This window comes from Gordionus sp. m RMFG-2023, chromosome 1 (assembly GCF_954871325.1).
Source record: "Gordionus sp. m RMFG-2023 chromosome 1, tfGorSpeb1-WG-v2, whole genome shotgun sequence".
Taxonomy (NCBI): domain Eukaryota; kingdom Metazoa; phylum Nematomorpha; class Gordioida; order Chordodea; family Parachordodidae; genus Gordionus; species Gordionus sp. m RMFG-2023.
In genome coordinates, this window is record NC_088775.1 from 72498592 (window position 1) to 72570680 (window position 72089).

At 26.3% G+C, this 72089-nt stretch overlaps 1 protein-coding gene across 1 annotated transcript; it reads left to right on the forward strand.

Moving 5' to 3' along the window:
* The first annotated feature begins 18757 nt into the window (after positions 1–18757).
* LOC135929540 (uncharacterized) lies at positions 18758–45644 on the forward strand. The gene is made up of 15 exons (XM_065466170.1): positions 18758–18767; positions 33345–33632; positions 33765–34272; positions 35983–36208; positions 36251–37299; positions 37353–38419; positions 39895–40026; positions 40070–40359; positions 40418–40543; positions 40763–40947; positions 41221–41311; positions 43936–44074; positions 44813–44880; positions 44945–44999; positions 45325–45644. Exons 2-15 carry the CDS (start codon positions 33353–33355, stop codon positions 45507–45509), a joined length of 4401 nt encoding a protein of 1466 aa, XP_065322242.1. The 5' UTR covers positions 18758–18767; positions 33345–33352; the 3' UTR covers positions 45510–45644.
* The last annotated feature ends 26445 nt before the right edge of the window (positions 45645–72089 follow it).

A 72089-nucleotide genomic window follows, 5' to 3' on the forward strand; every position in this document is an offset into this window, starting at 1 on the left:
TAAATGTAACAATTTAATCATAAAATTTAAATATATTATTATTCTAAATATAGTAATGAAATAATTATTTAATAGAATCACCAGTGTCTACATGGCCTAGTGAATAATTGATACGATTGATCTGTCTATTAACAAATAATAAAAATAAATTTTTTCTATTTAAATTTCAAGCCTTCTTAATAATTTTTTTTACATTAATATTGTTCAATTTCCCATGTAAAATATTAATATTATACTTATTTATTAATTTTCTGAAAGTATAGAAGTTAATGATTAATTTTAATAATAAATTTCAGTAAAAATATAATAAATCATTTAATTTTAGCAAAATACTTTAAATATTATTATTAAAAATAAGATTTTCGATAGATAAACAAATTTTAACTATATTCTTCTTTATTTAATAATTAGCAAACATCCAAAGTTAATGAAGATTCCCAGATTATATTTTCTTCTCATTCAATGATCAATCCCAATGGAGTGGCCTAAACAGCTTTTCAATTGCCGATTGATTATTAGCAAGAATTAAAGATTTAATTGTTTTTTCTAGCCTAAATTAGGCCTGAAAGGATGTAAATAAAATTTTGTTGTGAGATTATAAATGGTAGCTTATTATAAGATTTTTTTATTAATATTCTTATAGCATCTCGTGGTTTGGCGAATATCGTGGCAAGGATACGGGATTTTTTATGGGGGTAGGGGGTAGATTTTGTGGGGGGGGGGGGTTTCCGTCCATCAAATTTTCTGCCATGTAGACGCTGAGAATCACTAAAATAAATTAATAAGGAATTTAATAACGTAGACTAATTTATTATTAATAGGATTTTAATTTAAAATATCATTCATTCGAATTATATAAACAATTTCTTTTATAACCTTCTGGTCTCCATTTAATTTATTCCGCCATAACTTTAATAAAATTATAAGGAATTAAAAAAATATTATATTTAAAAGTGAATCACATGACTAATTTTAATTTCTTATTGGTTTAAAGTAGTGTTGTTAAACGGTCCAATTTGGGTCGTAAGAATTTAGCCATAATTTTAAATCCAAATTTTTCTGCCATCTATGGGCAAAATCTTCAGCGTTCAATCGACAAAAATTGGGCTGTTTAGCAACACTCGTTTTAAGGATATGAAACACCATAATACTAAATTTTTGTACAAATTACGACGTGGAACAATATAATATTATGAATAGAATAAAATCCAAATGATTTTTTCACATTTTTTTTGTATAAGATTCTTATATCAACAAAATTTATCAGAAAAATTATTTTGTTAAAAGTGGATATAGACTACCATAATACTCATAGATATATTAACTTGCCCTGATCATCGAATATAGATAGTAACTAGTGTTGCTAAATAGCTCAATTTTTATAAAGGCTAATCTAATATTTGTGCCAAAGAAATTCGCCTACTTAGAGATTTTGTTAATTGATCTGACATTCAACTATCTATGAGCAAAATCTTCAGACCTGTGTAATATTTTTGCCTAAAATATTGGGTTAGCCGTTCAGTATTGTTAAAGTAGCGCTTCCCTCTTGCTCGCTATTTTTTCAGTAGCGGTAGATTTGGTGTGCTATATTTAAAAAAAATAGAGATAGCGGTAGCTCGCGACTATAGAAAGTAGGGAAGTTAACGTTACATCGATTTTCTATAATAAATACACATAAAAGTTGCAAAAATATATTTATTATTTTATAAGTAATTCTAAAATTATAATCTTTTTATTTAATCTTGAAATCGAAATTTATATTTAAAAATATATATTATAAATCTAGTTTTCAAAAAATTAAAAATTTTAAATGGATATTGATATTGAAGATAATTTTGGTACAGATCATCGACAAACTAATTTCCCTGAAATGATAATATGAAATTACTTTTTCCATAACTCAAAATATTTTAATCTAGATAAATAAATTAACACAGGATATAAATTTCGCTATAGCCATAAGGTTTTATCATCAAACAAGACTTGTAGCTTCAACTTCAGAAAAAATTTAAAAGTATTTAATATCAATATGTAGCAATTCCTTAATCTTTAAAATAACATTTAAATCGCTGTATCTATAAAAGTTTTTGAGCTAGATGAGTTTATGTAAAAGTTGATTTTCGACCAAACATGGTATGTTTCAACCATAATATATTATTTAAGATCGTATTATAAATTAAAAATTGCAATAAATAATTAATATTAACATCTCATTTTATCATCAGACTCATCTATTTAATGATAATATTTTATAAATTATTATCTTTATTATCTGGATGTTAAACATTGCTGCTTTGTTCACCCTAGTTTTAAGTTGAATAGGCCATATATCATTTAACTGAATCAAAAGGGCAACTTGATAGACTAAGGGTAACGTTAAATAATACTATACCAAACTAGGATACTCTAGCCAGATGAAAACCATCATCTATTATAGATGATTTTTTTGAAATAAACAAAAATACTACTGAAAACTAGACGCATTTTTTATATCTAAAAATACTCAAATGAATATTTTTGATGATTTTTCTAATTTATTAAATTTACTGCAAAGCTCTCGAGTGCTAATTTTTGAACACTTATTTAGCACGGCAAAGCTTTTACTTTCTGATCTCACTCTAGATTTGGAGATGACAGTATAGAAATATTATTATTATTGAAATGCAATAAAAAATAATTAAACCATATATTTGAAATTATAGTCTTATTTTTATTTTATTTATTATTTCTGGAAATAGAGATACGTAATATTTCAAAAAAAATTCTAAAGTAGCCGCTACTTTTTTGAAAAAATTGCAGAAGCGATAGCGTGATACTTTTTCGCAGCGGTAGCGATAGCGAGCTTCTTTATTTTTCAAAATATCGAGAGCGATATTGTGCTACATTTTTGTAAAGCTTTTAACAACACTGTAATTTACACATATATAATGTATTTAATAACATTTTTACAGAGTATATTAAAAAAAATTAAATATGTCATTAAATTCTTAATATGAAATATAAATAGGGGAGACCAGGGTTATATTATTCATAAGAAATTGAAGTGCTATAAAAATAAATAATTATAATTTTTCAATATATTTAAATGTAGTTTTATTCTTTGCACATATACTAACAGTAGAAATTAATATTTAGGGAAAAAAAACCTATTAGTTTTTCTTTAATATATTAAAAAATTAAAACTTAAGAAAAATGGAAAACACCCAAATGTTGATTCTAAGTAAATAAATGAAAATACATTGCTAAATATGTTAAATGTACCAGGTTGATCATATTATATACAACACCCAAAAGAACTTTTTGTCACTTATAGTCATATAATTTACAAAAAATAAGCCAACCATTTTCATATTGTCATTTGTGGTCCTAGACAAAATAATGGTTTACATAATTTTTTATTAAAAATAAATTCCTGCTTAAAAAGACTAATACGCATCCCACCAAAACCTGTCCCAGGGGTCTTCACATTTAATTTTAAGATATTAAATTATAATTATTGTCAATGTTTTTATACATGATAAAATTGAGATTACTTTATCATTTAGAAATGTCATTGTTGTGGTAATCGTGTATATTTTTTTTATATAGAGTTTTATTATATAGGTTATATTATAAGTTATATAAGTAATTATGGAAGTATTCTTATTTACAGAAGATCAGTTTTTATATATTTTCTTATGCAAATAATATGTTAGGATATTATATAGATACGCGTAGTGTTTGCATTGGTCCGGTCCCGTCCGGTTCGGTTTTTTCTAAAAAGATATAAAAATTAATCGATGAATGCGATATTATAAAGTAGGGATGTACCGATATTTTTTATCGGATCGGGCCGATATTTCACCCATTTTAAAATATCGGTTATCGGCCAATATTATAAAATTTTCCGATCTCATCCGATATAAAATGGCGTCTTTAACAAAAATAAAATGTTATAAAATTTTTAAAAAAGTTATATCTAAATCATTTATTTTAATAAATAAATCGAAATCCATTTTTATGTATATTTTTTTAATAATAATAATTAATTAATAAACATTCTGCCATATTGTTATTTTTTGCGCATTCAGTTTATAAAAGTGTGCGATAATCTCTTCAGAATCTATTTTTAGTGAAGCTGGTGATATTGACAGTTACCATCGCCTCAGGCTGACCTCTGATAAATTGGAAATTCTGATATATCTAAATATAAATCTTCGATATATTAATGTTAAATATTATTTTAAATATTTATTTCAAATTTCATAATATATTTGATTATTACTTATTATGTATATAGATTAATGTTATTACTTATTATATAAAAGTGATATAACATTAAAAATATTTTATTTACTTTTAGAATTGCAATTGAATTTAAACTATAACTGATCATTATAATATATTTAAATAACATAAGTTATGGTATAGTTAAATTATAGATGTTATACTAATAAAAAGTATATTAAAAATTAAAACCATTGGTATCTTTACAGAATAAAAAATTAGATATGATATCGGATCGGTAATCTGCCGATATCAATTTAATATCAGGAATATCGGATCGGCCTCCAAAAAGTGGTATCGGTACACCCCTATTATAAAGTGTTAAGCATTAAATAATCATGTTTTATGTGTTCATGTACATGTACAATAACTAAAAAGCAATTCATAGTAAACTTTTATCTTCTTTATTCGAACTTCGGTGGACCGAACCATGTTGTCGGACCGGACCGTGCCGTCAGACCCAAGAGTCAACTGAGATCGAAATGGGCCAGACCAGACCGTCAGTCCGACCGGACCACTGCAAAAACTAGATATGCGAAAATTTTCGAGATTTTTTTTACTTTCACTTTTTACATTTTTTAGTTGTTTCATTTTTTTTACTTTTTAATTCTAAAATTTTTATTTTATAATATTTATTGCTTTAATTTTATGATTTTACTTTGTATTTAATTTTGTTACTTGATGGAATAAATAAAGGGATGATTTATAATAATTATTAATATTTTAGGTTATTAATTTATTCATTGCCAACATCTTCCCCGAAGTTTCACTAAATCTTACAGTTATTTAGTTTGAGTAAATTTTATAAAAAAATTTAATTTAAAATGTAAAAAAATTAAAAGTTATTTTGACTGAAATTTAAATTTGCATTTAAAATTTTTTTGAGCATATTATTTTCTGAGAAATATTTGTTGAACCATAGAAACATCTTACTAAAATACATTTATGGTTTAAATTTCTTTAAAATTATTTGAAAAAAATTTACCTACTCCTGGATAACACTATCCCCGATCTCCACTACGTTTATAATAGTGATTAATGATCAGCATCGGGTCTAATTTTTTAAGCCCGGCCTGACCCGAAATTTTTTTAAAACGTTTTGCCTGCCTGGCCCGAACCCGAATTTTTTAAAAAAAATTAGCGGCCGACCCGGCCGAATTTATTTAAATATAGAAAATTAATTTTTATATTTACTCAAAATAAAGGATATATGTTATATATCGTCTAGTTTCTATAAATAAAATCACATATTTTTATTTTACATAAAAAATTCAACATAAAATTGATAAATTTAGATATATTTTAAAAAAAAATTCCAAGGCCCGACCCGGCCCGGTCTGAATTTTTTAAAAATATATTAGGCCAGACCCAGCCTGAACACAATTTTTTTTAAAAAAATTGGGCGGCCAAGATCGGGCTAGACCTACTTTTGTAGATCACAAATAGGGATTATCATTTTTTAGTTTATTCAATTTAAAAAATAATTGTTGATCTCTTAAAAAAATTAAAAACTATAATATAAATAAGGACGGTTCAATGTCAAATGGACAGACGATTCCTGGCCACCCCTTGGATTAAATCTCGATATAAGCAGTATACCCAGGGTTGGGCAATAACGCGAATACTTGTATTTAAGATACTAAATGAAATACTTTTTTATATTACTTTTAGTATTTATTTTAAAAAATATTTACTATTTTTTATTAAATATTAAATTTGTAACTCGATTTAACGATATTTAATTCTAAGTTATTTTAAAAATGAGCACTTACGAAAGTTAAACGGGGAAATAAATTATTTTGAAGAAGTTGAAGCTATAAAATTAAAAGGAAGAAAATATAGATTCTGGTTCCGCTGGGTTTTTTATTTAGCTATCATGTTTATAAAATATTTTTAACAGAGAATCTGTAAAAATAGCTTTGCTTTAAAATATTGTTAATTTTGTTTGTAATTTTTTTTTAAAGATTCATTTAAAAATTTATTGAGGAGTTACGAATTAGATTTTTAGATGGACAAAATATATTGCAATAAAAATTTATTGAATACTTTTATCATAGACTATTGCTAAACATCGACCGAATCTATTTATTACATACAATACAATCATAGTCATTGATTTTACAAAAATTATGCCAGACAAAATTCCCATCGTAAATGAAAATATTTATTTGAATTTGACCATATTTGACCGGATTAATACACAACTCTGTATAGAAGGTTTTTCAATTAATTAATGTTCTAAAAAATAATTCCTCACAGTTATAATATTTGATAGTTTGTGGTAGAGCACTGATTCCATATAAAAACAAAACTTCACTTTTATTTACACCCTTCTAGTAGAGATTACGATCCACTTGGCTGAGAGAAAGAAATGCCTTAAGTATTTCCACATATCAATTTATAACATATTTATCCAATTATTCGTGCGCTCGAGGATTTCTTCATTTATTTTAAATTTACATTTATTTTTTAAAATGCTCTTATAAGCTAATTTTATTTTTAGTCTTTTTTAATATTAATTATATTTTAGCATTTTAACGTTATAATTTTCTTACATAAATTTTGAACTTAATATTCATAATGCATAGCGTTGGACATTATTGAAGTTTTTATGTGTTTTTCAATTCATAAAAAATGATCATTTTTATGAATATATTTAAAAATCATTGTTTTGGAGCAGCGGGTATGGGAGGTAAAAGACCTTGACCGAAGTGCATTACGGCACTAGTTAAATCCCATTTTAGGAAATTTTTTTTTTATCGGAAGCCAGCTTCTTTTAGCAAGGTGGTAGGATTAAAGGCGAGGATAATAGAGTAAACAATAATATTTTTGCTCATTTTATAAAATAAAAATTTGGGCTTTTTAATACCACCATTCATTCATATTTTGTCATATATGAAGTATAATGCTGCATAGCTAGGCTCATATAATAATTTACTAAACAATACCCAAATTGTATTGAAATGCAATAATATATTTTTTAAAAACTCCATATATTTTTTAAAACGCAAAATTTAAAAAATAAATGCAAGATTTTGTAAAAAAGCACAAGATTATTTTAAAAAAATAATAAATAAGGAAGTACTAGAATTTTTTAGAAGGGCACTCTGTTGTACCCCTTCTCCGCCGGCGCCCATCATAGAGCGATAACATTCTATTCTTAAAATGTAATATTCTTTTGTTGCCCATTAATAATTTATAAAGCTAAAAGCTAGAACAATTGCTGGGGTCAATTTGAAATTTAGAGTTTGACTTTTACAATTAAATAGAATACTTTAAAGCCATATCTTTTTCCCCTTTTTTAGCTTTTACCTTTTCGGGTGGTAAGGCAATACCTTTTTCCATTTTATATTACTTATACATTCCATTTCAATTTATATTTAGGATGTTGGCTTTTATCGTAGGTCTATTGGAGTTTTAGTCTTCCTCTCTTTCGTTTACCCATTACTTCTAAACTCTTAACTTTGTTTTTAGGCCTTCTTATCATATGTCAATACCACCTTACTTATAACTTCCCAGTATATTTGTAATTTTATCTAATCTTTTTTTGATACCCCTGCTATCATTTCATCATTCTTATCTCCATTGTCTGTAAACTTCTTTTGTCTGATTCTTTGCTTGGCCATCTTTCCGAACTATATAGGTTAGTTGGTTATTTTACGCAGCTTTAGGGGAGACCGGGTTATATTGAGTACAAGAGAACGTTAGGTCACTCCAATTATAGTTTGAGCTATTATTTTATAAGACTGGAAATGTTGACATAACATAGATAATTACGTTATACATAATTGGCTAAAAAAGTATTTGAAAAATATTTAGTATTTTAATTTTAGAGAAACTGTGTTTTACCCTACCAAAAGTAATAAAAAATAATTGTAAACGTTATCGTTTATATTTATAAATAAAATTTTTTTAATTTTAATAAATAAATTTTAGGAAGGTTAAAACCCTATTTTGTAATCTGGCAACTTTTCAGAATCAATAAACAGGAATTAATATGATTCTGAGTGCTATTTATAAAGTTAGTGGGCTCGGTCATGGTTGGTTAAAGTATGGTTGGGACACGCTAATTTAACTCATTTTACCATTTACTCGTTATGCGAAATTACAATAAAAAGGATAGGAACATCTTTTGCACAAAATGATATTGAAAAGTTAAATTTATATCCGAAAACCTCAGTCATAAATTTATCAATACTTACAGGTATGATTATTTATATAATTATATATATTTTCTTAAGCACTCCAAAATCAATACTTATTTATTATGTATTACAATATAAAATCAAAATAGTCTCTAGTCTTACAGAATTTATTTATTTAGACCTTTATTTAATGAGTGGACCAACTATCACATATGTGCAATCCAACGTCCCCAGAGTATGTCATAGTTGGAACAAAAAAATAATTTTTCAAATTCAATTTTCTAGAAATATGTAGTTCTTATAAAATATATATTCAAATAACCTATATTTTTAGGATACAGAAGATGCTTTACTTATTCAGATTAATTAAATAATTAAATTTATTTAGGTTTGAACGAAAAATGTCCCAACTATTCGCGGTCTCCTCTATATTCTACAATTAATTTGTGAGGAATTCTTTTGTCAAAGATCACTACTGATATATTTCTCCATTTTAGCCATCCTTGGTTCTTTTTATTTTTTATTTCTCTTTCGATTGTGTTATTACTTTGTAAAGTGGAGTCCAAATACTTACAGCTTTCAATTGCCGATAACTGCCATTTATTTATGTTGATGTTGCCTGTTTCATCTTCACTTATTACCATTTACTCTGTTTTTTTCTTTCTTAACTTTCAATCCATTCTTTTCTAATATATCAACCCTACTCATAAATCTTTCCTTCATTTCATTCTTGGTTTCAGATAGTATTGCAATATCATCTGCAAATATCATATTACATAGGGTTGTTTCCGAGATAGTCTGACCTATCATTATTATGAACAGTAGTGGAGCCGACACTTGTTAAACTCCCTCAGCTAACTGAAAGCCGACTTATGTGCCCTTTGTATTTTGGATCATTGTCGTGTGGTTCATGCATATATCTTGAATTATTTTTATATATTTTTCCGCTACCTATTTGTGGCGTGGCGACCGCCAGATAAAAGTTTCTTGGGGTCTATCGAAAGTTTTATCTAGATCAAGAAAGACCATCTGGACTTTGTTTCTTTTCTTGTATTTTTAATCTATTTGTCTAATGTAAATTGTCAATAGTTGATCTTCCACTCATAAATCCAAACAGTCTCCCCTATTTCAATTATACCTCTTATTATTTTGTTCTAATTTTTTTGTAGAATTCTAGACAGCGTCATTGTTTTATGCCCTGTAATTTTGACAATTATGGGTGTTCCCTTTATTTTGAAGATAGGTAGCTTTACCTCCATTTTTGAGAAATATCTTCAATTCTTAGTATTCATATCTTTAATAACTTTAATTAGCGCTTTTACTTTCAGGTACTCTTTTTAAACCCTAAATTCAATAGTGAAGTTTAAAGGTGAAAATAAATAGTTTTTATGGTTATGAAATTGAAAACTTTTATTTACTATGTTCTATTATGACATTGAAATTAGGTTGATAATTTATATTAAAAAAAATACATATCTAAAAATTATATACTATATATATAGGGGAGACCGAGGTAAAACGATAGGCATTTTGCATATTTACCATAAAAATTTTAAACAAGAGTCAAACACAACAAATTATAGATCAATGTGTAGCCCCATCTCTCTTCTACAAGATAAAAAAAAGTGTAGCCCTCTACCTATAATATTTTAGGAGCTATGATTAGTTATGTAAAACTACTCATTTTCGCCATTTTACCCTGGGTACAGGGTAAAATGGATAAGCACTAGGGTAAAGTGGTTAAAATAATATTTGACACATATTTATTGTTTTATTTAACAAATATTACAAATTTAAGATTTATTTATGATTTTTATTTAAAAACTAATCGATACAATAAGGACATGTAAAATAATTATCATAATTAGCACATTTAGAATGTGCCCATTCAAGGCACATTGTACATTTTAGCCATTCATCGCCCTCGCGACTATTTTTATAGTTTTTATTACAAATAACACATACACAATTATTTTTTGATATCTTTTTTTTTCTCTGAATTAATAATTTTTTTTTATAAGGTGTAGATGTTAATATTTCTGAATTCTTTTTTTTAGATATTTTATCCGATGAAATATGGAATAGGTATTATAGATGAAGGATTGAATACTTTATTATAATTTTTTGAGCATGATGGTAACATATCATGATAAGGTTCATCAATATCATCTGGAACATTTTCGTTCAATAATATTGATAAATCACTATCATTATTTTGAGTCACTGTAATATTTTCATCATTATTTTCAAATTCAATATTTGAGTTAGCATTTGAATTATTACAGCAGATATAATCTTGTTCTGTAAATATATTTGGGTTTAAAGGAAATATGCCACTTGCTAAGAATCCATTTAATATATTATTTGATGTCACTGCCCTTGGTATTTCATTTTTTAACACTCCTGGAATATCATAAATCTGAAATTGTTGCCCCACATGATTTTTAGATTAAGCATTATTAAAATTATGAAATACAATATAATTTCAATTGAGCATTTTTATTTTACCAAATTAATAATATTTAGATTGAGCATTATTAAAATTATGAAATACAATATAATTTCAATTGAGCATTTTTATTAAAGTTACCAAATTAATAATATTTAGATTGAGCATTATTAAAATTATGAAATACAATATAATTTCAATTGAGCATTTTTATTAAAGTTACCAAATTAATATTGATATTTAGATTGAGCATTATTAAAATTATGAAATACAATATAATTTCAATTGAGCATTTTTATTAAAGTTACCAAATTAATATTGATATTTAAATTGAGTTATTAAAATTATGAAATACAATATAATACAAACAATATAATTTAATTACTTGTTTAGGCGTTAATCCCATAAATGACCTATTTGCTTCTAATATGTAGTCACACAATCTAGATTCTTCTTCATTTGTAAATATTTGTTTATGATGATCTGAACTTTTAATACCAATTTTACATCTCCTTCTCAACGTTGTATAAGGTATGTTAAATTTTTTAGCAGACAAATTTAATGAAGTATTATTTGTTATTTTATATTTTATGGCTTCATTTATTATATTTACATCTCTGTATATGGTTTTTCTTTTATAATTTCTCATTATTTGGTTGATACAATAAAAATTATAATAAATAAATTAATGAAAAATTAATGTGAATAATTTTATATTTTAACCGTTTTACCCATAACAGCTTTACCCCTAGGTGACATATATTATAAACATCGTTATTGCGTGACTTCTAATATAGCTAAAGATGTCAGATAAATTTTATTTTATAGCTAATACATTAAGGAACATGTGTGCCAAATTTTGAATCCTGAGGATATGTAAATTTTACTAAAAGCAAAATATACTAGAGAATGATTTTTATATTTTTTGGGTAAAAAACAGTTTTTTGACAAAATATATAAAACCAGGTAAGTTTTTTAAAAGATGAACATAGGTAAGAAATTAGATATAAAAATACATCTTCACACCAAATTTAAGGTCTTTATACTCAATGGTTAAAAAGTTATTCGCGTTAACATTGTTACCCCGTCAATCGCTTTACCCCGGTCTCCCCTAGTGAGATTTGTTATTGATCAAGTCTCTCGTTCCACTATAATTTTATTGGTCTCTAATAATAAAATAAATATATAAATATTATAATATAATTTGATTTAATAAAACATTAAATTTTTAAAATTTGATTAGTGGATATCTGGCAATTGTCAAGAAATATGACATAGTAAATTGCAATTTTATGATTTGATGATATTGAAACATGAAAAAATTTTAAGGTTATATAGTTAATGCCATGTAAATATTTAAGATTTAATTGATGAAAATGCGTAGCTAAGAAATAAGACTAAATGAATTAAGATTATCAGAATAAAAATTATTATATATCTAAATTTTAAAATATATAAAATTTCCAGACAATATTTTAGATCGGTAGCATTAAGAAATAATTCTGTATTTCCATGGAGGAATTTTTAAAATATATAACATTTATATGGCGAGTTTTTTTAAATTTGAAAAACCTAATTTTGCCTGAATTAATATATCTGTTATAATATATACTCCATGAATTTTACATAATTCTACTGTGAAATTTTGGGTTGACTTTAATCATGAAAAATATATGAAATTGAGTTAAATTGTTTAAGGGCAAAATTATCTGTTCATAGGGTAGTACTAAATACATGATGGAATAAAATTCCTGCAAAAAGTTTTAAAAATTAAAAATAAAGCGCCTGAATTTAATTTTAAATACGCTTACATCGCCTAGGGTATTAATGGATTTCCCCATATATTATATATTTTTCAAGGGTTAATATGTTTTTTGAATATAAAAAAAACTACCCAGAATTTTTAGGAAAAGAATTATCATTAAAATTAGAAATGAAGAAACCAAAATAATTAAATCTAAATTTTTAATATTAATAGTGATAGTGATAGTTACATTTCCCTGTTAACAACTTATTAATTCACTATCATATATAATATACATAAAAAGCAAATTAAAAGTATTAGGTTACGAGATACGACTATAATATATTATTGTATTGTATTTACTGGGAATATGTCATATATTTTTATATATGATTATAGACAAGAAAAAAGCTCATAATTAAATCACGGAATTTCTCTATTGTTGCTTATCTTATTTATTGATTAAATTGAACAACCAAGAACAACTTTATTAAGAAATCAGGTTTATGAAAAATACAAATTATAAAAAAATTACATATTATCAAATTACCCATTTTGCATAAATTTCATTATTTCCCATTTTTTTAAGTTAAATGACCCTTCTTATGTATTGAAGTATCTTTAAAAAAATATAAAATATTATATCAGTTTTATTCCATGGTTTTTTTTGGAAGAAAAAAAATGAAATAAATAAGCAACAAATTAAATTTAATTTAGCTTTCCACTTTTAGAATATTCATTAAGTTACAGAATTCTCACTAATTTACATGCTTTATTTTTTTTAGTATTCCGATCCCTCATTTCTACCAATTACACACTTCTATGGTTACTAGGCGTATTGAGATAATTTACGATTTTATTATTCCCCTTCAGATGATAATAGGTGGAATAAAAACATAAGAGCATAAATAGGACTAATTGTACCTCAATTTTTTTTTCATAATATTTTTGTATTGATATTTAGAAGAAAATTTACTATTATTTTTTTTAAATTAAAAAAAAAACCTCTCTTTAATTTTCCATTTCTAAAAAATAATCTCAAAGACTATTTATTTATATACAAAAAGTGTGAAAAATCCTATAATCAGGGATGTGAACCCGGACCCGGACCCTGAACCCTCCTGGACCCTCGTATTTTGGCTGAATCCGGACCCGGACCCCTTTAAAAAGTGGTGGTCCAAGGGTTCAGGGTGTTAAAAAATTTTAACTTAAAATTTTTTTTTTTTAAATTAATGTAAAAATATAATTTTTAAAAAATAATATAAAATTTTTATAATTTTATTAATTTTTAAAAAATAATATAAAATTTTTATAATTTTATTAATTTTTTTCGTGGAATCTCCCTAAAAAATAGTCACTTTAAAACTATAATTGATAAAGCAAGGGATGTTGTAAAATATTTAAGAACTCCCACAATTGTTAGAATATTAAAATCCATAAAAAGGTAAATGGCAATTTTAGATTGCACAACACGTTGGTCCTCTATGTGTATGATGCTAGAGCGATTATTAAGTTTGAAAGATTTCTGTAATGATTTTATCATAGGAGCATGTGAAATCATTTTGTCAGAAGATGATTGGAATCAAGTAAAAGAGCTTACTAGTGTGCTGTGTGCTGGTTCCTTTAAAAATAACAACATTAAGAGTGCAAGCTGAACAATTATGTTTATCGGATTTTTATGGCATATGGTTAAGATGTCGATTAGAGTTAGGGAGATTAACAAGTTCTTTTTCAAATGAAGTATTAGAAAATACGAAAATAAGAGAGCAACAATATTTACAAAATAGTGTTGTATATGCTTCGATATATTTAGACCCGCAATATCAGGTTTTATTAAGTAGTGAGCAAAAACAAACGGCTATAGACCATCTTGAAGATTTATGTCAGACCCAAAACTCTATTATTTACAATACATTGGTCAATAATTACTGGTTGTAGCGATAACAATGATAATGATAACGATATTGATGATCTGGAAATTTTACTATTAGATAGAGAAAAAAAAATTAAATTATCATCTGATAGAAAGGAGCAAAAAATATCTATTGTATCTTTAATAGAAAAGTTCTCGGAAGTTATGAGAATAAATAGAGATGCAAACATTTTAAAATTCTGGGAGGAAAATTCTTCAATATATCCAGAATTATATACCTTTTCTAGAATCGTCATGGCTGTACTGGCGACACAAGTACAACAATTTATGTATTATGTAAATGACTATCTATTTTAGGTAAGCGTAGAACGTGGATTTTCATCGTTGACTAATTTACGTGGAAATCTGAAGAATGATATTTTAGAAGGTATCATGATTTTGAGATTGAATAAAATATTTAAAATATAAATTATCTCATTTCGAATTATAAATGTGTATATATTGAAGTATAATAAAAAATGAATGAAAAAAAGTCTTATTTTGAGTCATTATTTTTATGTTTCCTCTGAACCCGGACCCGAACCCTGGACCCGGGTCCTTTTTAAATTTATTACCGGACCCGGACCCTTTTTTTTTGTCGAAGGGTTCACATCCCTGCTTAAAACTACAAATAAACAATACCATAGTCACATTTTATTTTTTTTAAATAAAATTTCCCCATTTAAAACAATTTTGTTATAAATTGTATGAAATAAATTGAAAACAGAATGCTTCCCAAAGACACTATAATTCGTATGGAATGGATGTTGGTTTTTTCTATTTCTATAGTATTATAATTATTTTACTAAACAATCCCTCAACCTTAGCGCTTGAATTATATGCAATCATTTTCTATTTCACTGTAACCATATCTTATTTTGGTCAAATTTTTTAAAGATGTCACAAGTCTATTTGAACTACTTTTATATATCTCTATTTAATTATAAAAGTATCATAGTCCTAGACATCGAGTTTTATATTTTAAATAACAACAAAAAAATTGATTTTTTATAGTGATATTCTTCATTCTATCTAGAATTTGACACCAAGAACTTTAAAACATATTAAGGCATTAAACTAAAATGCAAAATAGTTAGGCATTACATATTGCTCTAGATTAGTGTTTTCAAAAGTGTCAACTTCTTTCTTAGGGCTTCGTCTTAATATTAGATCCAGATCCTTATCAAAATTTTGAAAATATTACTTGAATTCAAAATATAATGATTTAACTAAAAGAACAAACAATATAAAGATCGTAAAATCATAAGATTCAATAATATTTTGGAACGGGGAAAAGAAACCGTAATGTATTTTTTTAGACCTAATCTTAGCAAAATAAATCCATATTTAGGACTCACTTATAACTGATAGAGTATTAAATACTTTTACAATTTTTCATTCTAGAATCTTGGCCATTTTTTATTTTTTTTAACAAGCTGGTTGAAGTACTAAAATATACTAAATACGCATTAATTATTGATATTTCCTGATTTAATGTTTCTATAGTTTTTATTTGGTTCTTAATTCGATTATTTCTTTGTGGTTGACAAAATGGATTAAAGAATTAAAAGTAAGGCACGAAGGCAACCAGATTTAAATTTTTTAAAAGATTATATTATTTTTACAACTTTAATAGGACGAAAGATTTTAACCATTTTTTTCCAGCTTCCACAAGATAATATTTATCATATAAATCGTTATTGCTTAACTTCTATTTAATTTATAAACTTCCAATAACTTTTATTTCATAGCAAAGACTTTAAGAAACATGTACAAAAAGTTCTAAATCATTAAGTTAAATCGATTTTGCTAAAAGGGAAAAAAGGCTAGAAGGTAATTTTTATAATTCATGGGCTAAAAATAATTTTTATAGTTTATGGGTTAAAAAGGATTTTTCGATAAAAATACATCAAACTAGGAATATTTACCAAAATTTGAACAGAGATAAGGTATTATATCTGAAAATCTTCACGGTGTTTATGCTCGAAGGCTAAAATGTTATTTACTTTAATCCGTTTGTCTTTTACTCCAATCTCCTCTAATGGAAGGACACATTACGATTTATTACTTTATTTATTTTTTAATTTTTGGAAATCTCCTATTTTCTCCTATAAATCAAACTTTAAAAAGTTAATATATAAACTTCAATGATTTCAAACAATCAAAAAATACCTGTTATTAAAAGTGATAATTCAAATTACATTTCAACTGTTAATTATTCATTTTTTCAATAGTAAATTCAAATACATTGCTATTATAAAATAGCAAAATAAAATTTTAAAATCTTATACTATATTGCACCACTACTTTTAAGAAAAAATTAAACAAGTATTATGATATTTCTATAAAAAGGATCATGATTACATTACTAAATCAAATCCAGAAATAAATTTAAGGTTAAGTGCATGACATGAAGATATGCCATTATAAAGAATTAAATACGACAATATTGATTTAATAAATTTGAATATGTATCCTTTATTACGATAAACAATTATAGGTCGTTATTTGTAACTAATTGGTGGTAGCTTGTTATACTTCTGAAAGAAAATAACTATAACTAGTTATTTTTGGAATGTAACGACAAAAATAATTACTTTTTAAAATTACGTTAAATATTTATATGTCTTATTTATTATTTTATAATTATGATTTTCCAGATAAAATTACTTTATTAAATATAATGTGATTTATTTTAATTTAGATATTTCTTTTTTTAAATTTTTTAATTGATTTGCAAAGTTTTTGTTAAAGATTGATGCATAACCTTCATCATTCAAGTTAATAGAAATTGTTTTTTATTTGCCAAATTGGAAAATTTTGGAAGAATAAATGATAGTACTGTATTGTATGAGATAAATCATTAATAAAAAATAATACTATATCATACTGATCAGGCGAATTTTTTATTTAAACATTATTAATTTTACAGATTCTATGAACATTAAATCTCAATATTGTTAGTAATCATTAAAACTTACAAATTTAAACTTAAAATCAGCCACCACCCACCCTTAAAGTAATTAAATTATACTGTAGTTCTCGAGTATAGGCTCTTTTTTTGCCCCCTACGCCTATCTCTTCATTAGTTCACTCCTTTTTAATAAGCCTATAGAGGTTTAACATCATTTTTCAGACTGTTGCGCCTACAAGTAAGTGCGGCATGCCCACAAACGTGTGGAGGGCTCCTCATATTTTTACTTTTACACCCAAATTAAATTAGTTCCAATTAGATGGAAATGAGGAAAACCTAACGCAGCTCTGTTGAAGCTTCAACGCTAGAGGGCAAAGCGCTATATATCACATATCACGTAAATAGTATATCTTACATCTAACTATCCTGTAGAACGTTCGAGCAAGTTACATACCAATTTTGGAAATAGTTTATTACTAACAAATAAAAATTTATTAAGCCCAATATTTTTGATAAATAAATATTATATTAGGTAATTTTTATATTTTTCGGTGCAATGCAAATTTATATTAAATTGTGATATTTTCTTTTCAATGCATATAAATATTACATTTTATAATATTTTTTTCAATACAAGTATTTCTTTATTTAATTAATATTTTTATATAAATTCCGTTGATTAAAATTTGTAAATCGCATAATTATTTTATACAATAAAATATTATATATGATTAGCTATATAAAATAATTTCGTAACTTACAATATAACTAGTTACTTTTAAAAATACCTGTTATTAGTTAATTTGGAAAATGTAACAAGTTATTTTTAATGTAATTATAGCGAAGTTAATTAAAGAATTAACTTTTAAACATTAATACCTTAGAAACATAATCTTTATAAAGTTAGAATTTAATAACCAATTAAGAAAAACAAAATTTAGTCAATTCTATCCATCAATATCTGAAAAAATAGTTTTAATTTAAATATTGTGATCGTGGTGAAAATATTTAGTATAATATCATTCAAAAAAATAATCAATAAAATAAATAAGAAGTATATTATCAATAAAATAAAAAAAATTATAGATAATATCATATCATATATATAATTTTTGGTTTAAATTTATTCATGAATATAAAAGAAAGAAACCTCAATTATACCAAAATATCTAAAAAAAATAACCTTAATAATGCCACATAAATGATTTTTATTTAAGTTAAAGTTATAGATAGTAAAATATAAAGGACAACATATTATTTTCAAAGTAATCGGGTTAAAAGGGAGATTTCTGTGCTTATAAAAGTTATTTTCAACCATCTACTTCTTCTATTAATAGGTATGTATATTATTGTTATATATAGAACATTTTTGATTTATTATCAATATTTTAATTTTATAAATCATTGATAGTATTATTATACTATAAATATAATTCATATCTATAAGTTTTTATAATTTATTGAAATAAAATGCCCCCCCCCCTCCCCCCTTTATTTAAAATAATGAAATTAATTCAGCCAATAAAACTAACAATATTCGAAGTTGTATATATCTGACACAATGTCTAAGAATTTGTTATAAACCGTCATTTTTTTTCTTGTTAATTTAATAAAAACTAAACTTTAAATCTTTTGTTTTTGGATATCAATTTTATTTATATGAACCATATAAAAAAAGAGATGACCAGTTAATAATTAAATTCATATTAAAAAAAATTATGTTGCTTATCTTTAAGGCGTGCGTTCCAAAATTAAAAAAAAAATATTTAAAAAAGGTTTTAGCTCAAATAATATTTTATCTGTGCTCGGTCGAATTACTTGGAAGTTCTGAGCACTTTTGTCCCTCCTTTAAGGCAGTGACGATATTGGTGAATTAATTTATTTAAAAAATTTGAAAAATAATAAAAAGGTCTCCTGGTTCGACTAATTACTAAACAGTTGCCTATTTATCAGGCTATATAGCTTTGACTAAACAGCCTAAAAGGTAGAAAAGGGAAAAAATATGAAAAATAACATTGCCACCAAACAAAAGGGTGTCCTAATTCAGAATCTGTTTAGCCTAGGCTAAACAAAAATAAGTATATCAAAATAAGTCAGACCAGGCGCACCCTAAAGGAAATAGAGTCTACAAATCCACTTATATAACGTCCCCGTTTATAAAGTTTTCCCGCATTTAGTCAATAATTTAGTGTTCCAGAAATCTTAATTATACAATGTTTTCCGCTTTTTTAACGCTTTAAAATTGTTAGTCCCTTGTAAAATGTTATGAGAGGATTGTTTAGACTCAAATAAATCTTAAATAAATGCATGTAAATGTATATTTTATTTAAATTATCTATTTAAAATATTTTGTGCTGAAACTATTTTAAAGAAAAATTTGAAAAAAATACTTTCAAGTTAATTATATAAAAAAAAAATAAACTCCTTAAATTAATTCTTTGCTTTAAAGTTCTTATAATTAGCCTAACATTTTGATTCGCATTTCTATTTTATATTTAACATTTTGAAAATTTAATAGTGAACTTTTGATTTCGGGGTTTAAAACTTATACATTAAAATATAAAGTTGTGTAATCTCCCTTTTTAGTCTTTCCGGCTGAAATAAACCATAACTATCATATTCGTATCGGTGTTTTATTAAAATGTCATAACAAAGCAAAGTAAATTAACTCGCTACTCCACGCTTGGTAAATTTGTTTCGGCATGTGCCTGTAGATTTAGTAAAATTAAGCAATATTTTAGCCATTATCGTGTTTAGTTTTAATGAATATAAAGTAAAAATTTTTATTTGATTATTCAAAAAAAATTATGAATATATTTAAGTATACACTATAATTTTCTTTTTTAATTGAACAAATATCTCCATGTATTTAAGAGAATCTCTCTAGCAAACTATAATAAATCTTTCCTTACACTATAATCTTAAATCTTTCAATAGTGGGGGAGACCGGGATAAAGCGATTAAAGGAACAAGAGCTAGCAATATTAGCGCGAATAACATTTTACCCATTGAGCATAAAAATTTTAAATTTGGTGTGAAGATAAATTTTTATATATATAACTTTTTACTTATGTATATCTTTTGGGAAATCTTTCTGGTTTACCCTATTTGGCTAAAAACCTGTTTTTTACGCAAAAATTACAAAAATTGTCCTCTACTTGTTTTTATCAAATATATTTATCGTTTATCCTCGTGATAAAACTGATATACATGTTCCTTAAAGTCATAATGATAGGATAAAATTTAACTAAAATTTATAACCTAACTAGAAGTAACGATATATATATATAATATTATAACCTTGGGGCAAAGCTATTGAACGGTTAAAATGTTTCTTCTGGTTAGAACCGTAAAAAAAATTTGAAAAATTAACGTTTAATACCATATAAAAAAAATATCTTTAAGCAAAAAAGAATGTTAGTAAATAGTTCGTGTGAAATTTGGAATAAAAATATGTAAATAATCGCAAAGGTAAAGAATAATTGAAATTACAATGTGGTCAAAATGGGCATATAAAAATGTTTTATTTGATCGTTTCCTTACATTCTCTTATTGGAATTGCTAATAATTTTTGCACTAAAAAATAAAGTTTATATAATTAGTCATAGCTTATAAAGTATTATAGGTAGTTTGTTTTATGGATTGGGAATTGGGTTATATATAAATATATAATTTATTCTGTTTTGCTTTTGTTTTAAACCTTTATGATAAAAAAAGGTAAAATACCAATTACCCCGGTCTTCCTTATTAAAGAATATTATACCACCAAAATCAGATTTATGTATATAGGTTTCTCAAGATTCTACACTAGGAAGAGAGGTTTGTAAGCTAGATATATTTCTATTAACGTTGGACACTTTACTATAACTTGATTTTCGTATTTATTGATACCTATATAATATGAAAGTGATATCTTTGATTACGCTAAAAATATTTAGACATTTACCGATGAAGCATAAAATCCTTCATAAAATCCTAAAATATTTTATTCATATTGAAATCCTCCACCGATAATATATTACAAGCTGCTGTACAAATATATCCATCATTTTATCTGCGATTATTGTTAAGTAGAATCTAGAATGCAACCAATTTTACAGGTTTGGCATCTTTGTAATTCACTGGATTATGGTGAGATTTATTAATTATATCATGATATATATATATACCTGTACCTATTAATAATTAAATAAATTTTTGATCTGAAATATCCTTTAAATTTCAATAATTGCCCTAAATGTGAATTTTCTTTTCGTTCAACCTTAACGCCAAAACTTGAATTGCAAAATAATAAATATATAATATGATTTTAATTAATGTGATGTTTGACTTTCTCCTAAATTGCAATTTGGCTTCCGAAATCATCAAATGAACATTAGTCCTTTTCCATTATTTTCCATGCCTAAAAGAACTTTCAACCCTTCAAATGCCTTTTTTCATTCCAAAATCATTGTGAACGAAGGCATTTAGTGCTTTCCATCACCATTTGTTAAGGGCAAAGAGGCCTTTAGACCATTACACCATTTTAAGAGAAAAAATGAAATAATAAATAATCTCTTCACACATTTATTTTTCTGTATATGTTTTATACAAAAGGGTCAGGAAAAATTTTTTATATTCAATTTGGAAGTAGCAGAGAAAAGAGGATGGCAATGTTAGAATCCTGGACAGAAATGTCCTAGGCAGAAATTTGCTAGGCAAAAATACCTAAAAAACATTGGACAAAAAAACATATGATAAAAATACCCCAATTTTCAAAAAATTTTTTAACGTGGGCAATTAAAATTTCCCATTTTTAAACATTTAAACAAATTTAATGGAATATTTTTGCTCGGTATTTTGTTAAGTATATTTGTCCAGTGTCTTTTTGTCCAGGTTGAGGATCAACTCATCCATGACATTTCTGTCTGTGATTTATTGAAATGAAACATAATAAATGAATAAAATATATTGTACTAACATTTTTTATTTGTAATTTGAAAGATAGGCATCTTCTTTGTTTGCAGATATGAGATTGAAGATTTAATTTTTAATTTTTAATTATTCATTTTTTATTTTTAATCTATTTTTTTTATGGAGGAATCAGATTGAAGAGACCCCGTTACAAAGCAATTAACAATAATATCTTACATCTTTTGAATTAGTAGGTTCTTTACAATGTTAATTTAAAAAGACCAGATGCATTAACCTAACATCCTGGTATAACAAACTTTGGGACTGCTTCAGCATTGGTTATATAGCTAAATCCAATACATAGTCGTCGTTTATAATATAACACAATGTTATATTCTTTTAATGCTTGTAATTAACGATTCTTTAAAAATTCCAGCATAATTGCCTTGAATGAGTATAATCAAGATATTTTGACAAAACTTCAGTAAGTAATTATAGAAAGGAAAGCGGTGTATCTAAGGCATAACTAGCCGAAGTCCTGGTAAAAGAGAGCTAAAAGCCTGCCCAGAATAAATGGGGGCGAGCGTCCCAAAAATCTTTTAAACAAAAAAGATTCAGCAACCATGGGTTGAAGGTATAGTAAATAACTATTTATATCTATATAAAATTAAACATTTGGATAACCAGATAAATTAAAGGGTAGGCAGTGAGGTAAAATATAGAATATAATCCAATTATATTTTTATTTGCAGGATAATAATCTAAACTAAAAAAATAAGGGGGGGGGGGGTCACCCTCTAATTGTGACACAATTTTGTAAAGCAATTGAAAGCCCTACCATCTTGCTTTCTGCAAAGGGAGTTAATTCTGAAGAAAATTTATAGCTGGGTAATTCATTTTCTGTGTCTCTTATTGATAATGTGCTAAACGGCCTATATTGATTTGTTCTAACCCGTCACAACTCACAAGGCATTTCCCAGTTTAAAAGTAGCCTTGCCATGCATATTTTGGCTTTTCCTAGAAACGCCAATTGTAGGTCTAATTATTATATGTATCAATAATTTTTTTGAAACTTTTAAGCTTGTAGAACGCATTTATAGGAAATATTTTAAAGTTTAAATTGAAAAAGCCGGAAATAAAAATATATTATAATAGTTCTAGCGTCTATTTAAAAATTACATTTTTAGAAAATTTGATCATAGTAAAAATATCGATTATTGGTTCAAAAAGATTATTATAATATTAAAATTTCCGTAACTGAATTTTAAAAAAATAATATATATTTCAAAATAAAATATCAGTATATAATAAACAATTAAGTATAATTAAAAAATTTACTTTATATACAATCATTTTTTTAAAAAAAGAGAGAGATTACTCAGTAGTTATCAAATTATTTTGAAGGATTAATCACTCAATTTTTCAAGCCATTTATCATAATAATGGAATTTAGATATTATATAAACATAATAACAAGAGTAATAATTCATAGAAGTGGTTTGATTTATTTAGTTTCCTAAATGTTTCCTTTCCTTCGAGTATCATATATTTGTGACTAGGTATTGAATTATAGCTTCTTGAGCCTGAAATTTTATAAATTCATTTTGACATTAGTGTATAGTATAAGTATACATTTTATAATTGAATTCATTTATATTGGGGGGGGGGGTTAGAGGACTTGGCAGAACCATTTATGGTTTTTAAATATTAATAGATAACTTTATATTTGTCTTAGTCTTGTTAGTTTAAGATCAAGACGACTAATTTGACTAATTTTGGCACAAGTTATCTTTTCATTAAAATATTTTTACACAGAAGGCTTTTTTAGGATAGAAATTTATCTTGTATGCCGGGTTGGGTGAATTTATTAAAATAATGATTGAGCCGCCAGACTGATGACTGTAAATTTTAAAAATGGTCAAAAGGATCCGAGTAACCGATAAAATGCAATTTTCAAGGATTTTAAAACGACTTTGCTTTCTTTTTTAATCTCTTCTAAAATATATTGAAATATTTTGAAGTATTATACGTATAATATAATCATATAATTAGTTATGAAAATCTGACAAATCCAACCTTATTTTTGACTATATATTCTATTGATATTTACCTATAATAAAAACATTAAAGAGGCATTGTTAAATATATATTTTAGCCCAGAATTAGGAAAGTTTAAAATGATTTTCAATTCTTCTAATGCCACGAATAACTGGAGACTATTTGACTACAGATTCTATTGATAAAATGAGCCTTTTAACTATTTAGTTAATACATTATTTTATATTAATTTTTTCGTATAAATAATATAAATGCAATGTTATACAATGACGATATATTCAAAAAAAAAATAAAATTCTCTATCGATTTTTTCTATTATGCAATAAATTAAAATGGGAAAAGGAAAGGGGAGAAAAAAAGGATATAATTTTATATTATAAATATTTAATCGTTGCATTTGGATAATGACAAAAAAAATATCAAACAAAAAATTTATTAAAATTCGAAACATTAAAATTAAATAATATCTATAAAGTCATTTACATTACTATAAATAAGAGTGATATGGTATTATAATTTTATAGAGTAAATTAAATTTAAATAATATAAATCATCTAAGGTAAAGGAGAGATCAATTTTTATCAATATAATTTTGTATATATTATGTAGTGTAATTAAACAGCTCGATTTTACCCGATTTTAAAAACGTCTAACTCAATACCCAGAAAAATAATACGCAAGCCATCACTTCTATTATGTTTTGATATAAAAAAGGTATTATGAATGATGAATATTACTCGAGCTATGAAGTGGGTAGGAAAGAGACTGTCTCCGGGGAATATGTTCGGAGTCTCCGAGGCTAGGGAATTTTATTTTGAACATGATAATGGACTCCTTTTCATTATACTATTAATAATCTAGTATTTTATCCAAATTATATCTTATAATTCCAAAACTTTTAATTTAAATAATTACCAATAAATTAAATATAGTATATATATGTTGCAATGAATTCGCACAAACATTACTAATTAAAATTCTAGTCAATTCACATATTGCAATTTGTCAGTATATAAATCAGAGACCGGCAGAGATACCATTTTCACGGCTCTGCCCGGCCTGGATTTTAAAAAAAAAATATTTTCAGGATCGGCCCGGTTTTTTTAAAATATATTTTATTTATTCTTGATTTTTATAGCTAATAATGGCGATTTCAAATATTTGGTTTTAAAATATACGGCCAGGCCCGGCTCGGGTATTTTTTTTAAAAAAATTTCAGGCCCGGCCCAAAAAATCAAAATGCCTGGTGCCTGCAGGTCTCTGTTATAAATAACAAATAACTCAAAAGTTCATAATAAATTATTTGAATTTTATAGGATAGGTATATTTTAGACATACCTGGAATGTATTTGGTCAAAAAAATTTAAAAACTGTTCTCCAAAAATGATTGTGCTACTTAAATTTAAATCATTTGTTTGCGCATATTAAATTTTAATAATATAATTTGTTGGAAATGTATTCCAGCACGTGTAATCTACCCTGTAGATTTCAAATATCTATATGAACGATACTACGCTGACTAATGTAATATGTGCATTGGTTGATAAATATGAGTCAATCGTATATTGTATACAAATTTACCCAAAATTTTATGATACATTTTCGACAATATCAGATTTTTCACATTTTTTTTGTAAGATATTGCACATATTGACTCTGGCAATAACCTCATAGACATAAATGTTAAGAAGGAGGGGGGGGGGAATTTGCTTGTTTTTGTAAATATCATTTAGAGCTATTAAAAATTTCCCCCATACACTCCCTCTGTCCCCCATCTCACCGAAAAATTTCTTCTAAACTTGTACAAAAAATTTAAGCGGGTAGGACAATTTAACGGATCGGGCAAAAAATTTAACGAGCCTGACTTTATGGATCTTTATAATCTTTTAATTAAAATCAATTCCCTGTTTTAAGATAAAAAAAAATAATCGCATATATTTATGCTTCATATATCTAAATATCAATTATAGATAAAATGGTTAGCACCTTAATTTGCAAACTAAAATAATAAGGTAGATTTTAATATTAAATTGATATAAAATGAAAATAAAACATATTCTAATTTGTTGAACAAATTAGAATATATAATTAAACGTAAATATCCATAATAAATAATTGATTTTAGAAATGATTACCGTTTATATAGTATTATTAAAACCAAAAGTAGGGTTAATAAGAATATGATTGCATGATCGATTTCTTTATAATTGGCATTAATATAAATGTGAAAATCTAAGACTAAAATAGGGGAGACTGGAGATAAATACTCAGAGGATTGTTAAGCTACACTCCCTTAACTTAATCTTTCTTCAATCAAAATATTTTATCGCAAAATTACTCAAAGCATATATATTTATATGTTGATTTATTCGGTTGATTTTTCTAAAAATAGTTTAAAAAAGTTAATAGTGTACCCTGTTGAGCAAAAATCTTGTTTTAATTTGTGTTAACTGAAGAATATGCGCATTAATTAATAATATTTTATTATATATAATTCTCTTAAACTTTAATTTATATTCACAAATAAATTAGAACTTATTTGCAATCTATATACACACCATGATTAATTAACCCAATAAAATTAATCTTATTAAAACATGCAATCTTAAACCTTTTTATTCGCCACGCCAAAATCATCGTATATCCCAGCTTCGCCCAATAAAATTTAATTTCAGTATAGTTGATTTTTGAAAATTTTCCTTTTATTGTAAAATTTAATTGAAAACAAATTATAATTGTAATTTAATTTGTTTTTGCAAAATTGTCAGTTAATTTTTGTAGGTTCTCAAAAAATTTATTTAATAATTGTTGCTGTCATCATTTTGTCGCAGGGGTATATAATAAGACAATTAAATATCATAATCAGTTGGAATATTTTTGCTAGAACTGCAAGAGGCATTTATCTTCTGCCTTTGTTAGTACAGTTGTTTCCTAATTTACGTTTCCGGGAGATATTGTATAATGGAATATACTTTAATTTCGAAACTTCAACCAAATATATACCAAACTATTATAAATATATGGGTGAATTCCATGACAAATCAAGAAAAAAACACGATTTTCAACTAACCCCCTCAGATTTTTTTAAAATTTTTACGATAATTTATTTATGTTATAAGAAAAAAGAATATATTAGCTCCCAACTCCAAACAACGCCTGATATATGAAAAAAATGGACCATGTTTGGCAAAATACACTCCCTTCAATTTTAAACATCTTTGGATAAAACTGAGCTAAAAGTGTCATTTAAATTTCTTTATACAACTTATGGTAGGGGTGGGGGTGCATTGGTTAATTTACTTGATGATCCTCATAAAATACAAATAAAATTTTTATTATAACTACATTGAAGACAAAATTAATTTTTTTAATTTTCACAATATTAAAATGATTTAATTTTAATTTAATAATATAATATAATATAATTTTTAAAAATGAAAAAATGTATTTATATAAAACTTTTACAAAATCCTTTATATATGTACTCTATTACAATAAAGTGTAGCCTTAAATCTTAATAACAAAATACAATTTGTTTAATTTTAATACATTGCATTTTCCTTAATAACCTTTGTATTCCGAGAATGGGTTTGTCCTTTTGAAATTTTTTTTTTTCATATTCATTATATTTTACACATGCTTAACTAATTCCAGTGATATTTGCTTTAAAAAAAAATTAATGAATCTAAAATGTTTAATATTTGATTCTCATATGGGTGCTGAAGGTAGCTGTCTCTGATAGCCTTTTGGCAATTTCCCATGAGTTGTTACGAAAAAATCTCATTATCTTTGATTCCTAAATCAAGTTCATGATGATTTAGATCATGAATTTTATTCTTATATAGAGCTACTACACAATCAGAAAAACATTTTTGATAAATTTTGATTTAAGAAAACCCATTTTATTCTAAAAAATTTGTCTTAGATATGCAATTTACTAATGCTCACTTTCATATCCATCAGTTTCTTTAAAATTAGAGTAATTTCATAAAATGTGTATTTTCTTTAATTGCTTCTCTCTCTTTTAACCTTTATTGATATAGAATGGTTTTAGGCATTATACGATTCTTTTAACTGGAATTATGAAATTTTTTAATAATATCTATAATATGGTCTTGAAAAGCACGACTATTCTTTATAATATTGGGAATGGATAAAACACCCTTTACCTTGACATTGTTATCCTTGCCATGGATTCAGTGTAGAAAATTTCCTTATTTTTAAGATCCAAGAATTTGGCATACTATCTTAATTTTTCATTTCGAGAATGTTAAATTTATTCTTCAATTGCTTAATGATTTCTCATTCATCGTTGATAATAAAATTATCTTCTGGAGAAATTTTCATAACATCTTTCTTAATTTTTAACGTCAGATAAAGTAAATTTTATAATTATTTACTCTAGTTAATCATATTAATCATATAAGTAAGTACATTTCTTGGATCTTCACAACGTACATGTTTATCCAAATTGTGCAAATTTTAGGAACGAAGTAAATATATTACATAAATTAACAATATCCACCCCCCCCCCCACCACCTCTATTTATTTAATCTATTATTTATATCATAAAAAAATAATTAAAAAATTTTTAGCTTAAAATTATTACAATTAATGATTTATTACGAATTTTTATAATTGACTAATAATTAAAATGCCATATCTCCTCCTAAACCTGATCTCGGCCCAACTTGAAATTTTGCACATTTGTTAATTAATCCGGTCTAGAATATTTAAATTTTTATACAATATTTAACAAACTTTAAAGGCCTACCATTAGGCTATATATAATTTAAATGACTAGCTCAATTATATATAAAAGGCATTTTGTCTAAAAACCCTTTTTTCAACTTTTAAAGGCCCATATCTCTAATGGATTCTAATTGCAGAACAAATTTTCAATCAAAATCAATCTAATTCAACTTGGGACTTCCCATTTATAGACATTTTCGCCTCATCTAATAATAATTACGATCGTAGGTTTAGCGGAAAAAGGAAATTCCGAAAATATAAACATAACATCTAGTCGATAACAATATTTTATACCCATAGTGATAACAAACTGCTTTGGGAAAGAGGCTAAATTGCTAATCAAACTAATTACCCATAAGAGTCAAAAAACAACAATCTCAAGGGCCTTTCTAATTAAACAAAAAATCAGCTTCGAAATATTGCGTTATAATTTTAAATTATTTAAAGATTCATGGCCGACACCAGAGGAGGATAACTATTTTTAATCAAATTGTACTATTTATTTATTTTATTTTTTTCCAAATATGTTCATATATGCAGTTTACATGTTATTCTAATTACTTTAAATAATTTCGATTATTAAATTAACAAAAAGGAATAAACTAAAAAAAGCTCTTAAATTAGAGAGTCTGAACTGGCAAATAAATATATAAAAATGTGATAAAAAAAAGCTTGAACGGCCAATCATAGTAGTTACTTGGTTGATCTGGGGCAATAAATAAACTTTTCATATTCTCAGATATTTAAAGATATCAAAGGCAGGTCATATACATATAACTACTACTATTAAAATTAGATTAAAACATTAACATAATTGTTTGATTCAAGGCAAATGAATTTAGGATTATTTTAATAAAGGATGAGTTTTAATTCTTAATTATTCATGCCACTTTACTTGTAAAAACTAATAATTTTTAAAAAAACATGGCATTCATGTGTAATTTACTATTATTAAATTACTGTTATTAACCTACCGTGGGACGGCACAATTATGAGAAAATAAGAGTAGAGGTTTTAGAACTATATGAAAACTTAGGATCAGCTATATATAATATAAGAAAATTTTTAAAATCAATTTGCCAATTATTGAATGATTTAATTCTTACTAACCTGTTGGAATTGAATTAATTCCACGTTTTATTATAGTTAGATAATTATAATACATTTTATTTTTAATCATAATTTAAATTTTATTATATGATAAATTACATTTTTATTTTTCATGATCCATTACATTTTTTTTTATCTCTTTATATATCCTTTTTTTTAAACAATAATAAAAAAAATAACTAATACAAATTGATGTATAAAAAAAATGTTAATATAAAATTTTCACCGATTAAATTTAAATACAAATTGATATATAAAAAAATAAATCAATTGCCAAAATAAATAATAAAATAACATCGATTAACATATTCAACATTCCACCCTTCAAAGAAATTCGGCTTATGATTTCCTTGGATAAGTTGAGTGGTAACGTCATTAACATTCATGATCACCACGCAATACGCCACCCATGTTCATGGTGCAGTCTTCTTTTCAAACCGAACGATGTCTTGGTAAAGTAAAGACAACTAGCTAATATCCAAACCGGATCGCTTGTGCATGGCATCGGACATCTAGATTCCTTTCGAGCAAGGTTTATTTTGTCGTACTTCAGCCAGCAATCCAATTTCTGAGTCGTTGCATCGATCTTGGCGCACGGAATGTTCCTTGAAGGTATGATCTTAGGCACAGCATCGGGTTTCAGGTGAGCTTTCTCTTGTCTGACCATTTTGTGTTTGTAGGAGTAAGTTGATTCGAGGTCTTTTTTGTTGTCGAGATTATTATCTCGAGATCTTTCTCTACATTACCCACTAAGAACGTTTTTAAAATGTTGTTGAAGGTGTGGAGGCACATACGCCCTAGCAGGGGGATCTTATCACAAGCCACTACAATGGCCTCCAGTGTATGTGAGTTTCCTTCATACTTAACGTTCACATTGGCAAGACCTAATATCTTGATAGCGCTGCCGTCATAACCAGTGAGTCTCATGTCCGTCTTACGTATCGCGGTTATGCCTACAGTCTTAGCTGTATACTGTACCTGGTAGTGGGTATGTTGTTGAAGCTCACTGTCACGTTGTACGCGTCATATGTGGTATCCTTGACCCCCATATTGTACACTTCTAAATTCTGCAGATTATATTCTTTAAGGTCTGTGTTTGAGTCGTCGTCATCATCGATTACTTCGTTGTTCATAGCATGGTTCGTATTCAATTGGCAATCACGATCTTTGTAATCAGAAGATCTATTGTAAGTGTTATTGTCATTTTTGTACTGGTTGGGCCTCGACGAATATTTCGGAAAACCATTAATATTTTGAGGGTTGTGTCTGTGCTGACCACGGCGGGGATAGTTGGTTCGGTTATCACCTCTATAGCAGTCATCCCGTCGATCAGGGCTTTGATGATGGTCACAATGATAGTCGTGGCGATTGCCATGGACGTTGTACCCGTTATTGTTGTATCGATCGTCCTGGTAGTTATCGTTGCGATTATCGAAACGGTTGCGGTTATAGTGACAATTTTCGTAACTTTGATCAAAACGATTGTCGTGGAAGTTGCTGTGCTGTCCGTTGAATCGTTTGTCGCGGTCGTTGTCGTAGGGTATATCGTAACGTTCTTCGAAATGCTGTCGGGGGCGATTGTCATTGATGAACTGGGGTTGCTTGATGAGAGATTTACCATGTGCGTGAGAGTCCTGAGTGGGTTTTGTTGTTACGTATTTATTTTTGACTCTGCCCATGTGATTAACCTCTTGTACACCAGGTGATTCATTCAAATGTAACAATTTCATCTCGCCCTTGATGCCACTTGGGTGCGCGATGTCTTCCTCTAGACCTAGATTGTAAATGTATTCTATGGTCATAGAGCTCTTGACCGCTTTCCTGACATCTTTGGAATATGAAAGATACTCTCACTTTCTCAATAATTCTCTGAATGATATTAAATTTACATTCTTTATTGAGTCGTGCTACGCGCGTGACCCAAGCCGAAAATGTCTCATCCTTGCCTTGAATTGCAGCATAAAATAATGATAGTTTAGTGTTCTCGGTCTTCGATGGATGTTGTAACTTGAATTTGCCAAGCAGGGCGATTGGGTCCTGGAAGTCTTCCTCAGTGCAAATTGCTCCAATATTATTGAATTCGTCATCAAGAAGACTTCGGAGAAATAAAGCGGCCTTTTCTCCGTTGGAGATCTTGCTGGTGTTGAAGAAATTCTGCAATTTCCCTATGTAGGCGCTGTCATCGCTACTAAATTTGGGGAAATCCAGCTTGACAAATTCAGTCATATATGTAGAATTGTTCAAAGCATCCATCGTAAGAGAATTATAATCGATAAAGGCGTGAAATAGAATAAATGTACATTGCAAAATCAAGATCAAATTCTGAAATACTTACGCAAAGTTCAGACGTAGATTGGCCTCCATGTTAGAATTGAATTAAAATCCACATTTATTATTTGATAGATAATGACATCACATTTTATTTTTAATCATAATTTAAATTTTATTATATGAAAAATTACATTTTTATTTTTCAAGATCCATTACATTTTTTTTTATCTCTTTATATATCCTTTTTTTTAAACAATAATAAAAAAAATAACTAATACAAATTGATATATAAAAAAAATGTTAATATAAAATTCACCGATTAAATTTAAATACAAATTGAATTGCCAAAATAAATAATAAAATAACATCGATCAACATATTCAACATTATCTTTATTAATAATTTATGATAATGTATTATGACATAGGTAAGTATATCCAGAATTTTTGTAATGGGAAGGGGGGGGGGGTATATTGGGTAGCATATTTACCACAAAATGTATAGGAGAAATTTTAGCCAGCTCTATGTAGATTTTTGGCCGGATTACATTTTAAAAAATAATTTTGGTTTTATACATCCTTTTTTAAAAAAAGTCTTTTCTTTTATTGTAAATAAAGTCATTATATTAAAATTTTTAATTTATACTAATGAAATATTGTAGCTCATTTTATAGAAGGGGGGGGGGTATAGGGATAATCTCGATTAGCATAAAATTAAAATGATATTTAAAAATCGAGCAAATTGGCTAAGGAGGAAGAACCCCCCCCCCCCCCTCCCCCCATTTTTATTTAAATAATATGTATTTTAATATTCTAAATTTATAATATAGCTATTTGCATGATTGAAATTGGTGGCAAATCAAATGATTTAGCTAAATTAATTTGGGCCGCTTCTGTCCTTAAAGCTACACTGCTCAAAGAATATCCAAAATACGAAAATGATTATTTTTCTAGGATCATTACTGGTGGTCGTCCTAAGATTGAGAATAACAAAAAAAATCAATTCCTTTCCATTGTCATGGTAGATTGGTTACTCCTAAAAAAAAGTATCATTAATTCAAGACTTCACTCAGAGGGGGTATTCCAATTATTATTAGAAAAAGAATTTATTCAAGAAGGTATGTGAATTATACTTTTAATGTTTATAATAAGATTTTATTTAAGAAAATATACATAAAATAAATCAAATTGTATAATTAAAAATAAAATATTGTATTATTGATATAAACAAAAATAATTAAAAATAAAAGTGATGTTAGATAAAGATTTCATAAGATCAAATGTTTTTAAAGAGGGTAAGAGCATCTATTACGAGTTCACAGATCAATATCTAACCACAATAGAAAAGGGTACCAACAGAAGAAATAGCAATAAGAATGACACCAAAAATTATCAAAATTTTGATCACGATGATAATCCCTTACCGACAAATAATTCTTCACTTCGAGAAATCTATTCCTCCACTTTCGTAACAAAGCCTTCTTATTGGAGTAATCTGAGGGAGAAGCGTAAAAGTTTTCAACGAAGTAAAAAAATGAAACAACAACCCAGTTGGATTGGTTTAGCAGATATTCCCAGTACCGAAAATGAATTAGAAATTAAAGATGATATCACAACAACTGAAAGATATTCTAAGACTAAAAAATATTCATTAATAAACGAAAATATGGAAATAGATGTTGCCGATTTGGAAAATGCTATCAATTATTTAGCCCAAAGAGGGTTGGATGCTTTAATAAAAATTATCCTTAAAAAAAGGTATGAAATATATTATATTATATAAGTAATATGCAGGGATGATTCGAAACGTAACGAATATCGAGTAGGTTAAGGTTTAGATAAGAATAACGGTTAAAAAGTAATAATATCATTACAGTTTGAACCTTAAAATCGGGTTGAACATATTCACATTCACCCTAATTATAATTATGAAAGAGCATATTTTTAAAATCTCAACATCAACACTATTCTCTAAAAAATATATTAAGACGTAGTTATTAAAATATTTCCAATATTCTCTTCTGTCAAATTATATCTATAATGAGAAAGAATAAATTCATGGTTAAGAAAATCTCCATATGCCAACTTGGATGGCTGCCACTGTCAAATAGCATTATGCAAAATTATCTAAAAATTGTTATTGAGACTTATCAATTAAAATTAATTATATTAATCTAAAAAAATGAATATCAAAAGGTTCAAACTAGTGTTGTTAAATGGCTCAATTTGAGTCGATTTTTAAAAAACGGCTAACTCCATATTTTAGTTAGAAAAATATTGTCTAAGCCTCGAGATTTCGTTAAAAGTTGTTCAAACCTGTGCCACCTATGAGCAAATTTACTAATATAATATTGAGTTAGCCGTTTAACAAGTTTAACCCGGTTTACATGCCTTTTTAGAGGTACGGTTGGAATGTTCGAATTAGGGTAACAAAACTTTTAACGGTTGTTCAAGGTCGATTTAGGTTCTGCAAATAGTAACTGATTAAAGGTTCAGGTTGGATTGCTGGTAGAAATATATAGTGAACTATTTTAGACGGACAATGGCATGAATAATAAATATTAATCCTAAAATACTTAGCATTCATAAAAATGATGATAGAATTTTTTAGAAAATTAATTTTAAAAGGAAAAAATGCTAAGAGACAAGGGAGGAGATGCCAGAAAAATAATTTAATGTCCACCTTTTAACTAAACTATTGTATTTTCCTCTAGATAAGTAAAAATAACAATAAAATAAACATTCAATTCAAGTCATAAAAACACTTTTAAAATTTATAATTTCTATATAATTTAAGTTTGCCATTCAGTTTTGTTTGTGGTGAAAGTTTTTTTTTGTATCAAGTATAATGGTACCTATATATTATTTTTTTTGGAATAGTAAATATTGCTCATTAACTAATGGGTAATCAACGTAATTCCCACCCAAATAATATTTATCAAAAATTTTGCCATGAAAATTTATAAAGATTTAGTTTTACCATGGTTGGAAATTATTAAAAATATTGCAAATTTAAGAGGTCCGCTTCGAAAAATTCATAAATAATGTTCTTGTTGTTAATAGACAGGATGAAAGAGGAAGACTTAATAGGATTATTTTCAAACTTTGTTCTTCGCAGAGAAGACTTATAATAACAAATGTATGTGGACAACACTGCAAAAAGGAAGCGTGCACATAACAATGAGCAAATTTCTGCATGAAATGAGCAAAAATAAATATTTTAAAAATTTTACATGATTATAATATATGATATAATATAACTTAATATTTTAATGAATATTTTGAAATAAAAATCTTTAAAAATAGTGGTCTTATTTTTAGGAATTATTGATATTTAGGTTGTAAGTCTTCATTTTTACGATAGTTCAGTATTAATATAAAAAAAATTGAAGTTAAGTTTTTTAGGGTTAAAATAATACAATATTTTACAATTAGTATTATAAGATTTTCCAATATTTCATATCAAAGTAGGGAAAATCGGAGTTTACAAGAATTGGAATTAATTTATCAGGAAATATCAGAACTAAAGGCTCTATCCGGATTATCTTTAATGGTTAAACGTCAGTTAGCCTCGGTTGTAATGCTGGAAGCATATAATCATGCCAAAGATAGAATCATATTTCGTCAAGGAGATGAGGGAACATCATGGTATGTCATCATGAAGGGAAATGTGGATGTAGTCATTGATGGAAAAGTAAAATAATTAATTAAAATTTTAATTCTAACATTTATAAAGGGATCCGTTTGCACTTTAAATGAAGGGGAAGATTTTGGAAAGTTAGCCTTGATAAATGATTCCCCTAGAACAGCTTCCATAATTATCTCAAATAATAATGAATGTCTTTTGTTGAGGGTTGATAAAAATGATTTTAATGTTATTCTTAAGGATGTAGAAGCAAATACAGTGCGTTTAAATGAACATGGTCAGGATGTTTTAATATTAGAAAAATCTAGAATATTAGAAAGTGTCGATAAATATGTGGAAACTTCAAATTTTGTAATACCTACCATAGAACCAACCCCCCAAGATTTAAATAAAAATTTTGCCTTTTGGTTTATTGATGATTTTAAAAATCTCTTCTATGCTCCCGGCAATTCAATCAAAGATAAAATGTTAGATTTCGAATGTGACGAGGGTTCGAAATTTAAATCCGTTTTAATCAAAATAACACCCCATTTTTTGAATAAATGTAAACTAGGTAATAATAAATTAGGTGATCAAAGTTGTAACTATAATTCAAATTTTATGAACAGTGATGAAAGAAGAGTCAATGATCTCAAACTATCCACCAATAGCAGTCAAATACCTATAAATACATTTAAAAAGTTTAATCCTCATAAAAATTATATACAAGATTCAAATAATGATGCTAAAACTCTTAAGAGACCCAGTAGCATATCAGGAATATTATTTGATAATCATGATCTTCATTTGCATAAAAACACTTCTCACGCAAGTATGCCTAATAAATATCAGACTGATGGCACAATGATTGAACAGTCAAATAACATTTATTTAAAGGAACAAAATGCTCAACTCAATTATAACGTTAAAAAAGGTTTAAATAGTAGTTTTTTGTCTTTCTTTTTAGTTCCTGATACTGCACTTAATAGTAGAAATTTGGAAAAATGGAAAAGTATTGATAACCCAACTCCAACATTCGATCCCTCTTTCCAATCAGCAGACCAAAACTTACAAAAAGCGCATTTAATTCATAAGCCCCATTCATTTGACTTTGATCTTCAAGGAAAATCTATCAATAAACAAGATAGTCGATCTTATAGGTAAATCGATGTATACCTTTTTTTTATATATTTTTTTATCGCTTAAAAAATAGGTATTTTGTTATAGCTGGAACACCAAATAAAATGCTGGAATATCTTTTGGAGACTAAAATCATAATGTTTGAAAGAGCGTTTAATTTTAAAGGACTCGAACAAGAACATGTGATTTTAGATGGATATGGTCAAAACAAAACTTTAAATATAAACTATACGAAAAACCCGCTCAAAACTATAGATACCTTAAGCAGATCATTAGGTGAAAAATTGTTCGACTCTTTTAAAATTTTCAAACATATCTCAAACGAAGACAAAATTATTCCAAAACCTTTGTTAATACCTTTAAATGTTTCAGTAAAACATCTGTTGACAAGAAGTTTATCCACGCAATCTCAAATAAAAAATAAAAGACATTATTTTTCTCTCAGCCCCTATAAGAAGGAACTTAAGGTTCCATTAAAAAAATATGGCAACGCAGAGAAGAAATCATTGTCCAGAAAAATTTCATTGATATCATCGAGACGTGATACATTTGTCGAGGACTTTATGCTGATTTATATCATTTTTATATCCTGCAAGAAATTGTGCGAAATACTATGGCGGTATTATTCGAGGAATGGATCCAAAGTTAGACTTTTAAATTGTTCAACGGAAGTAAACGTATATGACAAGAATACTGAAAGATATTTACCAATTAACCATGATGATTTGACATTTTGCACCAATCAATATCAAGTTCTCTTATTCATAAGAAGATGGTACTATATCTCGGGTACCCTGCCTTTCATTATAATCAACGATGAACTCCAACAAGAATATAATGACTATGAATATTGCCATTTTCTAAGATTTTTTGAGATGTTACTCGAAAGTTTGATGTCATCATTCAAAGATAGCAAATCAGTTAATGGAAATAGCGTTGAAGGCAATAGTGTCTCATTTGCTAAACAGTTGAGTTTCGATGACAGACATCAAGTTGAATTTCATATATCATATTATTCGGACCTAATTAAATCTCATATTCTAAAAGATCTCCATATTTATTCTTCAATTTTCTCCATATATTTTAGGGAGCAGCCTATTCATAAATTCTCCTCTTTTAAAAACTGCCCAGTTCATTCAAGTATTTAATTATAATATTATTATATTTCCTTTTAAAATTACAAGTATAACTTTTAAATGTATGTAAAGAGTATAAAATGCAAAAAACTATTTTGTATTCTTGAGGGGAGAAACTTATATAGAAGGCCCCTTGCCTCAAAATGTCTTCATAATTAAGGTCTATAACTTTAAAGGAAGCAAATTGGGAGCTCAGTCCCTATAAATAAAAAGAATTTTAGCCCTCCCTTCAAATGAATTTGTGAAAAAATTTCCAATGTTTTAATTTATACTTAAAAGCTCATTGTAATTTTTAAAATAAAAAAATATTACATATTTAGCCATTTACATTTATTTTAGCTTTTACTATTCTATCATGATATAATTATTCAAGACTATTAGGTTAAACTAGTCAATTTTTCGAGTTTGTATACAATTCAAAATAGACAATAATTTATTTAAATATTCTTACAGATCGGGAGGCTCTCATTAAAAAATATCTGGTCAATAAGTCTAAAAATTTAGGAACTTAACACTAATTAAATAATTTTTAAGGGGCCCGACCTCAAATTTTTTTTTAAGTTTTGCAAGACTACTAGAAATATAGAAACAAAAATTAAACCGAACCCTCTTTCCGGTGATCTCCTAAGTAAAAAAAAATAGAGTTGTATAGTTGCTCTTTATTTATTTATAACATTCTATAATTATTTTTTTTAAATTCTAGTATAAAAAATTTTTAATAAAATAACTATCTATGGAATTTTCATCAATTTTTTATAAATGATATTTCACCCGTCAACTTTCAATTAATTTAATGAAAAATGATAACTACGATTTTTAAGAAGTTACCGATTATATAAATACATAAGGAAAAATTGAATAAAATCCTATAGTATAATAATTATTTTTTATGGTTATGGTTGTGGAAGTGGTACTAAAATTCGTCTGTTCTTCTTTCATTCAAAATTGGATTTGTGTGAAAATTATTGATTTGACATTCCTATTATTGTATATGTATATAAAATATAATAAATAATTCCGGATATACTAAGGACTTGGGTGTTCTAAATTTTTCATGATCTTTATCCTCAACAAAAGAATTTAATACTAATAAATTACTATCTGTCCACTTGAAAATTCTCTTATCAAACAATTTATTTATTTATGAAAAACAATATAAATTAGGTAATTGATGATGTGATTTAAATAGCTTATTTTTTTTTAGCAAATATCATATTCTGTATAAATTTAGACATTTAATTATATATATTAACATTCTATCATATTACAACTCTCATCAATGACCCTCTATAAAATTTAATTAATGGTTTAGACCTATAGACATAAAATATCAAAGACTAATTATACCAGCCAGACCTAATTTACTTAATCTATAACTCGTAAACCTTGTCCTTTATACATTAAAAACTCATTATAGCAATTCTTATAATTGTAATTCAAATATATAAACTTTTTATATTTTGTGTTATTAAAATCAAGATTCTAATCACATATCCTTGAAGACTTGCGAAGTTATTTCGGATGAAGAGTCCTTAAAAAACTATCAAAATTTGGTTCATGAAAAAGATATTTGTAATTCCATTGACGCACCATTCAAAATAGGAGATCAATGTTTACTATCTATTTGTTAACATTTTTTATTCTAAAATTTTAGGTATATTTAGAATTTATATGGAAAATCTTAGCCACTTAACACTGAGAGCTCCTCTACAAATATCGACAAAATTAATTCTGTCCAGTTTAGATAATAACTATAAATTGAATAATATAAATAATCGTGATGATTACGATTCCCAGAAGGATGATAAATTTAAGAGCGTATTGATTGAACTACATAGTGATGGAAAAAGAAAGATATTAGATGAAGATGATATAAATTTTATTTCCAAGCTTCCATACAATAGCCGAATTTTCTTCACGAATATGTCTAAAATCCAAGATATAGTACATTCAATAAAATAATCTAATTTGTCTCTAATATAATACTATTTATAATATTAAGAAAGTCTTAGAAGAACAGCACGGACCTGACGTTGGAACATTCGAAATACTCGATTTAATGAATTCAAGGGCATTTGCCTATTATCTGACTCAATATGATTGGTGTCTTTTTAAGCATATTATTCCGGTACTAATTGGTGAAATATATTAGCTACAATTAAATAATATACTGATTTCGTTATTTAACTTTAGAAGAAGAATTAAGCTAATACTTATTTATAGAAAAAATTTACTCTTATTTAGTATCGATTTTATATTTAAGGCAAATAATTAATTATCACTTATTTTATTTTATTAATATCCGCTTCTACCTCTTTTTTTTACCTTTAATTTTTAAACCACGAAGGCTGAATTGTACGGTGACATCTTACCAAATTTAAAGAATCGTCTACTGACCGCTAATTTAAATTTATTCCTTAGACGATTTAACATCATACAAAATTGGGTATGCACGGAGTTATGTTTGATACCACCTTTGCTTTTAAATAAACGTGTTCAGCTACTTAGAAAATTTATCAAAATTGCTCACCAGTAATTAAAAAAACTAATAATTTATTAAATTATGCCAAAAAAATTCCATTTCCTGCTTAGGAGAGAAAATGCTAAATATATCTTAGCTTTATTCTCTTTTATATTATGACATATTGAGACTTTCAGGGTCAGATTAAATAAATAAAATATATTTATCCATTCTATATGATTATGAATGACAACTGGTTAGATGGATTATAGTTTTATATTAAATTTAAATGACTTTTAATTTTTGCTAATAGTCTCACATATATATATATTTAAATTATTCAGTTGCAAGGATTTCCGAAATTTTAATGCCTTTTTTGCCATACTAATGGGGTTAAATGATGTGTGCATTAGCCGCCTCGCTCAAACTTGGGAAGTAATTCAATTCATAACACATATTTTTGTGTATGTATAATAATGTTCATTATATATTATATAAAGAAAGATATTTGAAAGCCTTAGAACGTTTATAATAATTTATACCTTCCACCTATGGATATCTTAAAAAATTAATTGATTAATTTATTAAAATTTAGGCTGAGTTCTTGCTTATTTAATTTAAATAGCTGTTTGAATAGAATGTGATTTTAAAATCTGAGTAATTGATAATATCATCACTTGTCTCTAAATCTATAACATTAAGGTTTTAAACACAATACTAAAACAAAAATTAAAACTGGCTAGAATACAGATTTGAACTATTTTGAGTTTTTTCATATATTTAATAATCCTTAATATATTTTTTATTTAATTATAATAATTAAATTTTATGAATATAATATGGGCTTTAATTACAATATATATGTAATATATAAATAAATAATGATCAATACCGATTCAGACTCACATTATATGCCTACAACATTGATTGAACAAGGCAATCGGTATCATTAGGGTTATAACACATTAGGTTTAAGATAAATTTGTTTGAGTTAGTTCTGCCATCTAGATAGCGCTCAGAATAATTTTATCTTGTTTCGCAGTAAGAATAATCAAATGTATTTGGTCACTTTTAGGTAACAAAGATTTCCTTTTTAAATTGTTGGCAGGACAGCATGCACATATACAGTATTCTGTCACACCTGCTAGATCAGACATTTTTCCTTTTAAAAAATTATCTCATCATTCTAAAAAATTTTGCAACTTTATATTCTTGGTATTATTGCCTCTAAACACGTTGCTCACTAAAATTCAGACTCTAACTGTTAAAATAAATATAAATTACTATGATGACACTTTCTACCAAAAATGAATTGACCACAGCTTATCATGCATTCTATTCATCGTGGCATTTCTTTCCGCATTCTTCTATCATCCCTTCCCGAGCGAGGTAATCGATCAGTAAAAACCCTTGGCCTGAATTATCCATTGGTGTACAACTTCAAAGCCAATAAAAACCTTTTAACTATTTCAACTTTTTTGTGACACTCAATTAAAAGTTTAAAATTTTATTTAATAAAGTAAAAATAATTTTTTTAAATTAAGATAATCGATTTTTTTTAAATAAAAATTTATTTTTCTTGATACGAACTCAAATGATATATCGCTATGGCCTGATACAATAAGCATTTCAGTTTTAATTCTTTGAAACAATTATTAAAATAGATCAATATTTCAATAGATCATACTTTTGAAAATCTAAATGCTCTCATGAATATGATTTTAAGCAAATAAAACTTTAACTCCTACATATCCCCCATTCTTCTCTTTACAAAAAAGTGTATACAATAAATATATCACGATAAGCAATAATTTGAAAGAAAACTAAGTGAACGTTAATCATTTTTTTATATAATGACTATGATTCAAAATTGTCATAAAAACATTTTTATAAAATAAAGTGAAAACCCAAGATCATTTTTTAGAACATTTAAATGGCCAAAGGCTTCTAATAAGTGGATCTACAGATTTCAGATAAAATTGAGAAAAGACCTATTAGTGCCACCCCCCCCCCCTTAAAAATCGTAAACAATTGTCACCTTATTTTTAATTTGAAAAGGGAAGATAACGTGCAATTGGACTATTTGATACATAAAATAACAATAATAGTCTCAAACATTTCATATTTAACTTATTGTTAACCAGTAGTGGATGGGTAATATATAGGATTGATAAAAACTAAATTATCATTATCAAAAATATAATATTTATATAGATTATTAATTTTAAGAGACAATATATCCGGCTTTCCAACTCGAATGGCTTTAGATAAGGCTTTACAGAATAAAATAATCAAAAATAAATTCATTTCATATTTAAAGAAACTCATAGAAAGCCAAGAAATGTTGAAGAATGATACTCTATTTTGAAATCTTTTTTTTGACAAAGAATTAATGAAAAATTTGGAAGATGATTGTCTATCAAAATTCTTTCATGTAAAAGATAAATATTTTCATTAAATTTTCAGAAATAAAACATATGTTCATCAAAATAACACTGTTATACCATCCTCAGCTATGATATGCTTTTTAGCATAGCATTTAGTTTAACTATAAATCGTTCCAGATGAAAATTTTGATAAACAATTCTTATAATATATACTGAATTCTATTTAAATATATATTAAATCGAACAGCTAACTTGATTTTATTATATTATGCATAATTTTAAATGTAATTTTAAAAAAGTATTTTTAGATATGAATGAACGCGAACGCATTTGCCTATTTGAACGTGTTTCTTTTTTTACAAATTAATTTTAAACACGTACATATTAGATTATTTGCCAATGAATGAAGTGCGCGAACGAATTTTTATTTTTTAAAATTTATTTAGCACTAATTTTATCTTTTAGTATATATTAATTTTTTATCACTTAATGAATAAATTTAAATTTATTATAATTATTTTATACAGTTTTATGTATAATATCTTCTACAGTCTAGTTATTAGATACATTTAGAAATTAATTCTATTCTAAAAATATGTGCATTTGGAATTAAAGGATTTTATAAATTTACAAAGTCTAAATAAAATATATGAATTTTTATATTCCTATCAGAAACTTCCAATGAAATTCAAAAAGTCATTTGACGATCATTTATTATTAATCGATCCTTCTCGTAATCACAGAGCATACAGACTTCAAATCGCTAAAATGGAGCCCCCAATTATACCATTCATGCCATTAATTCTAAAAGGTTATCTAATCGGAATAATTTAAACAAGAATATAAATAGGTTATATAAAAATTAAGGATCTACGGAGGTCAAGTCAAATTTTTTGTTCCACACCCGGATGGCTTGTTTAATTCCTGGCTTGGATTGCAGACCTCTGATAAAAATAAACTAGATTACGGCCATCTGTAATTCACTTTCTCGAGTTTCTAATAGTTTAAACTTATCGTCCAACTCACCTCCCGTTTAGATTTAATATTTTCCAGTTATCTTTATTTTACTACATTTCCTTTGTAGATAAATATAATTCTCTTAAAATATAATTTTTTTTAAAGAGTGTAATAAAAGTTCTTAAAGGTTTATAGAATTATATTAAAAATTATTACAAAAGTGCATAAGTAATATGATTTTAAAAAAACATTTACATATATTTGTGAAAACTTTCTTATAAAATTATTCAAGCTGTATTTTTTGTAAATTTAGCATTTTGATAAAATATAAATTATAGCAAACAATTTTTAAGAAAGTTGTTACAAATATATGGAAATGTTTCACAACAATTTCTTATTTGAATCATCTCTTAAATATACTAATTTTATTGATAATTGAAAAAGTGGATTCATATTTATACACGATATGTCAAAGCAATACCTTAGGTGTAGTAAGAAATATATAAGCTATGTTAGTATAGAGGTTTCGATATTTAGGAAAAATAATTGATTTAACAACCCAACTTCACCAATAATAATTTTATAAATTTAGATTTAACATTTGTTCACGAGGGAAACAAAACATACGTTGAAAACAAAATGGTAAATTTTGAAAAAATGGTAAAAATTTATTTATTTTGACAAAGTGATAATTTTTTTTACTTAAAAAAAAATTAAACATTAGCATTTAATTGCCGAAATATTGCGCAACGTTAACAATTATAGGTCAAGACATTTTGGTAATTTTAATATAAATTTCATAGCTTTTATATAAGTTATCATAAGTATTCGTGCAGTTAGCTTAAAATATATCCTTTCAAACCTGTTAAATATTATTAAAACTTATTTTACATATTTAAAATTATAGTCGACCCATTTTAAGTGGTACTTTCTGTGATTTTGCAAACTGTCCCTCTTTTTTTTGCGTCATTTTGCGTTTAATGCCACTTTACAGGTTTAAAATGATAGCCTTTAGACTCGAAATGATAATTTGCAAGGCAAAATACTATATACATAAATTTATAATTTATAGTCCCCATATTTAAATTATATTATTATGTTAAGATGAAGTACAGAATAACGATTTTCATATAACAACCGAATCGACAGCTAATATTATATTGGCTAAAATAAAAAACACGAATTTATCCAAAGAAGATTACGAAAAATATGTAAGAAATATAAAGGTCATCGATAATCATGAACGATTGGTGGAACTTTCGTATAAAATTGAAAGCAAAAAAAGATAATATATTGTTCTTTGTGTATCCATACTTTAAGAGGAAATTGTATTTCAGAAATATTTAAACGAATGATTTACAATTATATTATAAATATAGCAGTATAAAATATAATTATACTCATCTTAAACATTGGGCCCATCCTTTTGCCATCTAAATCATTCCACGTTTACACTTTCTCTTTTACATAAAAAATAAACCCGGTACAACCCAAGAGTTAGATGCACTTTTTTAAATAAAGGTAAAATTTTGTGCATATTTAATCGATAATGACACAAATTATAGTTCATTAATTTTATATAATATCAATAAAATATATATTTTTTTAATCGATTGATAAATTAAACATGTTATTAAGCTGGAACAAAGCATATCAAACTTATCAAATATTATATATTTTTCATGATTCATAGGTTTTCATTTGCTAAACACGAAGGTTTCCATCACCGGATTCCAAAACTTGAAATAAAAATTATATAAACATTATAAAATATTATTTGCATTAGCTACTATGACCCTAACCCTACTACATTCTAAATATTATTAAAAAGTTGATTACATTTAGTAATTACATTTTAAAATCTTCCTATTTCTAGCTTAATTCTGAAGTGGTGAGTTTTAGAAATTTTAGATCAAAATAATATACAATTCATAGCCTAACTCTAGTTAAAAAAATATATATTATAATAAACATAAACTCGTTTGTCATCTGCAAAGAGTTAGTTTAAACATATGTAACATATTTCATTTATTTAATGCACACACTTTCTATTTTTCTAGTATATAAGAAATAAGATAAATTTGAGTATATCTAGCCCGAAACACTCGGTATTTTATATTTTTCGAGAGGAGCTTAGCCCCATATTGAGTTTTCTAAATGGCAAGCCTTAAAAGCTTGAATTCCATTAAAAAATGAAAAAGAAATATGAAAAATATTAGCATATTGCTGACCCAATCCAAATTTTTTTGTAAATCTCTAAAGTATCATTATCTAAATAGATAGTTGAATTAAATCTACAGGTCAATATATTATATTATCATGTAAAGATTGCATAATATTCAAAAAGCCACTTATTTATCACTAGTCATTTTAATTTAAGGAATAAAAAATAATAGTTACTAATTCTCATATTAGGACGATAAATAAAATATACAGGGATTCTCTCTTAGATTTAATTTAACAGTTTCATTTAATCTCATATTTCTTATCGGTTATACTTTTTAATATTTCGTCAAACAAATTATGTCAATTATCATACCTTACACTCTAAATTTCTTTTAGTAAAAGTTCTAGCACAATGCTGTTCCATATATAGTATAGTTTTGTATTCCTTTACCTCGTTAAGCGGGTATATATGCTTTGTTTATAAATAGTATTTTAATTTAATTAGATCTAGATATTTTATACTTTTGTTCTACTGTCTGAATTTTTCTCATGCCATGATGAGTTGGAAGAACATTGTTTGTAATATATTTTAAAAGTGTACTTTCTTTGTCCCCTTAAACCATGAGTGCATATATCTAAAAATTTAAGACTTTTCGATATTGTACGGACATCACCAATATAAGGAACCAAAAATTGTAGTGAAACATTAAAGTGGTCTGACTCGCAGTTAAATTCTACTAAATCTTAATTTTAAAAGCAAGCTTAATAAAATATTAAACAGTTAAAGTTTGGTTCCCCCAATTCCAACATACAATCCTATCATTATAAAAATAAGATTCTCTTTTTAATAACAATTATTACTTTCGGAAGTATTCTTTTGTTCGGCACTGATAAAAGTGAGGTATTAAGAGGCATAAACATCAAACCAACTGTATCAACTTCAGAAATATTAATCTTTATGGGAAAATTTTGTTTGAGTTTATAGCAAAATAAAGTAAAAGTTCCCAGACTTCTTACTGGCGGATTGATAATAAAACTATTTCTCCAACCATTTCTATTAATTTCTGTTCTTTTTTGAAAAACTTATTTATACATGTAGAAAATATGGTTTATTCATATATCAGTTACCTATATCGGTATTATTTTTGATCAATACTATATTTATACTAGCAGTTATGTTGTTAAACCATCTATTGTGCTAAATTAAACAATAAAAATCTCGATAATAAATTATAAAATAATATACTTTATGCGAAGTTATAGTAGATCCACAACCATAATATGGTATATAAAAGGATATGGATTTTTTACTAATATGAGTGTACGTAAAATTTAATCTACAATTATTTTTGGTTGTGTGAAATAAATCATCAACTTTTCTTTTTAATCTAAAATTTTTTTTAAATGCTTCTTTAGTAATGCCTTTCCTCACTAGATCAATATATGGCGGATCAATGAAGGAAGAAGCTGGAACATACATTGTCAAATGCTTAATATTGTTCGTCATAGGGTTATTAGTTGAAACATTTTCAGATAAATCAAAATCCATCGTGACTAAAAATCTATCATCTAAGCAGTCGTGATAAGCTAATAATTATAACATAAAATACTTTTTGTACTCTACATGCAAATAACAATATTTAAATACTTTGTATATCGGATAAAACATTTTGCCTTAAAGAACTTGGTATCGTTAAAGTTGAGGTTTGAGGTGTTGATGGTACTATAAATGATTTATATAATAGAATTTTTTAAAACAATAAAGTATTTCGAAATAATAAGCTGTGTTTTTAAGTGAAGTATTATTACTTTATCATACTTTTAAAAAACGCTAAATTGTTAGAGTATAACGTCATATTACATTGTAAATAAATAAAATCAAAACTATAAAATATTTTTGTATAAAATAAATTTTGATTGTTTTATAAAGTAATTAAATACCGCATTAAAAATAAATAAAATACCACCTATTTGAACTATGTTTAAAGTTGACGCTAAAGATTTAATAATACCATTGTTTACAATACACATCCATCTTCCGCTATCTTTTTTCATTTGTGCATTATTGATTATTAAATCATAAATACCCTTATTAACATCTCCAGGCATTATATACCTAATGATTTATATTTTTTATAGAAGTTTTAACTAAAATTATACGTTTTTAATAATTAAATTGTTTTACCTAGTTTTATAAGAATTTTAAGTTATTAATTTCTTATTATATTTGTTATGATGAGAATAATTTTATGCAAAATAATATTCTTAAAGCATATAATTCGTAAGGATATAATTTTAATATAAGCATTATGATCATATAACCGTGGATTATGAATTCTTCTAATATCGGAGTCATAAACTATTTTTTCTCCATTTTTATACCATTGAACTTCAATTTTATTAGTATCGATAGGAAATCCAGTTAATTTCTGTAAAGCCGATTGATTTAAAGCACATTCCAACAAAATTGAAGATCCCTCATTTGTGATAATATCTTTGGGCTCTCTTACAAAAAATTTTCGGTCGTGTCTAAGTAATTCTCTTTGTTTTCTTAAATCAGAATTAACCTTCAATTTCTGGTTATTTATCTCTTCGCGAGTTAGATTTAACTCGCCAAGAAAGGCTTGATTTAATATTTTAAATTATACATTTAAAAAAAATATATTGTTATTGAAAATGTCAAACTACCAAATTTTGATTTCATATAATATAACATCGTTCTCTCTATTAATATTAAATATCTTATAATTTAGATTTCAGCACACTTTTTTTTTCTCTAAATATAATATTTTGAATTTCATGTCATTACAATATTTATATCTTAAACCTAAAATGTTTTCAAAATAATTAAATCGAATTTGCAGCCATTCCGTTAAAATTTTACAATTAAAATGCAATAATATTACAATTGATATCCAAGTTTTAAATAATTACATTTAACCAAGTACGTTAAAAAATTACAATTAGAATCAGTGTCCTGGTTGGGTTCACAAGTTCTGATAAAAATAAAAAGTGATCTATTTCGGTATTGTACCCCTTACGTCATTTTAAGTGAAAGTTTTATCGAAATATTCCATTCCGTGTCCCTTTTTAGAATTTGTGTTTTAATTATCAAGATATAAATTTCATACTTATACCGATTTTTTATACAACTTATATATATATATCTAAATATAATAATTAATATAATACAACTCACTATTAGGAATTAGGTACGCAATGTATATGGAAAAAAATGTATAGTGACTATTTCCTAGCTTCATAATAATAATTTTATAAAAACATATTATGAAATTTTTTATTGCAGAATAAATAGTCGCAAACATAAAAAAAATATTATTTATGTTTTCGGGCAAATTCTTGAAATTGGGAAGTATACGAACTTTAACTTTTACATATCATTATAATAACTTAAAATATATATACATATCCTTTGTTAATGAGTATTAGGATATGGTTATTAAGATATTTTATTAAATTATATGAAACTTTACTTTTATATCTCATCAAGTTACCTTAAAATAATATCGCCAGTCTTCCCTTTGTCAATATTTTAATTCGTTTATTTTTATTTCTTAATTGGTCAGTGTTCAGTAAAATATTTGAATCATAAAAAAAATAGCAGATCTTAAAGGGCTTGGATCATATATTGAGAAGTTATACTAATGTAAAAAATGATCAAATATTTTCACATAAAGTATATAAATTTTGATTTTACATAAACATAATAATGTGTTGAGTTTGGCTAATATCATAATTGTCTGAATGCATACTTATGTATTTAAAAAGAATACTCTGCATTGACAAAAAATGTCAACACATAATTTTTGAAATGCCTGACATAATTTTTTTTTGAATGAACCTTTTAAAATAATAGTACAATACTATTCATTCAAAAAAATTTAAAATTTTTATTTTCTCTAGCGATATCAGAATTTTCATAAAATTAAAAAGTGGGGCGCGAGTGATAAAAACGACCGCCACATAAATTTATAAATTTAAAAACTTTTATAAGTTTTAAAATTTAGTTATGTCACTGTTTGCATGAATGATCAGAAATATTCTAGCTAAAAAAGTGTTAATTAGTATTTATCTTCAAACTGCGTTTGAATTTAAAAAATTTTTGTAATGTCGAATTTAATATAATTTTTTATGTAAATTTGATTTTAAATAAATTTTATCATTAAAACAGAAATAATATACTTGGATTCTTACAGTCCCCTTATACAGACCTTTTTTTTAAAATAATATCTTTATTTCAATAAATTAAATACTTCACCTGATCTGCATCGGGCCTATTTTTCAAGCCCGGCCCGGCCCGAAATTTCTTTTAGAAAAGTTATGCCGGCCCGGCCCACCGAAATTTTTTAAAAAAGTTTTACCGACCCGGCCCGGCCTGGATTTATTTAAATATAGAAATTAATTTTTATAATTACTCAAAATAAAAGACATATGTTATATGTCGTTTAGTTTCAATAAATAAAATCAAATATTTTTATTTACATAAAAAAATTCAATATAAAATTGATAAATTTAGATATATTTTTTTAAAAATCCAAGGTCCGACCCAACTCCCCGGCCCGAACCCAATTATTTTAAATAGAATTAGGCCCGTCCGGGGAACCGGGTACGAGCCGGGCCTTACTTTGCAGATCTCTACGTTCACATAGTTTAAAAAATATAAATATTTAAGAAAATATAATATATAAAACTATATTAACATAACATGTAAAAAAAATATATATACAATTCATTCTATATAAACGGATGTGGGACTAAAAGAATAATAATTAAATAATATTAAGATAACAATCCTATTCATTGACAATTAACAAATCCTCTTAAAGACTTCCTTAACATCGTCAGTAATTCTGTTTGGTAATAATTAAAGATAAAAATGAGATAAAACTGCATCAAACAATGACATATATAATACCTAGACTGACGATTCATTCATTAAAAATTTACATCAATGCAAATCAGCTGGAAACGCCATCTTGGTTACACTAATCATTATTAAAATTTTAAACGAGAGCCTTATTATTCCTATATCTGATGCAAACTTTATTAAAGAATTACCGGATTATCGAGATAATAAGGAAGCAAGTTATCAATTTAATAGTAGTTTTTAACATGATAATAATTACTATATGTGTTACCAAAATGGCGGGTCCAGCTAATTTTGAATGAATCGTCAGTCTAGGTATTATATATGTCAGAGACCTGCAAGCCCGGCCCTAAGCCCGGCCCGGGTACAGGGCCGGCCGTATTTTAAATTTTTAAAATATACCCGGGCCGGGCCTGAAAAATTTTTTTTAAAAAAACCCGGGCCGGGCTGGGCCTGGCCTGAAAATTTTTTTTTAGATACCCGGGCAGGAACGGGCCGTATTTTTTTAAAAAATTTATACAACATAAATTATATTCGTCAATTAGATATGGTTATAATGATTATATATAGTTATGATTAATATAATGTTTGGTGAAAGTTAACACTAGCTAACACTCATAGTATCTATTACATAATAAAAATATAGTTTTCCTGCCTTGGAATAAATACGCAAAGGATTAAATACATTATTATATAATATATAGTATATATGTTATATTTTTTATTAAAAATATCATTTTTATTTTTTTTATAAATACATAGTATTTTTAATATACTAAATATCTGTTTAGAATAAAAAAAAATAAAATATTTAGTGTTGTTAAAAGGCTCGTTTTGAGCCGATTTTTAAAAACGGCTAACTAAGTTTTTTGTCCAGAAAAATATTATGCAAGCCTGAAAATTTTGCTCATAGAAGGAGCAAAGGTCTAGACATATAGTATCGAAATCTAGACATATAGCATCAAAATCTAGACATATAGTATCGAAATCTAGACATATAGTATCGAAATTTCGAGGCTTAGTTAATATTTTATATTTTAATGAACTGAACATTTTAATTAAAATTATTTTCATTTTTGAAATTTTAAAATATATAGAATTTTCAAATTAGAAAATTGTTTAGGACATGTTTTATTTTTAAATTTAAAAGCTTGTCTCTATTTTCGTTAATATCGGATTTTTCGAAAATGTGTTTTTTTTAAAATTTAAGGTTTTCGATATAGCCCAAACTAATCAAAAAATAGTAATAACTAAAATATATTTAATACATATAATTGTCGATTATAAATTTAAGGATATTTCAGGAGCTTCCCTAGATAAATTTGTCGAGGCCAATGCCATAAAATATACTACTTAAACTTCAGCTGGTTACACGTCATTTTAGTCTTCCTCTAAATAATATTAAAATTTTATGAAAACATTTTAAAAAGGGTGTGCTACCTGCGAATTTGTATTCATCAACCTTAAAAATTCATTTTAATGAATTAGTTGTCAGTCTAGGTAAGTATTTTTTCATAGGTCGGGGCTCAAGATGCTTAAATTTTAAAAAAATTCTATCCAATTTTTTAAAATTTTTCTTTCAAATCTTTTATAACATTTATTTTAACTAGGAAAAAACTAATACAAGTCTTAACCTTTAAAATTCAAATAATTTTTAAAAATATCCATCATAAAAAATGTATTTTTATTTTATATCTAAGCAATATTGAGAGAATTTTTATTTTATAGCGTAAACACAATCATTATATCACCAGACCATCTTTCCCCAGCTGGTGAGCCCTGATAATGATTCTGTTTAATGGTCAGAATTACAAGCCCGAAGTTTTCCTTGGAGAAACAGATCTGGTCAAGATGAATTGATATTTATAATTTGAGCCCCTTTTAGCACTATTTTTTAAATAAAATGGTAATTTTACAGATGTTTGCAACCATGTAAAAATTTTAATTAATTTATAGATAAATTTAAAGTAAGTTTTATTGCTCAGATATATCAGTGACAGTAATTCAAGTTTTTTTTTATATGTAGAAATATATTTAAATTATATACATTTTTCATTTTTTTTAAATTAAAAAGAAATAATTATTTTATCATTAGTATTCTTATAATGAGTTTTTTTTTAAATTTCTTTCTTATTAAGTAAAAATTTAATTATAAAAATATATATTTAATTTAAAAAATGCGATATAATTATTTAATATACTATAACATATCAATTTTACAAATATTTTAGTTCATTATATAATAGAAAATTTATACATATTGTGGGATCTTGATAATTCCCCTTCTTTATCATAGCTGGGCTGGGGCATATAATTTTATTTGAATCATTTAAAATGAATGTATGACTTTATCGAAAAACATACGAAACAATCTCTAGATTTTAAATTTATATTCGCGAAAGAATCTTTTTATGGAATTGGTTCTTTTGAATTCATACTTTTAGGTTATCACTATATTTTTGAAATTTCATTTCTTTTAGATGATCATATTTATATAATATTCCAACTTATCTAATATTCTCATGCAACTTCCTACAATTGTTCTTACAAAATATCTTGATAGGCTTCCATCTCCTTCTATATCATTTGGCCCTCTAACGCGGGGGTGAGGGAGGGAGTAAAAATCAATTATGCTAAAATTTCAAAGTGTGTCTCAGGGTAACCTCTTAGTCAATATACGTAGTCATTAACCATATATAATTAAATTATTATATATTTTATACAATGGGAGGAGGAAGGGGGGCTCATTATCATTTAAGAGGATGGAAGATTCTGATCTATAACAGTTTATAAGAAAAATTTATTTATTATCTAAAATCGAAAAAGGCAAGCAAAACAAATATATATTTATATATCGTTATTTATAAATGTTCCAACATTCAAATATTTTACTTTATTAGAATTAAAAACTTCTAAGGTCAAAATTATAAATATTATTTGAAGTATTATTAATTAGGGTCAATATTCTTTTGATATTAAAAAAAAAGTTATTTATGTTCCAAATAAAGGATAAAAAATTACAAATTACAGTTTGAAATTTTCTTGTTCTTGATTTTAAGAAGAATAAAAGATGTGGTTAAACAGGTTACACTTTTTTTTAAATTATAACTTATAAAATAATGGATTAAAAAATCTATCATTAGTAAAAAATCATAATGATATATTTAAAAAATATTTTCTCCAATACTTTAAAATGGCTTTGAAATTGACTATTAATATATCTCTCCATCCATTTTAATTTGGGATTCTAGGCTTATCATAGCTTATAATCTCAGAGGTGAAATTAAACTTTGAAGAAAATTTGTTATCAGCTATAAACTTTGTTTATCTTCCAGTTAAAATTTCCATCGATATTGTGAACAGGAAAAGTAGACCCTTGCTATGATTATAAACAATAGATTCTATTAATATGAGTATAAAGCTTGTAACATCATATATTGTAATTTTTTTAATTTCTTTAGAAAATGTTGCGCGGGAACTTATACATTACTTGAACTGCTTAAATCTTTTTATTTTATTAGTCATTATAAAATAGGGGTATCGGGGTCTAGGGGGAACATGCAGGCCTCGCCAATTTAAAAAATTTTAGCAATAATATTAAAACTGGCTGATTTCTTAATACTATTTAAATAAAAAGGATATACATAATTTTATTTCAAAAAAACTAAAAAAATATTCTAAAAAGAAAATATATCCAAAAAGGAAACATAATTATCACAAAAAATTGAGTGTATATTACACTATAATACGATTAAAATAATCTGAAGATGCATTTATCAAATATATATTTAAATTAATATTTTTATACAGTCCATTTTTGATAATGCAGAATAGGTAATATATTTCATTTCCATTTTTACAATAAATAATAATGGGTCTGGAAAATAGCAAATGCTACGATATCTAATTCATAGGCCCACGTTCCAAGTTGATGTTTTTTTGTATCAACCAAATGTTTTATTATGTCCTTCCCCATAAAATCAGTAAAAATATCATTATTTTCCAACAGCATCATATAAGAGATTATAAATTCCCTTATAATTGCATGGTGATCCTCCACGCCTGTGATCTCTTTGCTCAAGTAACGATTTGGACATTTTTCCATCCTTTCTATCCGCACGTCATGAGTTCCAGATCAGGACCTGTTGCCCGACTTCATAAGGGATTTTATCCTTTTGCCTTTTTTGATAATCCCTTTTTTGTCTATCTTGGGCTACAATATTTTCTTTTGCCCTTTTCCATACGACTGATAGGCTCATTATTCTTTCTAATAATTCACTCTCTTCAAAGTCATTCTCAATATTATTATTGATTTCCTTAACAATATCTGGCTCAATTTTCGAATTTCTGATGGCAGCTTTGCGTTCCGACCATACATTATATAAAATGGGGTGAATCCTGTAGATTTGTGGACACTGGTTTGCATTGCAAATAATACCCCCAGAAGAACCCTAGGCCATAGTGTTTGATCATCACTCAAAACCTTTAACATTAAGTTTTGAATAGTACAATTATTCCTTTCTGTCAACCCATTAGCTTGAGGATGATATGCACTGCAAATGCGTTGCTCCGTCCCTGTCATTTTATGTAATCTCGTGGCCATTTCATTCACAAACTCTCTTGATCATTGATTTGTATCTATATTGTATAAAATCAAAAGTTTATAAATTATCATAAATGCAAATTTTTTAACCGATATTGACGCAAATAAAGATTAATTGCGCTAAAAAGAATCGGTAGTAGAATAAGAATATGTAAGTCTGGTTTCGTTTGCTTTAGAATAAATAATAACGATATCTCCAAATAATAATAAAAATGCGATTAAATTTATTCTTTTATTAGTGTTTAAATAAAACGCAATTATATATATCAAGTCGTTAAAAAAGTAATTTTTATTAACAAGTAAAATTATCGCGTACTTAGAAAGTCAAAAACTTCAAATATATATATATATCTAGTAAATCAATTTAAGGTAAATCAATTGATGGTTTGAGGCTTCGTATGTAGAAATAAAATAATATATTATTTAGTGAATGTTTTTGTATATGTAAATAGTCATAGTTTAAAGCTTCAATTAACTTTGTATATTATGATATTAAATTATATTATGCAACATGCACCTCCTCAAAAAAAAACAAAAAAAAATATAAACTAAAATTAATAATATAGGGAATAGGAGCTCGCTTGGCATGCGGGAGGTAATTTAGATTTACTTATAAGAAGAAAATAATAACAATAATGCAAAAGGGGCTATAACAAACTTTGACCTTAAAATACAAATTGGTTAATCAAGTGGGAAAACATAGGGTAATAATGAGGGGACGGATTATGTATTATATTGATTTGAAAATATATGTATAATGGGGAAATGGCGCCATAATTGTACATGATAGTTTTTTATGTAATTACTCTTAACAAAAGGTATAGATTACACTATCTATAAGTACAATTAACACTATCGGTGGCCAATCATCACTAAATATATTTGGAATAAAAATTAATATAAAGAATTGGTTAATTAAATGGGACAACATAGGGTAATAATGAGGGGACGGGTTAGGTATTATATTGATTTGAAAATATATGTATAATGGGGAAATGATACTGTTATTGTGTAATTAACAGCTGATAATAGGGAAAGACTGGGAAGGGGTTAACATATCATATATGTATAATGGAGAAATGGTAGTGTTATTGTGTATAAACAGCAGATAATAGGGGAAAGACTGGGAAGGGGTTAACATATCATATATGTATAATGGGGAAATGGTGCTATTATTGTATATAAACAGCGGATAATAGGGGAAAGAATGTGAAGGGGTTAACATATCATATATGTATTTACAATTTATTGTAATGTTTTTATATTAAAACTATAAGTGACAGTCACAAATTTCTGATTTGATCAATGTGCGCTAGCACCACCTTATTATCTATTTTTATTTCCCAAATAACATTACTGATTCTCCCAATAACAATTCCTACACGCCATTCTTGACTGACGCCTACTTTGACAAAAACAGAGTTGCCAAATGTTAATTCTCTGAACTTTATTCTTTTAATTTTAGGTCGTATATCACAGTCATGGTCCTTCAAAAAACTCCATTTCCATCTTAGTTCCCTGCCGAATAATCTAAAAGCAGGTGAAGTTTTGGTTGCCGAATGTGTGGTATTGCGATAATTTAATAACACCTCTTCCAATAACCTATCATCCATCCCAATCACCTAATTTATAAATCATATCCTTAGCTGATCGTACCGCTCTTTCAGCCATACCATTTGAAGACGGATGGTATGCAGGAGTAAATATATGTGTTATACCTTTTTTTAATAGAAAATTCTTAAAATCATACGACCTAAAAGCTGGTCCATTATCAGAGACCAACTCTACCGGGTAACCAAATCTAGAAAATATATTATTTAATACCATATAATCGTGGTATTCATAGTAATATATTTAACCTTGATAATCTCAAGCCATCGAGAGTACCCATCAATTATTACTAATCCATAATAATTCTTAATGAGTCCAAAAAAATCAATAAAAATACGATACCAGGGTCTGCTCGGATCTACCCAATGATTATTTCTAACCCTTGGTAATTTTGGAGCATTAACCATACACATATTACACCTAAAAACCATTTCCATGTCTCTTTTAACCCTGGGCCACCAAAAATATCTTTCCATAATATCAATCATCCTAGACAAACCTATATGTCCCTCATGAAGAACATTTAGAATCTCTTTTCTTAGCGATTGGGGGATAACAATCTGCTCTCCCTTAAAAATACAATCATTTTTAATAAACAACAACTTACCTAACTCTATATATACTTTAATCTGTGTGAAATCTCCCGCTTCATTCAAAATAAATTGTTTAACTTTGATAAGTTCTAAATCTACCACAGTCTCTCTTCTTATCATATCTAAATTATTCAAAATTCTCTGGTCATTTAAATCATTATCAATATTAAAAAAACAAATAACATCTTCCTTTATTAACCTAGATAACCCATCAGCAATAAATTGATCTTTACCCCTCCTATAATTAATGTCGAAATCAAACCCGGCTAAACAAAAAGCCCATTTCTGTAGCCTTGGCGACATATGTAAAGTTTAACCGGTCTGTTCCAAACAAATTAACTAGAGGTTTATGATCCGTAAAAATTTTAAAATTCCTCCCTACTACATATTCCCTCCATTTCTTAACAGCCACAACAACCGACAATCCTTCTTTCTCAATAATCGAATATCTTTTCTCAGCACCCGTCCATGCTTTTGCAATAAACTCAATCGGCCTTTCAAGACCATCCTCTTCAACATGAAATAAAACAGCACCCATACCTTTATTAGAAGCATCAGTAGAAATAAATAAATTTTTACTTCTGTCATAATGTGCAAGAATTGGTGCATTGCACAATCTTTCTCTAATCTCATCAAAACTAGTTTTTTCATTAATTCCCCAATAAAATTTTTTACCCTTTTTAAGCAATTCATATAAATTAGATGCCAATTTAGAATAACCTTCTATGAACCTTGAATAATAATTCATCAGACCCAACCATGAATGCAATTCTTCCTTACTCTTAGGTTCAGTCATGTACTTATCGGATCAATCTTTTCTTTAATTGGTTGTACACCTTTGTAACTTATCAAATAACCTAAATACTTAATACTCTCTTTGCAAAATTCACTTTTTTTTATATTTCCAATCAAACCAAAATCCATCATTCTTTGAAATACCATTTTCAATTTATTAAAATGATCTTCCTTATCCTTACCAAAAATTAATAAATCATCTAAATAATACATAACCCCGTTAATGTCAGCAAAAATTTCATCCTTTGGAAATAAGCAGTCGACACTGTAAGTCCAAAAGGTAATCTATTAAATTGAAAAAGACCTTTATGGGTTGAAACGGTTAAAAATTTGGAAGGTTCTTTAGAAATAGGTATTTGCAAATAAGCCAAGGAAAAGTCTATTTTTAAAAATAATCTGCCTTTTCCGACCTTAGCAATAATGTCACTTATCCTTGTCAGCGGATATTCAAACCTTTCTAACTGTGGATTAACAGTGACCCTAAAGTCAGCACAAACTCTCAAAGCATTATCCTTCTTTTTAACCAAAACTAATGGTGTCGCCCATTGGGAAAATATAACAGGGGTTATTATGCCCTGTTGACACCATTGTTCTAGAATGTTACCTAACTCTTCTTCTAATTCAAACGGTACTCTCCTGGCCTTCAAAAATCTTGGTTTAAAATCATCTTTTAACAAAATATTTATTTTTAAATGTTTTACTTTGCCTATTTTATTATTAAAAACACAATCAAACCTTTTAACTAAATTATTAATATAATAATTAAAATCATAACAATTTTTTTTAATAAACATTGACTGAATAACCAAATTCCCTCTATCAAATCTGTCATTTTTTTTACAAGGATTGTTAAAAGTTACAAAATTTACCCTATCTCCTAACTCTTTAGTATTAAAATCAAAATTGAATCTAATCAAATCAAATTCTTTGATCCAATCTAGACCATATAAAGGTGGTCCCTCCCCTTCCAAAACATAAAAATCTAAATATTTAATCGTATTTAGAAATTTGACCTTACAATTAATAACTTTACCAATGAGTGTGATAGGCGACCCTTCATACGAGAATAATTTCTTTGAACAACTTTTCACTCCACATCTTCATCCTTCGCAAGCTCTTCAAACTCTTTCATGGGCAAGGATGACACTGGAGAACCAGTATCTATCATCAAAGAAAAATCATAATTATTAATTTGAAGGTCAATCATAATATCATTAATAAAATTAATTTCATTTCTTGGCCTCTTAAATTATAAGGTGTTTGTATCATATCCGTCTTTTTGGAATTGTTGTAATTGCTGTTGTTGTTGTTGCTGCTGTTGTTGTTGCTGCTGTTGTTGTTGCTGCTGTTGTTGTTGTAGGTCCTACCATTATGCTTGTTTTCATTCCATGTCGTATAGCATTGTGCACCATATCTGTCATCTTTTCTCCATGTATCTTTTTCAATGAAGGACTTTTTATTATTAATCTCCAATGATTGACATTTGACAACAATCTCCTCAATGATAATCAGTCTGTCGTGTTTTCTTCTATCAATCTTGTTTTTAATCTCTCATTTTGACAATTAATAATGAATTGAACCGCTATCAATTCTGAATTAAGGCCAGATCCGCACGCCTTCAGCCTATCCAGATATTCTCTGGATGACTCTAACCTATCTGGTTTAGCACTAAAAACTTCCATTATACGCGTAATTTTGTTCTTTTCAACTTTTTTTTGTATTAAATCCTTCATTTATCATATGATAAATTATCAATCGAATCCATTATACTCACCGCCAAATCTTTATTTATTGTCTCGAAAAGTTTATATTTCTTAGTGGGTTCATCAGTCATGTTTTCGGCAATAAATTTTAGGTCAAGGGTTTTGAGTTAGACTTTTATGTTATTATTTCCATCCTCCACCATGACGCAAATAAAGAATAATTGCGCTAAAAGAATATGTAAGTCTGGTTTCGTTTGCTTTAGAATAAATAATAACGATATCTCCAAATAATAATAAAAATGCGATTAAATTTATTCTTTTATTAGTGTTTAAATAAAACGCAATTATATATATCAAGTCGTTAAAAAAGTAATTTTTATTAACAAGTAAAATTATCGCGTACTTAGAAAGTCAAAAATTTCAAATATATATATATATATCTAGTAAATCAATTTAAGGTAAATCAATTGATGGTTTGAGGCTTCGTATGTAGAAATAAAATAATATATTATTTAGTGAATGTTTTTGTATATATAAATAGTCATAGTTTAAAGCTTCAATTAACTTTGTATATTATGATATTAAATTATATTATATATATTTATATAATTTGATTTACAGTTGCGCAGCCATGGCGGCAAATCAGACCATAAATAAATTTACAAGTCTCTTCAGCTGTCTTTGATTTCATAGGTTCTGCCTCAACCCATTTTGTGAAATAATCAGAGGCAACTGCAATACATGTGTAGCCTTCTTCTGAAGTGGGCAGGCTGCAAAGATCAATTCCTATTTGAGCCCATGGAAGAGGTGGTACATCTATTGGATTAAAAGTAGAAGAAATTTTAGAAAATTTTGTATTGGCCTTCTGACATCTATCACATGATTTTATAAAATCAATAGACACATATAAGAATGAATATTTGCAATAATTATTAGTTATATTAATGTTAAATATTATTTTAAATATTTATTTCAAATTTCATAATATAATTGTTTATTACTTATTATGTATATAGATTAATGTTATTATTTATTATATAAAAGTGATTTAATAACAAAAATATTTTATATACTTTTAGAATTGCAATTGAATTGAATATAAACTATAACTCATCATTATAATATATTTAAATGACATAAGTTATGGTATAGTTAAATTATAGATGTTATACTAATAAAGTATATTAAAAATTAAAATCAATGGTATCTTTAGAGAATACAAAATTAGATATGATATCGGATCGGTAATCGCCGATATCAATTTAATATCGGGAATATCGGATCGGCCTCCAAAAAGTGGTATCGACACACCCCTAAAAAATATATATCCAAAATTATTCTAATTTGTAATCAACCATCTTCTATAAAATTTTTTAATAACAATTATCTAAAAGGGACTTAAGTATAGGTATTATTATGTTGATAATTATAAAATAAAAATATAGTATACTTTAATATGTTTAACAAAGTTTGTAAAGGAGTTTGTTAAACCTTTAATAACTTTTTTGCTTGTGCAATTTTGACATTCAGCTTGTACCTTTCTTTTTTACATGAATTACTTTATAAAATTTTCCATCTAGAGTTTTAAGATTCGGATTTGATTCAGGAGAACCCATCTCCATAATTTCATCTACACTACTATGATTGTTAAACATTTTACAAATTAAAAAATATTACATATAAAATATATCCTTCTCTTATTTAGTTTTGGTGTTGTTATTTTTAATCTATCTATCTTTGTGGCCTATCATTTCCAACTAATTTTGGTTATCAATATATTTAAAATATAGTAGGAAAAAATAAAGAAAATAATACAAGATTTCACGAAGAAAATAAAGTTACATTGTGTGATATGTAAATGTTTTAAACAAGAATATTAAAAAGAATCTGTATCTGTATCTTTTTAAAGAAAATGAAAAAGATACAAGATTCTTTTCAAAATAAAGGATCTTAGATACAGATACTAATATCTTATTAAAAATGTCAATAAGATACTGAGTACAAGATACAAAAGGATCTTGTATCTTAGATACAAGTATTCGCGGTACTGCCCAACTCTGGTTGTAACGATAGGATATTTGTTTGGTATGAGGCTAATCAGCTTTACCGTGAGCCTATCACGTTGATCTTTAGCATCATCGGAATTGATATATGGCCAGTTTAGTTTAAATTGGGATGAATCATAAATTTTATTTGTAAGTACATCTTATGTCTGGCCTCCTATTTTTATCTTCTTTTTAAAGTCTTAGGGTCTAGCCAATGGCCTGTGATTCCCAAATAAGCTCTAAAAATATTAATATTATATTAATTTATAAATATAAATAGGTTCTTACCTTCTATTATGTGTCCAAATATCTGCCGTGGAACATATATAGGATATCTCTGACAACTCTGCTTAGAGCATCTTTCACACTTCAAAGTTATCTGCTATCTCAATCATTAGTGTCTAATGACATAAAATTGTTGTAACAGGGAATAGAGATAATGTATTATCAACCAAGAACATTGGCTGAGCTATATCAATTATAAAATCGACAATGACTTTATCAGCCAGTATCTGAGAAATATTGGCATGTGCAATATTTTAATCAATTAAGTTTGAATAGAATTGGACTTTTTGGATGTAGTCTCCCCTATAATAAAATTATTAAGATATTTTTCTATCTCTTTAAAATTGTTGGCATGAACATTCTTAGAAAATAAATACTATCAGAATTTATGAAAGACAATTACCTTCAGGTGTTTTTTGAAGTTATAGCTACTAGACTTATTTGAGTATATATTATTTTTACATTTTAAACATATAAATTTTCACCTTTTGTTTTTACAATATTTGAAAATATTTTTCAAATTTTGGAAATTGAAAATGGGTATTATTGTTATCAAGAACATTTTCTTCCAGAGTACCTTCCACTTCATTAATAATATAATTGTCTAACTCACTTACATCGATTTCAATATACATTTTTGAAGTCATTTTAAATAATTTACACCAGATGAGATGATTTAGGTTTATAATACAAATTGAAAATATAAATTTCAATTTCAAAATTAAGTAATAAATCATAAAAATTATAATTAATTATGATATTATATTTATATGTTCATGTTTATAAGTTATATTGATTATTTTTTAAAAAGTAGCTATAGCTACTTTCAAAAAAAGGAGCGCGCTAAATAAATTAATAATAGGGAAAAAAGTAGGGCACTATTAGCTATCGCTACCAAAAAAGATAGCGTGCTACAGTAGCGTGCTACTTTAACAATTCTGGTTACTTTTCCCTGTCTTTAAGTTATATTATTTGGCCAGAATTTTTGTGAGAGAATTATCTCGTACATATTTGAAGGCACTTTCTTTATATTCAAAAATGAATTCCTAATGACAAAAACCAATTGCAATCTATGTGTCATTAACCTCTATCTTAATCTAAAAATGGTTGGCTCATGAGTAGACTTTTAAAAAAAGGCTAATCCAGAAAATATTATGCAAAGCTAAAGATTTTTCACATAGATGGCACAAAGGTTTGAACATAACTTAGACAATATTTTTTAGCTAAAAAAATTGGCTTAGCTTAAAAGTCGGCTCAAATTGAGTCATTTAGCAACACTATTTATGATCCTTCATACAATGAATGTTCCTATAAAAAACCTTTGCCTTACCCACAAATACCTCAACGCTCCATTCTTTGTTAAGTTTCTTTGTTAAGTTTAAACACCCAGCTTATCTCGATTCAAAAAACCGTCATCCGGACCTTCAACTGATGTGATAGCTACAAATTCAATTTAAGATATATAGATTAACCATTGCTTCCCTCCAGAGTCAAATTTTCTTGAAGATTTTTTTAATAACAAATCTCCATCGCTCAAAATAAAGTATTAATATTTCGATCTAAAATCAATATTGTTAAAGCAGAACAGTATGACTTTGACAAAGCCATTTTTGCATAAAAATTCTGCACACATGTTAACATCGGAAACCTATTCTGAAAGGATCAATTCCCTTTTGAAAATTTTAAACTCTCAAGATGGCTGGATAAATTTCCTTCTCTTCGATCATAGGGATTTTAAAACTCCTGATCTCAAAATAAAAACTTTCTTTACACAACAGGTAAAGGGCTCAATTATTAACTTGTTTGATAAATCAAAAGTTGACATGAAATCCCCTAGCTAAGGGACAGAGATCTTAAATCCTTCCAATATTAAAATAAAATTAATTCGTAAGAAAATGGATGATTTAAATTTAAAAAAGTGGTTCTTCGCTTGACTTCATCAATCATGTTAACAATTCGATTTGAGTCGATTTTTAAAAAGACTAACTCAATATTTTAGCCAGAAAAATATTGCACAAGCCTCAAGAATTTGCTAATAGATATCCAAACCTTTGTGCCCTCTATGACCAAAATCTTCAGGCTTTCCTTAAGTTTTTCTAGCTAAAATATTGAGTTAGCCGTTTTTAAAAATCGCCTCAAATTGAGTCGTTTAAACACTAACCACAGCTGTTGCTACAATTGACTGAACACATGCTGAAAACTCTTAGAAAAACTAGATAGAAACTCAATACCTTTTGAAATATCATATAATCGAAAACCATTTCCCAATTAGTTTTTTCAGGAAGAGCTCAGAAAGACAATCCTTTTATTCCAAAAAATGTTGTCCATGGTTTTGAAGGTATAAGATCTATATTTTATAAGACTTAATGCTCCATTTGTTAATGATCAAACACATTTGCTAACTTCCCTCACTTTACTATGTAAAAAAATTTTATCTGGCGATCCTACGCCATTTATTTGCCAGATTTAATTTAGTGCTAAACTTATTGCCCTAGTACCCAATAAAAACATAAAACCAATCGCTATAGTAATAGTCTTTCGATCAACTCAGCTAAAAGTGGTAGAAAGGCAGCAACTCATGTTGCTAAAATTTATCTGCAAAATAATCCCTCGAATGCATATCTAATTAATTCAACTTCTGAAATTGTTGAATATGTTGATCGATGTTATTTTATTATTTATTTTTGGCAATTGATTTATTTTTTTATATATCAAATTGTATTTAAATTTAATCGGTGAAAATTTTATATTAACATTTTTTTATATACATCAATTTGTATTAGTTATTTTTTTTATTATTGTTTAAAAAAAAGATATATAAAGAGATAAAAAAAATGTAATTGATTTTAAAAAAATAAAAATGTAATTTATCATATAATAAAATTTAAATTATGATTAAAAATAAAATGTATTGTAATTATCTAACTATAATAAAACGTGGAATTAATTCAATTTCAACAGAAATATAAAATATTCATTCAATGTAATCCAATTACTATTAAAGTCATTTAGAAACCTTTGTTAATTTTATTTTCTTTATCTTGAATAACAGATTTTTAAGAAAATCGTATAACTCATCAATAAACTAATTTTTAAATGTGTTGAATAATTAATGATCAGATTTACTTTATTTTTATCAATTTAACATGTCTTTAATTGTACTAAAACTAAAAAGTAAAATATATATTTATTCTTTTTTGTAAAAATTGGAATGTAAATTAAAAATAAATTAATTAATTTTTATTCTCAATAAAAATTGAAATTATGTTTTTATATCACCGCGAACATCTTTACGGAAAAATATATTAATAATTTGGGAACCATTTTTGTCTACATAGTTACACAATTTAAAAAAATATTTTGATATAGTTTAATAAAGAAATAGACATCGAAAGAACAATAATTGAGCTAGGTAAATATTATCTAATAAAGGATTTAATATATCTAATGCCTCATGTTGGGATGAGATGTGTGACTCTTAAGCTAAAGAGATATTGCTCAAAAATCTATAAATTATTATAGGTATTTATATTTCTTTTTAATTATTATAACTTATTTAATATAAGGTAAACCCCATACCTTAAACATACGACTCAATTACTAAAACCTCTACGATTTAAAAATAGAAATTTATTATATCAAGACCTAAAGAAAAATGAGGTAACTGGTGAGGAGCCTCTTATTATAATAAGGAGTAAAAATAGTTTTAGAAGTTTCGTTAAAAAAACGATTAAACCTAGAATCCACATAGCTTTTGGAAGTTTTTAAAATAAGGATCGAAACTGAGATTATGTGAACTTTCCTAAAAAATAAATGCTCTTGATAGGTTATTGGATCTACCACCTGACAGCTATTCGTTAGTGATCTTATTGATCCTAAATTTTAAGCGCAGTCCGATGTAACATGATTGCTGTGGTAAATTGAGTGCGATTTGTAAGCACAATCGACATAATTGTAAAATAATAATAAACATTTTCTTTTTATCTCAGCTTCCGTGATAAATGTTATAATCCGCAGTTTTTTCAACTCGGATTGTACAATGATTTATATTTTTACATTTAGATAGTTTTTTATTTTTTAATTAGTGTAACTTGCAATCAGAGGCATAATTGTGAGACTAACTGTGAGTCGCGCATTCTTTTATGTATAGATTATTGTATTGTTATTATTTATATTTATATTATAGAACTTATATTATTTGTGATTATATTGACATGATCAGGTATAGAAAGTGAAGTTTGTGACTTTATAATTGTATTTATTGTTTTTTCAAAATAAAAATCTTAAAAGTGACTTGTAGTAACTTTTGGGTCTCTTAAGAAAGAAAATAAGATAAAAAATTAAGAGATTAATTCGTAGTTTCTAAAAAAAAAGCGTTGAAGGTAAAATTTATTAAACTTAACATCTTAAGCGATCATAACTGGCAATATTAAAGATCAACATATTTTCTAATTTAACCCTATAAATAATATATGGAATTTACTGAAACCTTAGGCGACGCTGCTATAAATCATTAACTGATCCTTGACTTGCTAAACGTATTTATATTTCTTATCTATCTAGCACGTTGGTCCAGGACCTGCCCGATGACGTGAATTATACAGATGCCCGTTTTCTGTATAATTAAGCCGGTTTTTCTCAAGGATGCCAACACAAGTATATTAATAAGTAAAGGCAGTGGCGTCGCTAGGGGGGGGGCGCACAGGGGCTCGAGCCCCCTGAAAAATTTGAATAGCCCCCTTAAGCAAAAATTTTATTTTTAATGGTTCCTTAATATCCCCTTGAACTAAAAATAAATTTTTTTGATTGCCCACTGAATGATTTCTTTTATAATTCCATTAAGTAATATATAAATATAATTTATTATTTAGCAATTAATAAGACTATTTAAAATTTTTTTAAATGAATATTATTTTAATTATTGGATTAGATAAATACATATATATAATATTTTCACTATGTCAGCTTGCAATCAACTTCTGTATTAAAAATATAATATCAATAACTTACTAAATATTAATTTAGCTTTAACAGTCTAAGTTTAATTGACTTTTATTATTTAAATTATTATTTAATCCTAATTAAATAAATATAATCATATATTATTTGAAACTTAACAAATTTAATATTGTAATTAGCCGAGTTCAAAATGACTAATCAACTGTATTTTTATTTTGAAATTTTATTATCATACCTTAAAAATATTTTCAAGGTCCAAATAAATATAAGAAATTTCTTTATAAAAAGTAAGTAAACATATAGTTTATAATCCTCTACTATATACAGTTGTTTACAAAATATTAGATATAATGCCACTTTTATAGATTTATTTGACAGTTATATAATATATTACAGTTAATATTATAATAAATTTTACTATAAATGGTTTTGATAATAAATATAATAACAAATTGCATTTAAGTATTTAACGCCATCTATTTAGTTATAAATAATTTTTAAAAATTAGACATTTTATTATTCATCCTGCAATATATGTAATAAATTTGATATCTTTTCTCCTCTTTTTTTTACGTATTTTTAGGAAAGCTATTTTTTTCTTTTTCGAAAAACAGACTTGAGTTAAATTTTTAATACAAGTATTGATATTATTACAAACTACTATTATTTTAAGATATAATATATAAAGGTGGTGCGACAATATATAAAATCTTAATTGTTTCATCATATCATTCTGGTCCTTATTTTATAGTTAGAATCATTTCTAATATGGCATTGCCGTGTAAATAACTCCAGGCTTCAATATATTTGCATAATTATTTATTCCAAAGATTTTTCTAGTTCACATCGTGAGTGTCATGGCTATTATTGCAAATTAACCAGCATCTATTATTTGTGTTGCTATGTAATTTAAGATCATTACTACAACTAGTGTTGTTAATCGGCTTAGCTGAGTCGGCTCGAATAGAGCTCACCCAAATTTTGGGTCGTTTTTTTCGACTCCAACTCAAAGTATTGGTCGTTTTTTACGACTTCGACCCGAGTTCAAGCCGAAAAAAACGACTTCGACCCAAAATATGGGTCGTTTTTTCGACTCCGACTCAAGTCCAAGCCGAAAAAAACGACCTCGACCCAAAATATGGGTCGTTTTTTACGACTCCGACTCAAAATTTGGGTTGTATTTTTCGACTCAAACTTAAAATTTGGGTCGTATTTTTCGACTCAAACTTGAAGTTTGGGTCATATTTTTCGACTCAAGCTTGAAGTTTGGGTCATATTTTTCGACTCAAACTTGAAGTTTGGGTCGTATTTTTCGACTCAAACTTGAAGTTTAGATCGTATTTTTCGACTCCAACTCAAAGTTTGGGTCGTTTTTCTGACTCAGACTCAAACATCGGGTCGTTTCATTAAATCAGACCCAAAATATGGATCTTTTTTTTAAAGACGACTTAAAGTTAGGGTTGCTTTTTTTCACCCCTAACCCAATATCTAGATCATTTTTTTCGACCAAAAGTCAAATAACATTTAGTATATATTAATATTATAGGCGGGAAAGTTACTTAAATCTTCTTTAAATTATAATGCTCTGATTAACTATTCATCATAGTTATATTTTAAAATTTTTAAGTGAAGATGTACCATAGAAAAGTGCCATTTCTCATGATGGTTATTTTTGAACTTTTTTAAATGAAATAGATAAAAATATATATTGTAGACATGTTAAATCAAAATTTCAGTGATGATGTACTATAGATAAGTGGTAATTGTCATAATCGCTATTTTTGAACTTTTTTGAGTTTTTTTAAAGCAAATTGCTAAAAATATATATTCTAAACATGTTAAATTAAAAATTCAGTGAGGATGTATCATAGATAGGTGACAATTGTCATAATCGCTATTTTTGAACTTTTTTAAATTTTTTTAAAGGAAATATCTAAAAATATATATTCTAAACATTTTTAAATTAAAAATTCATTGGGGATGTATCATAGATAGGTGACAATTGTCATAATCGCTATTTTTGAACTTTTTCAAATTTTTTTAAAGGAAATAGCTAAAAATATATATTCTAAACATGTTAAATTAAAAATTCAGTAAGGATGTATCATAGATAGGTGACAATTGTCATAATCGCTATTTTTTAACTTTTTTGAGTTTTTTTAAAGCAAATTGCTAAAAATATATATTCTAAACATGTTAAATTAAAAATTCAGTGAGGATGTATCATAGATAGGTGACAATTGTCATAATCGCTATTTTTGAACTTTTTCAATTTTTTTAAAGGAAATAGCTAAATATATTCTAAACATGTTAAATTAAAAATTCAGTGAGGATGTATCATAGATAGGTGACAATTGTCATAATCCCTATTTTTGAACTTTTTCAAATTTTTTTAAAGGAAATATCTAAAAATATATATTCTAAACATGTTAAATTTAAAATTCAGTGAGGATGTATCATAGATAGGTGACAATTGTCATAATCGCTATTTTTGAACTTTTTCAAATTTTTTTAAAGGAAATATCTAAAAATATATTTTTTAAACATGTTAAATTAAAAATTCAGTGATCTATGGTACATCATCACTGAAATTTTGATTTAACATGTCTACAATATATATTTTTATCTATTTCATTTAAAAAAGTTCAAAAATAACCATCATGACAAATGGCACTTTTCTATGGTACATCTTCATTTAAAAATTTAAAAATATAACTATGATGAATAGTTAATCAGAGCATTATAATTTAAAGAAGCTTTAAGTTACTTTCCCGCCTATAATAATAATATATAATGTTATTTGACTTTTGGTCGAAAAAAATAGTTCAAAAATAGCGATTATGACAATTGTCACCTATCTATGATACATCCTCACTGAATTTTTAATTTTACATGTTTAGAATATATATTTTTAGCTATTTCCTTTAAAAAAATTTGAAAAAGTTTAAAAATAGCTTGTCACCTATCTATCATACATCCTCACTGAATTTTTAATTTAACATGTTTAGAATATTTTATTTTTAGATATTTCCTTTAAAAAAAAATGAAAAAGTTCAAAAATAGGGATTATGACAATTGTCACCTATCTATGATACATCCTCACTGAATTTTTAATTTAACATGTTTAGAATATATATTTTTAGATATTTCCTTTAAAAAAATTTGAAAAAGTTCAAAAATAGCGATTATGACAATTGTCACCTATCTATGATACATCCTCACTGAATTTTTAATTTAACATGTTTAGAATATATATTTTTATATATTTCCTTTAAAAAAATTTGAAAAAGTTCAAAAATAGCGATTATGACAATTGTCACTTATCTATGATACATCCTCACTGAATTTTTAATTTAACATGTTTAGAATATATATTTTTATCTATTTCCTTTAAAAAAATTTGAAAAAGTTCAAAAATACCGATTATGACAATTTTCACCTATCTATGATACATCCTCACTGAATTTTTAATTTAACATGTTTAGAATATATATTTTTAGATATTTCCTTTAAAAAAATTTGAAAAAGTTCAAAAATAGCGATTATGACAATTGTCACCTATGGTACATCCTCACTGAATTTTTAATTTAACATGTTTAGAATATATTTTTAGATATTTCCTTTAAAAAAATTTGAAAAAGTTCAAAAATAGCGATTATGACAATTGTCACCTATCTATGATACATCCTCGCTGAATTTTTAATTTAATGTTTAGAATATATATTTTTAGATATTTCCTTTAAAAAAATTTGAAAAAGTTCAAAAATAGCGATTATAACAATTGTCACCTATCTATGATACATCCTCACTGAATTTTTAATTTAACATATTTAGAATATATATTTTTAGCTATTTCCTTTAAAAAAATTTGAAAAAGTTCAAAAATACCGATTATGACAATTGTCACCTATCTATGATACATCCACACTGAATTTTTAATTTAACATGTTTAGAATATATATTTTTAGATATTTCCTTTAAAAAAATTTGAAAAAGTTCAAAAATAGCGATTATGGCAATTGTCACCTATCTATGGTACATCCTCACTGAATTTTTAATTTAACATGTTTAGAATATATATTTTTAGATATTTCCTTTAAAAAATTTTGAAAAAGTTCAAAAATAGCGATTATGACAGTTGTCACCTATCTATGATACATCCTCACTGAATTTTTAATTTAACATGTTTAGAATATATATTTTTAGCAATTTGCTTTAAAA

Bases quoted from the DNA above. Each gene is read 5' to 3' on its own strand.
- LOC135929540 (XM_065466170.1), top strand. From the start codon at position 33,353: ATGATTGAAATTGGTGGCAAATCAAATGATTTAGCTAAATTAATTTGG. The intron at 40,027-40,069 runs GTTTACTATCTA...CTAAAATTTTAG, and splicing joins ATTCAAAATAGGAGATCAAT to GTATATTTAGAATTTATATG. The intron at 40,360-40,417 runs GTACATTCAATA...TATAATATTAAG, and splicing joins TGTCTAAAATCCAAGATATA to AAAGTCTTAGAAGAACAGCA.